We start from the raw sequence: 72089 nt of genomic DNA, 5'->3' as shown, positions 1-72089 counted from the left end.
TTTACGGTCGACGGGAAGGTTTTGCTCCCTATTCAAGTAAGATATGATGCATGCATGTAGACGGGTTAATCCCTTTAATATCTACAATTGTCCAACCAATAGCCGTCTTATGCTCCTTAAGGACATGCACAAGCTTTTCTTCTTGCGGTGCACTAAGTTTACTGGAGATGATCACTGATAACGTTCTTGCATCTCCAAGGAACATGTACTTGAGGTGACTGGGGAGAGGCTTCAATCTGGAGTGGGATCCTACAAAACAGAGGGAAAAGGCCTCTCGTTAGAAACTGGTAATGTAATATAAAGAACGTTACCTGACTGATGTAATTGCGGAATATTATTCAACGTTGTAACAGTTTCTTGTAAATCAGAAACTCAAGGCTTAACTCCTTGTTCTCTTTCTCAAGATACTTACTAATGGCAACTTCCAATTCATCTTTTCCATCAAGTTCAAAAACTTTTTGTATGAAAGAATCAATCACATCAATAGAATAAACAAGATTATCATCACCAAGATATTTCATGACATCATAAATGTTAAACTTAACAATTTCACCATCAAATTCCATGGTAAGTGTGCCACTATGAACATCTATCTTAGTCTTGGATATCTTTAAGAACGGTCTTCCTAACAAAAGAGGAGCAGTTTGGTCACCATTTTCTATATCAACCACATAGAAATCAGTAGGGAAAATCAAATCATTAACTTGCACAAGAACATCCTCAACTACACCCTTAGGATATGCATTAGATCTATCAACCAATTGAATCACAACACCAGTTTTATTCAAAGGTCCAAGTTTCAAAGAAGCATATATAGAATATGGTATGACATTAATCGAAGCTCCTCAATCTATCATGGCCTTCTCAAATTTGGTGTAACCTAATGAACAAGGGATAATAAACATACCTGGATCTTTGTACTTCGTAGGGAATTTTCTTTGAATAATTGCAGAAACATTCTCCCCTACTCTTACCTTCTCACATCCTTTAATTTTATGGTCCTTTTAATTGTGCACAGTTCTTTCAAGAATTTAGCATAACGAGGCACTTGTTTAATAGCATCTAAATGTGGAATATTTACCTCACATCTACAGAAAGTCTCATATAAATCTTTATTTTACTCATCTTTTCTAGAATCTGCTAAAGCCTAAGGAAAAGGAAGAATTGGTTTATAATCAGAAAGAGGTGGAAACTCACACTTAGGTACGTCATCATCATTGGGAGCGTTTCTGTCTGCAACGACGTTTTTCTCCTTTTCTTGCTTTGACGATGTAGGGGCTGCCTTTACCGGAATCTCAACCTCTTTACCACTTCTCAAAACGATTGCACTTGCATTTTCTCTTGAATTTACTACCATTTGAGAGGGTAATTTCTCCGAACTTTGCACCTCTAGCCGACTAATTGCAGTTGCCATCTAGCCCATTTGATTGACCAAACTTTGAATACTAGCCCTTGCCTCTTGCTGAAATTGTTTCGTCTCTTGTTGAAATTTCAATGTATTAGTGGCAAGAGACTTAACAATATCTTCTAAAGACATACTAGAATTGGAAGTTTGGCCCGGTTGTTGTCTAGGGGGATATGGCTACTTATATTGCTGGTAACTTTGGTGATTTTTAGTTGTGGGCTGATTAACTTGGGGATTCACATAACTAATGTTGGGATGATCCCTCCAACCCATGTTATACGTTTTCAAATAGGGATCATACTTTTTTTTGTGGTTGTCCAGAAAAACCACATGCCGCATTCACTTGCTTAGTGGGCTCCTCTTGAAGAGTTGGGCAAATATTGGTTGGATGTCCTACTACTGAACAAATCCCACAAGCCTTCGTTGTTTGCCTATTACCTATAGCCATTTGATGAACAAGAGAAGTTAGACTCGCAATTTTTGTTCAAGGGAGGAAATATTTACCTCTTTAACATTCTTAGATGGAAGGTCAAGCCTAATGCCAAATTGTTGAGAATTGGCCGCCATATTTGCAATCATGTTTCTCGCGGCCTCGAGAGTTTTATCCACCAAAGCTCCTCCACTAGCAGGAGCAATCATGCTCCTATCAGTGGGTAGAAGACCCTCATAGAAATATTGGATAAGAAGTTGCTCACTCATCTGATGATGGGGGCATCTTGCACATAATTTCCTGAAACGTTTCCAGTATTCATGTAGGGACTCTCCGTTATGCTGCCTTACACCACAAAATTCTTTCTGAATGTTGGATGCCCTTGAAGCTGGCAAATATTTCTCCAAAAATAATCTCTTCATCTCATCCCATGTTGTAATACTCCCAAAGGGTAGATAATAGCACCAATTCTTAACTGAATCCTTCAAAGAAAATGGAAAGGCTCGTATTTTAATTTGATCTTCAATCACCCTGTGGGTTTCATACTCGTGTATACCACATGAAACTCCTTTAGATGCTTGTGAGGATCTTTACCTGCAAGACCATGAAAAGTGGGCAAGAGATGTAATAGTCCAGATTTTAATTCAAATATAGTAGTAGCATCTAAATTAGGGAACGTTATGCATAAAGGTTGTTGATTCAAATCAGGGCTGCAAGCTCGATTTCAAAGTTTGATTTCAAGCCATGACTTCTTCCTCCTCTAAATCAGATTCACTATCAAATGGGAAATCAAGAGTTAGATTGTTCTCTTCATAATTCCTCCGAGTTTATCTCCTTAACTTGCGCAAAGTTCTCTCTTTTTTTGGATCACACTGTAAATCACCTTGATTAGAAGATCGAGTTACAGTCATAAACAATCAAGGGAACTCTAATAAAACATGAAAAACAAATCAGGAAAAATCTAGAATAACAAAAAAAAATAAAAATTCTATACTAAAACACAAAAAATAAAATAAAATGACTAAACACCCTACAAAACAGTGGAATTTGGCTTCGGGAGGGGGTTCGTGGATCCAAAGGATCAACTACTATTGCTCAGAACGTCGTTTACCTTCAAAATACCAAGCCCTAGTCCTATTGGAGTCAGAATTGTGCCAAAACTATAATTAGGAAAAACAAACGATTTTTTCCTTTTTTATTTTTCAAAAATTTCAAGAACGAAATAAGGATTAGGAGAAGCACAAAAATCAACTAGAATCACTCCCCGGAAATGGCGCCAAAATTTGGTGTGTTGTCACAGGCAACTAAAAATAAAACCTATACTCCTAAAAATATATGTAGCAATGCGAGTAAGGATCATTCCCACGAAGAGTGATTAATCTAATTTTATGCTCCGTGAAGAAGGTGGGGGAGTCTGAGTATAACAAAAAAAAATTTAAGAAAAACAAATAAGAAATAATTCAAAATAAAGGATCATAATCAATCAAAAGAACAAACCTTGGTGTAAGTCAACATCCACCATCAAAATTTCACAACTGATCATCGATGCAAGTATATATCAATTCACACTTAAGTATTCACTATTGGAATTATCTTCCTATCTCTCCTTAGTCGTAGTTAATTAGAAAATAATGGAAGATGGGCTCCAGTCCACACGACCAAGGAAGACCCACATATCGAAGAGTATTATATGATGAGCCCAAGCACATAAGAAGTAGGACCCACCATGATTACCACGAGCTGGCATCCTTATCACATAAGTTGGAAGATCAAGAAGGACTCACAAAGATAACCACGATCTTCTTTATCTTATGGTCACGTCATATAAGAGTTCTAGTTTGAGATATGTTTATCTTCTATTTATATTGTGTTATTTAATTATGCTAAGGCTTATCCTTGAGTGTTAAATTTTGGGAGTAATTGGGACAAAGGTAGTTTTATTGTAATTGGACTTTACTACCTTCCTTTATTATAAATAGAGGTTCATGTACTCTGATTATAATAAGTTAATGAAGTCAATGAAGCATTTCTCTTTTCCATAAAATCAACATAGTATCATAACAGGTTTTGCGAGTTGACTTGGTCAACTCACAGAGATAATGAGATCCTTTTCTCTAAACCCTAAACCCTAAGTCTAGGTTCGTAGTTTTTTTTTTAGTCCCTACACCGTAGGTTGCTTTGCATGTTTCATCTCTATAATGAGGTTTTAATATTGAAAAGTATATATTTTCAGAAAGATATTTGAGTCTAATTTCCAAGGAAAATGACATTTTCCAATTGGAGTTATCTACAAAGAGAAATTTATATTTTAATGAGCGAAGGTCAGATTACAAAAGAGGTTAAAGCAGCAGCAGAAAGCTTCAACTTTCGAGGTATTTTATGTTATACAAACGAGAGTTTATATGGATATATATATATATATATATATATATATATATATATATATATATATATATATATATCAAACGAAATATGTATAAGTCTATTCTCTTACATATTCAACTAATTTTCAATCGGATTTATCTACAAAGATAAATTGATATTTGAAACATCGAAGGTCAGATTGAAAAAAAAGTCTAAGTCTATTTTCCTACCTATTCAACCAATTCTAGATCTGAGTTTTTTATAATAAGTTATTAATCTTGGAAGAGTCAATGATCATGTTGGAAAAAAAGGAGAAATAATACTTAGTTCGGCCAGATGTCAAAAACTGAAATCTATCAGATTATTTATCTTCTGATAATTATATTTTATGAAGAGAAGTTATACTTGGATGAAATGTATTTAATTCTAGTTTCAGAAGGAAAAAATTTCATGTCAATTTGTTCTATATTTAAATATATATTCTCATTGGAAGAATCAAAGGTGGTATTCTGTTGTATTGAAAAATCCGAATTTATGCCCATTATTTTGCATCACTTTTTTAGTTGATATATGAGGAAAATATCTCACTTCTTCCTTATTTGAGGTCTTATTTATTATTTGGGCTTATTTCTACATCTATGATATTTGGTTCAAGCTGGGATCACTGCCTTTACATTCCAGCTTAAGGGGGAGAAGTTGAAGAAGTACAAGAAATATGTATTCTATTCCATATGTTGTGGATAAGTTTATGTGACCAAAATATTCAAGAAAGGGGGAGCACTAAAGATGAACCTTCTGCATCTAAGAAAAAATATTTATATTGGATTATGATTATTTCATGGATCCTTCTACAAGGTTTTGTTGGAAGATAGGGCCCAAGCTCACTCGACCAAGGAAGACCCACATATCTAAGAGTATTATAAGATGAGTCACACGACCAAAGAAGGCCCAAAAATGGGCCCAAGCCTATAAGAAGTAGGACCCACCATGATTACCACAAACTAACATCCTTATCACATAGGTTGGAAGATCAATCACATAAGTTGGAAGATCAAGAAGGGCTCACAAAGGCATATTTATCCTATGGTCACATCCTAGAAGAGTTTTAGTTTGAGTTATGTTTGTCTTTTATCTATATTGATTTATTTAAGTATGCTAGGACTAATCTTTGTGTTAGAGTTTGGGTGTAATTGGGACAAAGGTAGTTTTATTGTAATTGGACTCTACTACCTTCCTCTATTAATAATAGAGACTCATATACTCTGATTATAATAAGTTTATGAGGTCAATGAAGTATTTCTCTTTTTCATAAATTCAACATGGTATCAAATCAGATTCTGTGAGTTGACGTGGTCAACCCATAGAGGTAATGTGATCCTTTTCTCTAAACCCTAAACCCAATGTCTAGGTTCGTAGTTTTTTTTTTCAGTCCCTGCACCCGTAGTTTTCTTTACGTTTTTTACCTCTATAAGAGTTTTTTCTGTTATAGCCCACATGGATTCGTAGGGAGGAAGAAGAGGAAGACGAAGATCAAGCCAAAGGGAAGCTTGAAAACCCTAGGTTCGTTAAGGAGAATGCACACCCTGAGCTCGTTGAGGAGAGCTCTAAGTCTGTTTAACCTAAAATCAATGCTTAACTTTCTCATTACTCTTACCCCTTAAATAGGGTTCACCCTTACAAAGTTTACGATAAAATATTAAAAAAATACCCCTATAAATGAAATATTCTAATATGGCCTATTAATTCTTTAACTGAAATAAAATAAAGTAAATTAAAAAAATAATTAAAATAATAATGTTATTGTGTGCCATAACATTACCCCCCCCCCCCCCCCCCCCCTCTCCTTGGAAAAAAGAGTTTGTCTTCAATCTCGAAGGTAGGGTCTTTATGCTGACGTCTCCACCTGGTAGCATCCGTGGTAGTTGTGTCCGCCCTCTGGACTCCCAAAACTGGAGCATTCCACCCTAGTATCAAATGTTTTTTTTTTTTTTTTTTTGCCTGTTGCCTCCTCTCTATCTCTCTTCAACCCCACTTGGACCATTGTCTCTACTGCTGCTTGCACTCTAGAGGCCTCTCTTGGCCTTCCCCATGGGGTATTCCCCTCTTCACCTTTCGTCCAGCAAATACCTTCTTCGGCCTGTTTTTGGCAGCAGTGTCCTCTTCATAATCATCATCGTCAGCAACATCTTCATCATCTTCATCCCCTTCCCTTTCTATATCATCAAACTTGTCACCTTGAACAACCTCTCCCGTAAACCATGAGACAGCATGTGGGATAATTTTGTCTCTGACGGTGGATCCAATATCATAATCTTGTTCCATTTGATTCTGAAGTTGTTCAGCGGTCTCTTCATCACTATCATCATCACCCGGGAATTGTGAAGGACTGAAGAAATTAAAGAAATTTTTACACTTTTCAGTTTTTGTGATGGGTTTGGTGTTCTTTGATCCCTCTAGGCTTCTTCAAAACCTTCTGTGTCAAGCTCTTCCCTGGAAGCCATTGAATCTATGTCCCTATCGCTTTCTCTAAAATGGGTTTATCCTCATCTCTCATGTGATAAGTTTTGACCAAGACAGTATTTATAAAATATGGATTGGGATAACAAAAAAAACTCCAGTTTGCAGCCCTTGGCATTATCAATCCTAGACCACTGATATCTTTCAAATATTTAAGAGCCCCTTCATCACGCTCTTGTATCTCCTCTGCAAGCATTTCAATAGTTTTCACCGCCGTAAGCCAGAAATTGGAAACACCTTTCTCTTCAACTGCATTTTCTTCTCCCGAAACCTCCTCAATGGGTTCTGTAGATTCTTTAATTTCAATTACTCCAGGTACTATCTCATATCTCTCGGTATATATTGAGTCATAAAGTTTCTGGTACTTGGCTGCAAGAGCTGCTCTCTCCTCAAAAATTTTTGCCTCAAACTCATCATGTTGTTTTTGAATGTTGTTAGGAACAAAACCTTTCAACATTATTCTTTGAAGCATTTCCGAAATTTCATCATATATGTGTTTGGACAGAGAATAGTTATTATCTTCATCAAGGAATTCATAAATCACCCCATCCACCTCAATCATACGACAGCCTGGAGACTTCTTAATTCCTCTTTCCTTTATCTTTTTTCTCACCTTTGACGTTTCAATTCCAGACCATGAACAGAAAAAATACACTCTTCCAATCACAGATTGATCAACTGCAGCACCTGCTAACATAAGAGTTCCTGCAGTGGTTCAAGTGCCACCCCCGAAGCATAAGCACTAGACTCAGCACCAATGGAATCATACTTCCCTTTTCCAGCACTCTGGGTTAGTGCCTTGATTGCATGCAAATAGCCATCTACATCCTCAAGAAGCACCTCGGCTGGGCTGGCTAGCGGCAGTGTATGCTGGACTGCCACATGAGCCTTGTTTGCTTGGCTGGCTGGCAGCAGTGTATGCTGGACAGCCACAACAGCCTGGTTTGCTTGGCTGGCTAGCAGCAATGTATGCTGGACTGCCATAGCAGCCTTGTTTGCTTGGGTGGCTGGCAGCAGTGTATGCTGGACTGCCACAACACTCAACTGGGTTAAGAGAGCCTTTTCTGGGTTTAAAGAACTCAATGTAATGGAACTTCCTCGCTGCCCATAAACACCTCCTCAACTGGGTTAGGAGAGCCTTTTATAGGTTTAAAGAACTCAATGTAATGGAACTTCCTCGCTACCCATAAACACCGCCATACTGCTAGCCTAAATATGGACCTATCAGTAGTCTTATTTCCAACTTGTGTTCACAGAGCTAGACAACAGTAATCACTGCAGCATGTCCCTGATACTCATCAGCTATAGATGCACCCTGTGATTCATTTCCATTTTCTTCTACATTTTACTGGTGTTGCTCATCTGCATCACTTCTAACCGGTTTTATTTTTTTTCTGTTGAACCCATTGTTGCATTGCCACCACAGTAGCAATTTGAAAATTTGGAAGTAGCTCTCCTACCCACCCCAAGATGCAACAGCAGCAGAAATATGAAACTGTTAAACCCATTGCTGCATTGCCACTACAGCAGCAATTTGAAAAAATGGAAGTGGCTGTCCTGCCCACCCCAAGAATGCAACATCAGCAAAAATTTGAAATTTTTGAAACCATTGCTGCATTGCCACCACAGCAGCAATCCCATTCGTTTATAGAAATAGGATTACCACCAGATGTTACACTGAGCAACCCAAGTTTGATTATCTCCCTGGCAAGTACTGAAACTGTTGCAGTCCCATCACCAGCAGAGTCATTGGTTTTATTTGCAACCTCCCTAATCAAACTCGCAACAACATTCTCCATAGCATCTGGAAGCTCAATAGCTCGAGCAACATCTTCTGCCTTCTCAAATTGAACAAATCCAAAACATTTGGATTTCTCATCTCCTGCTCTCATTATTAAAGACATGGAACCTCAAAAATGAAGCCCCACATTTTCAATTTGCCAACGAACCCACATACAGTGACTGTGCTCATCAAAAGAAAAATATAGCCCCCAAAAAAATAAAAAAATTCAGCAGTCCTCATAAAATTAATTTTATGAATCCCGGCATCCCCAAAAAAATTCATCTCAAAATTCATACACCCAAGCCGGAATTCCAGCAATTAGGGAGTGGTTCTCTGCTTCAGGGAACAGAGAAGTTGCTTCCCAATTTTTGAGCAGTGTGGCTGTTGCTCAGGCCCTTGGAGCCCCATCAACGCCATGGAATACTCTTGTTTACCTAAAAATCGATGGCGTTTCTGAAACTTACCCCAAAATACGTTGACGTTGGTTCCCCATGGACTACCGAGAGAGAGATTGAGAGTGAGCGTGAGAATCCGAAAGCCAAAGCCCCCCGGATTTGTTTCCACCAGTGCCTCTTTTTTTCCCGGTGGCGCATAGCAGCAAATCGTGGTCGAAATTTAGAACCTTTCTGCTCAACAATGAACAGGTCTTTTGGTTCCGCTACCGCAAAGTCGGTCTTCAGATTTGAGTCATCAAATCATCCAGTTCCATTTTTTTCGTCACCTGTGGAAGATGTGTGGCCTCCAATGAGAAAGGGGTTGTGGAATACCCCTCCGATTTCCAAAAATCGGGTCCCCGCCGTCTGATTTCAGAAGTTTGGGGAGCTTTTCTGAGATAGAGAGCACTCAAATTTCATGCGTCTTCTGTTCGGGAAGACGTATGACGTCCAATGGAAAAGGATTTGATGTTGAACCTCATTCCAGATTTTTCAATGAAGGGTGTATTGAATACCCTTCCGATTTCGAAAATTCTGAGTCCTCAATTTCGGATGTCACCGCCACTGGAGAGACCGAGGGCTCTCTGATTTCTGGTGTCCCCTGTCCGTTTGAGCCAGCGTCTTGAGTGACTGCGGCAGCTAGTTGCTTCCTATCATAACATTCAATGGAATCTGCACACCATTCATGTATTATTTCCAATTCGTTGTCGTGCTCAAAGATTTGAGGTCATATGACCTTTTCTGCTGCAGCGAGTTGCTTCCTTGCATAAAAATTTCTAATGGAAGTTGCACACCATTCATGTATTCTTTCCAATTCGTCGCGTTGTTCACGTATATCTTCTGATTCTTTGCGCAGGGCCATCCATTTTTTGTGGGATATAGAATAGTTCATTGTGTTACTGCTCTGATACAAGTTGTTATAGCTCCGGATCTGACACATGGATTCGTAGGGAGGAAAAAGAGGAAAACGAAGATCAAGCCAAAGGGAAGCTTGAAAACCCTAGGTTCATTAAAGAGAACGCACACCTTGAGCTCGTTGAGGAGAGCTCTAAGCCTGTTTCACCTAAAATCAATTCTTAACTTTCTCATTACTCTTACCCCTTAAATAGGGTTCACCCTTACAAGGTTTAAGATAAAAAATTATAAAAATACCCCTATAAATGAAATATTCCAAAAATACCCTTATGGCCTATTAATTCTTTAACTGAAATAAAATAAATTAAATTAAAGAAAAATAATTTAAATTATAATTTTATTGTGTACATAACATTTTTATATTGCAAATTATATATTGATAGAAATATATTTGAGTCTAATTTCCAACGAACAATGATTTGTTCCAATTAGAGTTATCTACATAGAGATATCGATATTTGAATGAGCGAAGGTCAGATTGCAAAAACGTTCAAGCAGCAGCAGCAGTCTCTAGATTCTGAGATATTTTTTGCTATCAAGAACTAGAATTTATATGAAGAAATATATATCAAAAGAAATATTTGTAAGTTTATTCTTTTACCTATTCAACAAATTTTTTATCTGACTTATCTATTTGAAGCAACAAAGGTCAAATTGAAAAAGAGGTTCGAGCGACAGCAGAAAACCTCAATTTTTTAGGTATTTTATGCTATCAAGAAAGAGACTTTATATGGAGAATTATATATCAAAAGAAAGATACGTAAGTCTATTTTCTTACATATTTAACCAACTCTAGGAATGATTTTTTAATAAGGAGATATTGATCTTGGAAGATTCAATGGTCATGCTGGAAAAAAAAGAGAAACAATGCTTAGTTTGGCAAGATGACAAAGACCGAAATATGTCAGATTATTTATCTTTTGATAATTATATTTTATGAATTTAAGTTATACTTGGATAAAATTTATATAAGTCTACTTTCATAATGAGAAAATTTTATGTCAATCTGATCTATATTTAAATATATATTCGCATTGGAAGAATCAAAGGTCATGCTGGTATCCTGTTACATTGAAAAATCTGAATTTAAGCCGATTGTTTTGTGTCACTCTTTGACTTGCTATATCAGGAAAATATCTCACTTTTCCCTGGTTTGAGGGCTTATTACTAGATCTCTGTTATTCGGATTTATTGATACATCTATTATAGTTGGTTCAAGCTGGGATCACTGTCATTACTTCCCAACTTGAGGGGGAGAAGTACAAGAAGTACAAGAAAGAAGTATTTTATTCTATATGTTGTGGATAAATTTATGTGACCAAAATATTCAAGAAAGGGGGTGCACAAAAGATGAAGTTTCTGCATCTAAGAAAAAATATTTATATCGGATTATGATTATTTCATGGGTCCTTCTACAAGGTTTATTATTTTGGTTCATGTTATATGAGTTGGAAGATGGTCATGTTATATTCAGTTGCAGTTATTATGTCTCTTTGGGGACATTAATATTGAAGAAGGACCCACCATGATTACCCAAGCTCATAAGAAGTAGGACCCACCATGGTTACCACAAGCTGGTATCCTTATCACATAAGTTGGAAGATCAAGAAGGACTCACAAAGGCATATTTATCCTATGGTCACGTCCTAGAAGAGTTTTAGTTTGCGTTATGTTTGTCATTTATCTATATTGAATTATTTTAAGTATACTTGGACTTATCTTTAAGTGTTAGAGTTTGGGTGTAATTGGGACGAAGGTAGTTTTATTGTAATTGGACTCTACTACCTTCCTCTATTATAAATAGAAGTTTATGTACTCTGATTATAATAAGTTTATGAGGTCAATGAAGTATTTCTCTTTTTCATAAATTCAATAAGTTTATTATTTTGGTTCGTGTTATATGTGTTGGAAGATGGTCGTGTTATATTCAGTTGCAACTATTATGTCTCTTTTGGGACATTATTATTGAAGAAGAGGTGGCTTTGGTATCCTTTCTCATATCATCATTTATTTGACCCCGTAAAAAAATATCATGGTTAGGAAACCATGATGGGCCCTGTCAAAAAAATATCACGGTTAGGAAACCATGATGGGCCCTGTCAAAAAAATATCACGATTGGGAAACCATGATGGGCCCTGTCAAAAAAAATATCACGGTTAGGAAACCATGATGAAGAATACCCTGTCTAAAAATATCATGGTTGGCAATGATGCGGTCTTTACCAGCAACTTTTGGCGTCAACTATTTCATCTATGCAACACCAAGTTGAAATTCACATCCTCCTATCATCCTCAAACAGACGGCCAAACAGAAGTAGTTAACCACATTGTGGAAATGTATCTTCGTTGTCTAGTGGGCGATCATTCTAAAAACTAGGTTCAATGGCTACCATGGGCGGAATATTGTTACAACACTTCCTTCCACACCGCATTAAAATCTACTCCCTTCAATGTACTATACGGCAGAGATCCTTCTCGGCTTCTCTCGTATACTTCGATCTCCACCCGAGTGGACTCTATTGATCAAACACTCATTGAACAGAACCATGTGCTACAGAATATTTTGGATCGCCTCCTCAAAGCACAAGTTCTTATGAAAGACTTCTACGACAAGGGACACAGAGTTATCGCATACAAGGAAGGTGACTATATCTGGTTACGAATCCATCCTTACCGCCAACACTCAATAGCGGGCCAACACCGTCTTAAACTTTCTCCAAAGTACATGAGGCTTTTCTCTATTATTCGACGCATCATGTCAGTCGCCTATCAATTGCAACTTCCCGCAACGGCTAAACTTCATGATGTGTTCCATGTCTCCTTACTTAAACCCTTTCGAGGTCCACCTCCTTCGTCAATCTCGTCCCTGCCTCCGGTGGACAATGGACGGGTTATTCATACTCTAGCTACGGTATTGTGTGCCCATTGTATTAATGACCAGTGGAAGATTCTAGTACAATGGAAGGACACTGAACAAGAGGCTACTACATGGGAACAGGTCTACCCAACTTACGATCATGAGGACAAGCTTGTTCTCCATAAGGGGGGGGAGGGCGCAGATGTAGAGGACTCAATAGCTCACCGAGTCACCCAAAGGAGGCGGCAATAACTCATTGAGTTAATTACTTTTAAATTTCATATTTTATATTATTTTAAGTATATTTTTTCATTAAATATGTAAGGATCCAGGTCACAGGGGCAGAATTGTCAATTTAAGCCCTAAAACTCTAATGATATAAAACCCTATTTAGAGGGTAGAGAAATAGAAGAAAGACAAGCATTGAATTAGGTTAAACAGGGTTTGGAGTTCTCCTTGATGAGCTCTAGGGTTTTGGAGGTCTCCTTGATGAGCTCCAGATATAGTTTCTCTCTTGATTTGGGTTTATTCTCTTTCCTTTTGAATTCTATTTGACATTGATAGTACCGAATCCAAGAGGAAGGGATTATCCTTGTTTTCGAGTTCATTCAAAGGTTGTAGCCTCCCTTACGTCCACAGCAACTAAAGGGGCTTCTTCCCTTCATTCCGAGCAAGGTTAGGGGTTTCCCAAATCCCCAACCCAAGAGCATCCTCTATGGAGGTGCTTCAGCCTTTAATCCAGCAAGGGCAGGATTAGGGACACCTAATCCCTCATACGTGAATATCAAAACTTAGCCAAGAGAGTCCTTACCCTCTCAGCAGTGAACCATCAAGGGTTCAACCCCCTTACTAGCCGAGAGTAGCAAGGGTTCTCAACCCTTACAGAGAACAGCCAAGAAAGGAGACTCCTTATCAGTCTTACCGAGAACAGCCAAAGAAAAGAGCCTCCATTCCATCCATACCAAGAGCAGCAGCTCTATTACAATGTTGGATTCTAAAATCCCACGCCAAGTTACTCGATCCATGGCTAGGGACTATAACAATAGACAAGGACATGGAAAAAATTTAAAGGATGAGAATAAATAAAATCAAAGGACACATGGAGATTAGATGCAAAATACAAGATTTTTACCTTTGCAAAGACTTATGGCTAAATGTGATGGAACTAGACTTGCAGATAAAGAGGAAGATAGTTGATCTAGAGAAGAGACCTCAGGAGTTGGAGCTTCTAGAGGTACAGTACGTGGTAACTCACTACGAGGGCACCTGCTATAGACTTCAAGAGGTGGAGAAAGACTCGTGACTAGTGCATCCAAAACTACTACAAGAACTGGGTACCTGCTATAGACTTCAAGAGGTGGAGAAAGACCTGTGACTAGTGCATCCAAAACTGCTACAAGAACTAGACTATCGATAGAGAAATCAGATGATACATAAAACTCAACAGACGATGCAAAATATGGAGTATGCTAAAGAAAGGTTACATCAGTTGGCACCTATATCTTTTGTTGGATAGGATCATAACTCTTTTGCTAACAAGAATATCCTAGAAACACATACTTGACAGATCAAGGACACAACTTTCCGAGGAATTACCCGATACATGTACAAAATAGGTGCATCCAAATATACTATGAACAACATCAAACAACTTACAACGAGATTTTAAAACTTTTAAATGAACTTGACCATAAAAAACAAATGAGGGTATGTAATTAATTAAGAAAAAATAGGTCAAAACAGCATCTCCCCAAAGGATATAGGAACATTCATATCTAATAATAAAGTTCGAGTAACCACAAAGAGATGTCTTTTTTTATATTCTGCTACCCCATTTTGTTGAGGAAAATATGTGCAAGTTGTCTGATGAGTAATACCATTGGAAAAACAAAATGATGCAATTTTTTTATTGAGATACTCTAATCCTCTATTAGTACGAAAAACATGAATACAAACACCATACCGATACTTTGTTTCATTAAAAAAATTCAGGAATACATCAAATACTTTGGATTTCTTCTGTAGGAGATACACCCAAGTTACCTGACTAAAATCATCTATGAAAAAAACAAAATACTTGAAACCAAATGGATTGAAAACCCGACGTGGATGCCATACATTAGAATAAACTTCAAACAATTTTGATGGAACAACTAGAACTAACTAGGAAACTTGCTCGACGATGTTTTCCCAGTTGACAGGACTCACAATCAAAAGAAATATTTGTTAGCAAGGGAAAGAAATAACACAACTTATTTGGTGATATATAGCCCCAAAAGGTGCCATAAGTATGAGGAGTCTAAAGTGGTAAGTTCCATGGCTTTGGGAATAGAAACATTATCTAGCAGGTAGAGCCCTCCCTTCTCATGCTTGAAACTAATTGTTCTCTTCATTTGCAAGTCCTACAAAAAATACAAGAAGTAAGAGAATAAGTTATTGAGCAATTTAAAGACTTACGTTACTCATAGACAAGAGATTGATTGAAAATTTTGGAACATAGAGAACTGAATTCAAAAATATTTGAGGAGTGTTATGTATAGTACTTCCCCTTGAATTGGAGAGGTGGATTCATCAGTTAAAGTAACTCGGCAATATGGAGAAGGATGAATAGACTAAAATAAGGAGGGGGACATACCTAATAGATGGGTAAATGTCCCTAAAGGAGGGGGAGAAGGGGGTGGAGGGCGGCTTCCTTTTATGATGAGAGGTTGGAGGGAGGCCCCATTTTTGGCCAACTTATTAGCATAAGAGTTTGTTGATCGGGGAACATGGATGCAAGAACATGAGATTATAGAGATCATAAAAAATAGAATACAAATTTGACCAATGTCTTTAAGGGGGCGATGCTGAGATAGAGCACCAGCTAATGACCATTTTAGAGTCACCTTCAATGAGCAAGGGGCCAGAAAAGGTGCTCTATGAAAAATATGAGACCTTGGAGATCGAGTTTGCTATTCCCATATGGCCCCGAGTAGGTGATGAGAGTAGAGTCAATTGAGTCCCAAAAGGCGCCACCAAAACCAGCCACGTTGGGGCAACCGAGATTGCTCCTGTCAAAATTAAGCTTGATGACCCCCAGAGGAGAGGGCGACCAATCGACCATGGTCGATGGTCTAGGGGGGAAGACATCAGAACAAGAATGCATCAATTGATCTGAAGGGGAACATCAGTGAGGGTAGAGAAGTATTTTCTGGTGTAGAGCCAAGAAGAGACAAGGTCATTGATGTTATTAATAGTGTCATCCACGCTACAGAATTTTTAATTGAAATCATGGTTGTTCCTTTCAAGCCAGAGGTACCAAGGAACATGAATGAGGCATGTGGAGAGGAGGAGCTTACCAATTTTTGGGAGAGAGGTCCCCAAAGCGAGTCGAAGGGTCCCAATAAGATCATGGTGGAGACCAATCTGAATGCCTCTACGCTGGAAGATAGTCATCCAAACCCTTTAGGAGTAATAGTAGTGGAGGAGGAGGTGTCTAACAAATTTCATATTCTATATTGTAAAGGGGGAAAAGGCTACATGGGCTGAGATTACCGTCTATGAAAGTTCTTATTCAGAATCGTTATCCAAATGAAAATTCTGATTTTTTTGGGAGCAGATAATTTCCAAGCAATAGCAGCATCATGTTCAGTATTGTTAGATGACCATCCTCCAATGAATGAGAAAGCTGAGGAAACCTAGAAACTACCATTTTCAGTAGGAAGCTAGATTAATTTATCAGGTAAGTGAAGTCTAATTCTGATAGAGTGAAATTTAGACATAAGTCAAGACAAATTTGTAGTTTCAACATCGTTGAGACCATGCTATTAATGAAGGTTCCAAGTATTTGAGCCCCATGCTTTAGCAACTAGAGCCTCCTCACAAAGAGTGATAAGGTAGAGAGTGTTGAAAGCTTCCATGATTGGCTTTTCTCCACACCACTAGTCCTTCCAAAAAAGAATTTTGCAGCCATTACCAATGAAAAAGTGCACAATTAACCCAGAGGGAGAAGGGGAATGAAGGACTTCCATATTGTTGACAGTCTATGGCGGTTTTGTCCCCTACTCCACCATTCACCTTGCCAATAAAGCTTATGTCAGAGTGGTTCCGTCCACTCTTGTTAGAGTTTGTGGTCTGAGTTAGGTACTTGACTTTCCACACCTTAAACGGCTAGTCTTTTCGGGTTGTATTGGCTAGGTATCTGACTCAGAACTCCGAAGTTAAGCGAGCTTGGGCAAGAGTAATTCTAGGATGAGTGACCTCTGGAAAGTACTATTTCTTAGGACTTTGACATGGTATCAGAGCTAGGCACGCCATGGCCCGCGTTCGTATTCCATGAGAAGCGGCTCCAGAATGGACGGGGCGGGTGTCAGATTGGTTCTGTCCACACTTGTTAGAGTTTGTGGTCTGAGTTAAGTACTTGGTTTTCCACACCTTAAATGTCTAGTCTTGCCTAGGACTTTGACAGTTTAGAGGTGACCATGGGTGTCCAAAGATTGTTTAGATAGGTATTAACCTTCTAGAGGCACTTGATCGGCCCCCCAGGAGAGGGCGGCATGCAAATATCATTTCAGCTAACTAGATGGTATATGAATGTGTCATCAGAGCCTCCCCAAAGGAACCTTTTTTTGATGATCTCAATGTGGTTGGAGATTGAGGTTGGGCAAGGCATGAGAGATAGGTAGTAGTTTGGGAGACCCATAACACATGAGTTGAGCAAAGTGAGTCTTCTAGCAGTTTATAGAAGTTTTCCTCGCCACGTAGCTAGCCGCTATTCAATTCTTTCCATCAGGGGGGGCGCCCAAAGATTTTTCTATGAGGGGTTAGACTCAATGGCAGAAGTAGTAGATGGTGTAGTCAATTGGCCAAGTCATTGTAGTAGCTACTGAATCTCATCATCGGAACCAATGTGAGAGGGGGCATCTCTGTCGGTGACTATGGAATTGGCCCTAGTAGGTTTATCATATTTTTTCCAACACTTATGAGAAATATGGTCAGACCAACCACAATGAATGCATTTTTTATCCCCTCTATCATTTCGACAATGACCTCAGAAAAGGAGTGACCTCTACCTTTACTACTGCTACCATGAAACAAACCCTCGGCTTACCAGCAGATGACTAAAGGTTAAGAGCGGTAACATATGATAGTACTGCATCTTTTTCAGGTTTATTCATAAAAAGCTGAAAAGTAGAACCCCAAGATACATACCTCCAGCCATGACAATCAAATTCAGGAAATTTTTAAAAAGCGTCTAGTCTATCCAAAGCTCAATTGATAGAGTCATCAAAAGAGGGAAGTCAGAACTTACAAGTTACAAATGTCTCACTATTCCTATATCTAAGGGAAAATTACCTAATAATGAGTCAACTTAAAAAAGACATTTCTAACAGACATGAGTCCTTTGGTTTAACATTGAGCATTGATCGACAAAACCTGACGCAAAAAGAAGATGCTAATTCATTTTCACGACCATGAATTCTACAGTAGGGCTTTTCACGAGGGGCCAGAATCGTGCTAATTTCTACTGGGCGGGACAATCTGTAACACCTCATGCGTGCATTACAGTATTATTATAATTTTTAGATTCAAGACATTTTCGTTTTCACATCTTCTTCTTGTCCCCCATTCATGGTGATCACTGAGAATCGGAAAAAGAAAATGCCATGTGACAGGACTAGACAATATGGACCCCCTGCACTGGCAATTATGCCCAAGCCAAACAACGGAGGACATCACCTGCTCCTCATATATCCTTCATTTGAGAATCCGTAAATGCTGAGACAAACAGAGAAGGGCTCATCTCATGTTGACCACTGCCGGTAGAACTGCATTTGAGCTTCCAGTACAAAATGACGGCCACTCACGATGCAAATCAAGAGAAGCTAGCAGTACATGATGACCCATTTATGTACTAAAACACAACTTACTCCATTAACTGCAAGAGGTGATACAAAAAAAGACGGAGAGAACAAAAGAAGAGAAAAAAGAGAAAAGAAACAAAAATGCAGGTAAAAAGGGTTACAAGTACTCGCTATATATATTGATCATCATGCCTAGAGTTTAGTTGAGTTTATTCAATTCATAGAGCTGAGTCTGAAGATTGAGAAGTGTCTAAACAAATATGGCTCCTGCGTCTCTGAGTATCTGGAAGAGACGGCCTTGTAAATGAAGGGCCATGACTCGTTCATTAGAGCCGATGAAGTTCCCTCCTATGAAGACGGCCGGCACCGGGGGCTTCCTTCCCACAAGCTTGACAAGAGCCTTCTCCAGTTCTTTCCCGTTCGGGAGCGCGTCGAGCTCGTAGACAGCGGGATATGCCCCGAGTCCGATGAAGAGCTGCTGGATGCTGTGGCACATGCAGCAGGAGCTGTAACTGAAGATCACCAATGCTTTCTGTGTCGCCAAGCTCGTTACCTTCTCCATGGCCCCAATCCCAGATGGCTTTCCTTGCTACTAGCGTGTGTACCAGAAGCTTATGCGACTGGCTGGAAATTTGAGGAAGACGATGGGTGGGGGAAAAGAAGAAAGCCCTGCTCCCTCTGACCCGAGTACTCTCGAGAGGTTTTCTTGTTTGCGATGAACTGAGCTGTGACTAGGAGGCCTTATTTATACCCGTTGAAGACTGAAAATAAATAAGCAAAAACAGGGAGCCATGTGTTCAGATATGTCAGAACGGGCTCTTCTTCATGATTCTTCAGATGAGATGGGGACCTAAAGTAAAGTCAGGTAAATCAAAATCATCAGTTTGAAGGTACGATAGAAATCGGCCGTACTCTGCTCGTCTTTTCAATCCATCAAATGGACTATACATTGGCTTGTATAGATTAGGAAGGAAGAAAGGAGGGTCCCAGATCGGAATCAGATAGAAGTACAGGGTTCTTATTGTTTCCCACGGTGTGAATCACATGCCTTGATCTTAATCATTCTGTTATCGATCCTCTTTTAGGCATCTGTTATTTGTTGTTGCACCGAAAGGAAGATTATGATTTTGATTCCAATTCACAACCATATAACACAAATCGGAATTGCTTTCCGTGAAACTGTTAGAATCTTACCGCATAGATTAGAAAATTCTCGTGCTCGTTACTCAGGTAACTAAACTCTCCAGGTAATGAACCAATTTTAACAATCCTCAGAAAAGAGAAGAAACAAGTGAAGCAGGGAAGCTTTGTTCGAGTGCATGGGTTTCATGCAGGACCACGTCAATGCGGTATCTCTCTTTTATGTTTCGACCGCATTCATTTATGTTTCTTTCTTTTTATCCATCTGAGGAGCATCTGCCGAGATGGAGAAAGACGATTGAGTTTGTCCACTCCTGACAACTTTGGCGAAATAAGATTCGCAGGGGAGATGGTTTAGCTACACGGCCGAGAAAAGTCCGAAAGAGCTGAGAGGACGAAGTTAGACGGAAGCAAGCAGCCGCAGCAGCAGCAGCAGCAGCCACTACTTTAATTTGATGAGAAACGATGGGTATCTGATGTTCAGCTTATCATCTGTATTCTTATCCGAGTACGGATTATCCGTACCTGACCCATCGATATTCTGAGAGCAATCCAGTTGATCCGCCTCGATTGTTCCCTTCTCAAGAAGGTCAAGTTAAAGTCACCTTTGGACTGCCGTAGGGTCGGATAATGCTACTGTGGCCCCTCAGTTGCTTACAGACGAGAGGAATTTTTCTGGCTGTAGTCCAAAACCCTAAATTGTTACTTTTTCAACCCCAAGATTCTCTCTTTCTTTCCTGCAGTACTCAGATACATCCTACAACATGTTGAAGGACCATACGATCATGTACAGAGAAAAATAAACAAAGGTTCGTTTACCAGAAATTAGGTTATGTGTCATCGGGAAGAAGATGATTCGTTCTTCTCTTTTGAAGCAGGAACAAATTTGGAGAATAATACGAATACGAATACGAAACGATCGGAAACGTGGTGCTGATCAAAACAATGATCACGCAGACAGAAACAGGCCTCAATGGAGAATATCTCATCCCTCTGCTTGTTACCTCTAGAAGATTTTTATTCATTCATGAGATCTCCAGATCATTCACGATCTGGAGTGTGCATACTCCCTCTGCTTTTCCAAGCAAGAGGACATCTCTTTCGACAGCTGTTTATCTCTACAAAATCTCAAAGGCTGCAGTCTTTTCGACCCTCTTCCGCACTGGATCGAATCTTGAACATGGATGCATTTCTTCCTCATTTTCTCCCCTTCTCGATCGATGACGATAACGTAGGAACGATCGTTCAAGTGCAATGTAGGAGCCAAAAGAACATGGGCTTTCCACTGTGAAGGTAACCTCTCAGGAGTAAAAGAGTCGTTTTTAAGACGCCATGAACGTGTATGCATGCTTAGTGCATCCATGCAATGGAAACAGATGTCGTGGATGCATTTTTTTTTATGTACTCTTAGATTTGGTTTTTCGAATTAAATGAAGCAAACCAAATTATAATGAATTGGAATTTTTTAAAACAAAAAAAATCCCATTGTTCTTATCCAATATAAAGTTGAAGTAGATTGAAAAATAAGTTTTCGATTGCTCCAATAAGAAACAAAAGGAAAAAAAAAATGGACAAGAACACAAACCGAAAAGAAAAACAAATAGGAATGGTACAAAGAATAAATCACTTAAATGAAAATTTTTAAGTGGAATATAAAAAATTTCACCCCATTGTTCTTATCCAATATAGAGTTAAAATAGATCGGAAAAAAATGACTTTTCGATTGCTCCAATAAGAAACATAAGGGGAAAAAATCGAAAAGAACACAAAATAAATAAGAATGATGGATATTGTTGGACATGCATATAAATGGTACAGGCATGAGCAAACATAGACATGGAAAAAGTGATCAAAGAGGTTGCAAAAGGAGAGTGGTGGAGGAATGTCCAACTTTTTTAGATTTGGATAAAGAGGAATGCAGGGTCGAATGGTGGCATCACAGATTGGGGTGGTGAGGTACACATCTGTACAAATTGGCCTTACATATTCCTCCCCTCCCTCAAAGAAAAGCTGACTCCCTTTAAAAGATACCAAGGAATACATCAAAGAGAGGGCCACACAAGCCCAGGGAAAAATTCCCATCTTTTTTGCTCTTGGAGAAATGTTTCACAAGTTTAGGTGAATACCACATGAATTGACGGCAGGTTCCAAGGTTCCTTGCCCATTTTAAGTGTATCATCGTATCCTTGGGGATAATCGGATTAGATTACAAGGCTCTCTCCCACCACACCTGACTAAATTTGATTCCTAGAGTGGCTATGTGTCTGTATCACCATGGATTTTGCCCCGTACAGTCGGTGCCATGTGTCGGCACCCACGTTATTTTCTCGTGTGGGACCCTGGCTACTTGGGTTGGCTAATCGATTTCTCACTTTGGTAAGACGATGCTTGCTTCATGTCTCTTGGACTTGAATTAGTGAATGAGGGCTTATTATTATCCCCCCCTTGAGGGTGTTGTAATTAAACTTCAACAATGATCAATCAGTCGGAACTAAAGGTCTGTTTGGAACCCCTAGAAAAGAAAAGAAAAAAATTGAGAATTTTGACTATTATTATTCCTAAAAATAATTGGTGAAAATGAGATAACGATCAAATTTTCCTTTCCAGTAACTATTTTTTTGAATAATAATGATCAAATTCTCATTTTTTTTTTCTTTTCCATGGGATTCCAAACAGACCTTAACTGATTAGTTGAAATTTTATTGAAAGTTTTTTTTTTTTTTTTGGGAGAGGGGTGCTTTGTTTTCTGGGTTTGCTAGAAAGATGAAAAGAGGGTTTATTTAAGGATCAAAAGATGCAATATCTTTGGTCAATCTGTGCTGCTCTATAAAAACGTTTTTTTCTTTGGAAAGGTCACCTTTGTATTACTAAAATACCAAGGAAAACGCTGCTCAATATTCCATCGTAAGATTAACAGTAAAGGAGCAGACGAAGGTCCTTGTTAATCTTAAATACATTTCATCGAACAGATTAGTGCCTAACACTTTAAAAAATAAAAACCCATCTTAGGCCATGGCAGACAATCATAAAAGTTAATCAGCCAAGCGCACCGTCAGTTCCCATTTTTCTGATTCTTGATTTGCCTTAAATAGAAGGCTCGAAGAACCAGCAAATCTTTATCCGTTGAGAACCTGCGGAAGATTAGCATTTCGTATAAAAAAAAAAACACTCTGATAATCACGGACTCTTTCAGCAAAGTCGGCAGAGCACATTTCTCAACCAATGTAACTGGTGCTCATTCTCTCTTTAGATTTAACTACTCAAGAACTTTATATTAGGGTAGGCTGTACAATGAAAAACGTTTTGTTTTGGTATCTGAAAAATGACTCAGCCATGGTAGACTATGACGAAAACGAAGAGTGGAAAGTACATTAAATATCGTGTCTGGGAAGAGGATCAGGGGACTACCCGTAATGATTCAACGTCCTCGTTTGTTGACAGAGATACAGATGATACAAGGAGATTGAAACAGAGTCGAACTCAAACTGTGTGAGTGATTGAGACAGACTCAAATTATAAACTGACTAATGAATCCTCCTTCCAATCGCTGAAGAAATAGAGCTCTTTGTCCGTAAAAATGACTAAGCCAACTTAGAAAGCTTCTTTCCCGACTAATAAACTCAAGATCTTTATACTCATTAATCTAACTTCTTACTTGTTTAAAAATAAATAAATAATAAAAAACCCCGATACTTTTGAAATGGGATTCACTAGCCCATGGAGAAGTGTGGAACTAATTACAAGGGAGGGGTGCCCTTTCTCCCGGTGGGAATCAATCTCTTTCTTCTAAAGACTTTATGTTAAGTTAATTAAGAGTATTAGATTTACTTCCCTTTAAGAGTTGTGAGCCGCATCTGACCATTAAACTGAATTAGGGTCATCCATATTAATATAGATAACCTTGATTCCGAAAATTTGACTCAGAAAACCCCAAGAACTGTCGTTTACTAGCGAGTGTCACTTTCAAGAAATGATGAGGGATATTTTGGGCAATGGGCACCAAATCTAGACATCTATGGAACATTCTTTTTCTCAATTTTATAATGGAAAAAATAGTATCGACCATCCCCATTGGACTGTATAAATAAGTCGACTGAGGTTCTCTTCTTCACCACATCAAGCTTTCCAAGCTACTCACGACAAAGCATTCGTTTCCTGCTAACTCAGCTCATTCCTTCCTTCCTAACTCTCCATTTTCAATCGCGAGAGTACACTTCTGCAGCAGTTTGGCTTTTCTCTCCGATTGCTGCTTCTGCCCACATTTTGATTCTCCTGATTCAGAGCAAGTTTTTAGACTTTCTTCTGTGTTTCATTCCTTCACCTCATTCAATAACTGCCTTTCCTCTTCCTAACTGATCACTGTTCTTACATTTCTTACTCGAATTTCGATTTATTAGTACATCCCTCCCTGATTTTGTATCCAACCCAGTTTAAATACTCTCCTAGGAGCAGTGAATTTCTAGATGGAAGCTATTAAGAGATTGGCTTCTCAGAATGCCGTGGTGATCTTCAGTCTCAGTTCCTGCTGCATGTGCCACACCATCAAGAGGCTGTTTTATGAACTCGGGGTGAATCCGGCCGTTTATGAGCTCGATGAAGAATCCAAAGGAAAAGAGATGGAGAAGGCACTTGTCAATCTGCTTGGTCGCCGGCCGGCCGTGCCTACCGTTTTCATCGGCGGCCGTCTGGTAGGCTCTACTGACGAGGTTATGTCCCTCCACCTCAGTGGATCTCTGGTGCCACTCCTCAAGCGAGAAGGAGGTCTGTGGCTCTAGTTTATATACTAAAATCTTCTCTTCCGTTTGTTCATGCACGGGATAGAGGACGTTTTTGCTTCTAATAAATAAGTAGAGAGTTAGTAGCTTTCTGCATTCTCCCCTTTGTACCGTGATCATCCTCCATTTTTTTTCCAATGGAGGAATCACATTTCATAGAGAGTTCCCAGGAGGTATATAGTAAGCGTTTTGCTGATAATAATATGTAGTATTTTCCTGTTGTAAACTTAGCTATCAGTTTAGCAATGAAATCTCTGCATTTTCTTTTATAGTAATCCTGATTCCTGTGCTTTCTCTCCTCTTCACTTAATTTTCTGCCAGGAGGCAAAGTGGGAGCATCTCCCTCCTAACTTCCTCTTCATCTTTCTCACTGCGAAGGCTGGTGAAAGCATTTGTCTGCGTTGAACTTTTCGGATTCTTTTTAAGGGCAACGAATTGGGGACAAGAAGAACGAACTTAAACAAATTAAAAGAAAAAAAATTGAATGAATCGAGTTCCTCATAAAGTTGGACTGTAGGGTATCCTATCGTGTGTTTTTAAAGAGAAAATGATTCGGCAAACGCATATCAAATATTCCTTGAGGCCCACAGTTGCTCATGGATGAACACACCCTTCATTCCCTCTATGTTAATTTCTTAAGAGTTAAGATGGTTGCCTTGGCATGTAGCCAGTCTCCTTCTCAGAAATTTCAGCAATGGAACCACTTGTGTTTTGAAAACCTTTTTAGAACGATATGTAAAGCATTCGTGCATGAGATGGAATCGAAGTGGTTTATTCATATGAAACCTATATGACTGGGCGTCCATGATTCTTTCTCAGGCTGAGACTTGGTTTAGGAAACTCCAGCTCATTCTTCTTTACCTCAAAGCAACCAATGCGAATTTGCTCTTATCTCCTTTTGGCTCTGATAGATTTGAAAAGAAAAGGTTATGAAAAAAAAAGTTAGATCTAAAAATCTACTCATAGGAAAGGCAAAAGGTTAAGCCTTTGAGAAATGGACGTGATGTTCTTAGTGGGGTCAGAAAATGTTGAATCTCAAATATTAATTTTAAACTCCCACTTGAATTCAAATGCAGAATTTGCACTTTAGAGAATGTAAAGTTGCCTTCTCTAACCAAACTTCCTATAGACTAGTTCGTTATCCATCATTATAATTAACTGCTAAGAGTAAACCCTAAACCCTAAGAGTTTCAGCTAAAACTCTGATAGGATACTCAATTTTCCTCAAAAGAACCTAAGAGAAGAAGCAAGGAAAAAGCATGCAAGGCCGTCACTTGCAAGAGAATAAGGAAGAAAGAACGGCATCAATTAGGAAATTAGCAAATGATGCACATGTATGAGAGATATAAAGCTTGAGGGGTAAAAAGGGATTTTGCATGAGAAGAAAGTTCAAGGGTAGATCTGGAATCTCAAAAGGCTAATCAAAGAAGTCTTACTTCTTCTTTTTTTCTTAAAATATCTCTATGAGTTCTATTTTCCCCTTTTTGAAAGATCTCTAGATATAAGATTTTATTTGATTTAGTAGTTTCCTAGAATCTCTCTTTAAATTATGTAATCTTCCCTTGATTAATGTAATTGGAGAATCCTACGAGTTTTCCAAATAATGCAATGAGAAAAGTATAAATAGGGGTGTTGGCTAAATGAAAAATTAGTCAAGCTGTTTCCCTTTCCCTTCTCCAATTAGTTCCCTATCACCTCTCATCTCTTTTCTTCTTTCTTCTTCTCTCTTTTACATTTAGCTCCCACGCTATCTCCCTCTCTCCTCTACTTTATTTCTCTCTCTCTTCTTCTCTTCTCTCTTATTTCAACTCTCTTAAATTTTCTCTTTTAATTCCTCCTTGCAATTTTAAGAAAAAGATAGGACCTTCCACAAGGGGTTTTAATCAATTGGTATTAGAGTCATCCTTCTATGGGACCTTCTTTGTCTCAACCATTTATAGAATAAAAAATTAGTTTATTCAGATTGTACATCCAATGATTTATCAGATTATCGCTTTCAAGTCAATCTGATCTTTGTGTAAGAATATCCCCATCGGAGTCGACTAGGGTCCTATTGTAAAATAATGCAAATAAATCAACCAAAAATGATTCAAGATGAGAGTTTTACATATCAAATTATATACCAAATTAAAGATCTTCAAGTCTACTTTCTGGAGTATTAGAAGATATGATGTAATTAGGGTGGCACTGGTGTAATTAGTTTAAGTTTATTGTATCTTCTTCACACTTATTAGGATGAAGGGTATACTTGTAATATTAGTATTTTTGGAGTCTATAAATAAAGCTTATGGGGGGAGGGTTTGAAAGGAACTACCGTAATTATTCCTCCTTTTTTTCTCAACCTGCTCTTTCTCCCTCTCCTTGGTCGTCTCTTTTCTTTTTTCTTTTACTTCTCCTTCTTTCTTCTATCTTTTGTAACAATGTGATCTATGGAATCCTCAAAATCAACATAGTATCAGAGCAGTGATTTTCATGATTCTAATTATTTTTTCCTCCTTGGATTATGTGTCATGAAGGCGTTATTATTTTGATGAAATCTGATGGAGTCTTATTCTGAGAATCATCTTCTTCTCTATTTTGTTTATTGTTGCTCAGTTGATGATCAATATGATGATCAATCTATCTATTTTTTCCCTATCTTTGCTGCCCTGGCGGTTTGGTTTATTGATCTTGGTTTCCAGTAATTTTATCGTCGTGGATAAAAAAATTATTTTCTATCGCAACATGGTAGTCTTTCTACTATGTGTTTTTTTATCTGGTTTGTGGTTGCACTTGATTCAAATTATATTGTATTTATCTTCTTGTTATCTCTGAATATCTATGGTTGATCAACGTTCCTGTTTTCAAGAAGTTACGAGAATTAGATAGAATCCTTATCAAGTCTTTCTCGGTTCAGCACAGTAATTGTTCTGATCATAATCTTATCAAATCAGAAATTTGGACCCGTCGTCTATTGTCTTCTATTGTCTTACATTTTCTGCTACTATTTTTTTCTTGGGTGTAGTCATTAATGTTGCTTCTGTTAACGTTGTTATGCTTATCATCGATCATATCTTGGAGTAGGCTTTGGATTTGGAAATCACTTTGCTCCTCTTTATCTGCCTGGATAAAATAGCAAAGTAAAGGAGATGACTTTGCAATAGCCATGGGAGTTACTTTGCAGCAGCCATCTGTTTGGTTTATGTATCAGACAGTGTTATAGCTCTACCAGCCTTAGAAATTATTACACTTGAGCCTTTGAGATTATCTTCTTTCTGTTGTCGTTGCTTCTATCTGTTGCTTACAGCAGTGATTATCTTCTTGTTGCTAGCATTGCTACAATCTGTTGCTTACAGTAGTGATCATCTTCTTACCGCTGGCACCAATTATCTTCTCTTGTTGGAGAGGTATTTGCAAATGTTGATTACCAGTAGCAGACTTTATACAGACAATGAGATTTCTAGTTGGAGACGATGAGACGATGACGATGAAGTTTGAAATCAAGGTAGCTGAAGAATAGATTTAGATTGCTCTATGTGGTTCTACCTTTCCTAATTGGCAACAACTCTTGCTGCTATGTCCACTCGAATCTTGATGGTCATTGCTACCACTCATTGAAGCTCCTATCAAAAGGATTTTAATCCATCTTCAAGGCATGGTTATCAACATGTTGCTGCCATACTTCAGCACATTGCTGATTATTCAGCAAAGCATAACACATAGCCACGTGCTTTGATAAAAGAAGCAGTTGATGCCCTCTCTTCTCTCTTGAATTCTAACACTTGGTGATTTATTGGTGATATTACTCCTTGATGATGATGCTTTCATACAACAGCTTTCATTGGTGATTGTTGTTTTAATTGAAATACACTTACCTTTGAGATAATTGGGTGACATTGCTGCTCTTGATCTCTTTATCTAATTGGTGAATCATCATGGTTTTAAATTCCAGCATGATGAAGATCCATCTACGTGCCTCTGCTATTTTGTTGCCTACTTTTTTGTTCTTTTTGAATTTCAGCAAGATGGTTGTTTTATCTAGTTGGTGAGTCATCTTCTGTAATCAGCAATGGGTTTAATAATCCTGCTTTGATTTATTGCTGAAACATATCACCATTGCTATTTTTATCAAGCTGGTAAATTAGTTGTTGCAATCAACAATGGGATTTAATCAGCACCGGCCCATCTTTTGTTTGAATCTAGCTGGTCAATATTTATTCTCCATGATGTATCATGGATTCACACGTGAGTTCAGCATAGTCCTCTTAAGGATTCGATTTTCTCACTCTTATGATGATTATCATATGTTGTTTTCTAGTATATGTATCTACATTTTTTTATGTATTGATTATCAACAGACACAATTTTGGTTGTTATTGAAGTCTCTTGTTGTCCAAGAGGCTGCTGGTGTTTATTGGTGGTAATAAATTTGTATTTTGTTACATTGATGATATATTGTTGATATAGGGACACTTGCTACTGGTGGGGGATATCAAGCCTATCAAATTTGGACTATCTATATCAACGGTTAACAAGTGTTTTGTAAATATTTTTTGGATAAGATAAATTGAAGATTACTTAATTGGATTCCCACTGAAGAATCCAGGTTTCATGTTGTTGCTTATTTGCAGCATATCACTAGTTCATCAATTATCATCTGTCGTCGCCTGCTCGGTTTCAAAAATCGTTTAGTTCTGAAGTTATACCTCAGCTTATTATTCGGTTCAACTTATTATTGGCAATATATTACTCAGATTGAACATATTTCTTGGGGCACAACTTCCTGATGGACAAGTTGTGGATAATTTCAAGTGTCCTTATTACTCTTAAGGACTTCCATTATTTACCAGTTATCCGTTGATATACAATTGCACATTTGGTACACGTTATTTTGGCATTGGTCCATTTCCACTGCTTCTATTGTGTCTCTTTGATTGAGACATATTTATGAGGAACAACTCATTGGTTGTTTGCCTTGGGTTCATTATCTGTTGACCAACAGTCGGCATTGGTTCATCTGATGCAAATTTTGAATTTATTAGGAAAATAAAGAACATGGTGGCCTCGGCATGTTGTCTTTCTCATTACCCATTACCCATTGGTTATTTGACAGCCTTTCTCTTACCATCTTTTATTTGACTTTGACTTACTTATTGGTAACCCTATTAGAGCATTGTTTTGGTTGATCCTTTTTATTTATATGGGTGTTTTTAAGTCCTTTAAGACTTTTTACTAGTACATTCGGGTCTTTTATTATCGTCTTGTGAATGACAGGCATTACCCATTTTAGTGATTATTATCACTATATTTGTTCGAAATCATTTGAGGTTTAGTTTTGAGTTATATTTTATCACCCATTTATACCCTTTAGAGTTTGTGCCCAATGTCGTACTTATCCTTGGCACACCATGATAGAGAAACTTATAAATACATCTATGTTATTTGTTTCAAGTTGGGATCACTGTCATTACCTCCGAGCTTGAGGGAGAGTGTTGGAAGATATGATGTAATTAGGGTGGCACTGATGTAATTAGTTTAAGTTTATTGTTTCTTCTTCACTCTTATTAGGGTGAATGGTATACTTATAATATTGATATTTCTGGAATCCATAAATAAAGTTGATGGGGGAGGGTGTGAAAGAAACTACCCTAATTATTCCTCCTTTTTTTCTCAATGTTCTCTCTCTCCCTCTCCTTGGTTGTCTCTTTTCTTTTTCCTTTTACTTCTCCTTGTTTCTTCTATCCGTTGTATAACAATGTGATATATGGAATCCTGAAAATCAACACATAATGTAATCGCTAGATCTAGTACCAAAGCATAATAGAGAGTTATAGCCCACACAGTCAGTGAGTTTCCATGGATCATATCCATTCTTACTGAATTAGGATTCTATAAAGAAGCCTCCATGGAATTATATTGTGACAACTAGACAGTCATTCATATTACTTCAAATCCAGTCTTTCATGAGAGAACAAAATATATTGAGGTAGACTGCCATTTTATACGTGAGAATTTTCAAGCTTGTATGTTATCTCTCAAATATGTTTCATCTCAAGGACAAGTCACAGGCATACTCATGAAACCAGTCACATCCAAGATTTAGACCACTATATGCAGCAAGCTGGGTATCTACAATGTTTTCTCTCCCCCAGCTTGAGGGGGAGTTTTGGAAGTTAAGATCGGAGTATAGTGGCATGATTTAATTTACCTTTGATTTTTTTTCCTTTCTCTCCCTTCTTAGGGTAAAGGGTAATAATGTAATTATCAATTTTCTCATTAATGTAAATACATTGAGGGGAGGATTAGGACGTCACTTAACCTAATCCTCCTTCCATCCTTCTCTCTCAAACTCTCACTCAACTTTGGTTATACTCTTGTTCTCTCTGACACTCTTCTTCTCTTTTTCTTCTTTTTCTCTCCACTTTATCTCTGGGTTCCTCTCTCTCTCTCTCTCTCTCTCTCTCTCTCTCTTGCGCTAATTATCTACTATATTATCATGGGATCTTAAATCAAACAGTATGCCACCTACAGAAGTCTCTATATGGTCTGAGACAATTTTTGTGTGCTTGGTTTGACAAGTTCAGTCAAAAATGCTTCAATTTAGGTTCACGAGTTGCTCCGTGGATCATTCAATGTTTGTCAAACATACGAACAAATGTGTGGTACTACTTGTTGTGTATGTCGATGATATTATTTTAACTAGAAGTGACACAAATAGCATAAGCCAAGTCAAGCAAACAATATGTAATGAATTCTAGACAAAGGACTTGGAACTCCTCAAATGCTATCTCAGTATTGAAGTCCTTTAGTCAAGCATGGCATTATCTTGTCACAGATAAAATATATACTTGACTTAAAGATTCAGGAATGATGGGTTGTCACCCTTATGGATACAAATGCAAAGTTATGTGTTGGTTCTAGAGAAGATGTTGATGTGGGCAAGTACTAGAGATTGGTAAGGAAGTTGATCTATCTTACCGTGATTAGACCAGATATCTCCTTAGTTATTAGTGTCACTATTAAATACATGCATAAACATCAAATTTCTCATTTTTGGGCATTGGAAATGATCCTCAGATACTTAAGAAAGGTTCCATGTCATGGTCTCTTATATAAATGCCATGGTCATCTTAATATTGAAAGTTTTGCCGATGCAAACTAGGTTGGATCTTGAAATGATAAAAAATTCACTCAGGTTATTGTACATTAGTTGGAGGCAACTTCATCATGTGGAAGAGTAAAAAACATAATGTAGTTACATGATCCAGTGTCGAGGAGAAATATAGGGCTATGTCAAATGAAGTAATCGAGCTTCTATGGATTAAATCCCTCCTGGAACAGTTGGGATTCAAGAAAGGTAGTCCTATAGAACTCTATTGTGATAAGCAAGCCACAATTCACATTGCCTCCAATCCAGTCTTTCATGAAGAATAAAGCACAACAAAGTTGACCGTTGTTTTGTTAGAGAGAAACTATAAACATGTACTATATGCTTTAAACATGTCTCATCACGAAGGCAAGTTGCTGATATACTCACAAAACTGGTTAGCTCATAGATTCTCTCCATTGTATGCACCAAGTTAGAAATCTACGATGTCTTATCACCATCAGCTTGAGGGGGGAGTGTTAGAAGATATGTATAACCTTAGGTGGCATTTGTGAAGTTGGGTCCAAGGCCCATCCCAAAATGACTAGCTAACTTAGGAAACCTCTTTTCCAACTAATAAACTCAACATCCACGATAGACAATTCCTTGACAACATTGATGTAATAAGTCTATGATCTTGTGTCCTTTATTTCCACCAATTAGGGTAAAGGGTATTGATATAATTACTATAACTTGACATCTATAAATAAAGTTTAAGGGGGAGGATTAGGCATTCAAGGTTACGACCCTAATCCTCCTCTTTCTTCTCAATGTTTTCTCTTCCTCCCTTTTCCTAACCCAGCCATCCACTTCTCCTTTGTCCTTCTCTTCTCTTCTCCTTCTTCCTTCCTTGCATTACCTTAAGCTGAAGTCTTTAACACTATGGAATCTTGAAAATAACAATCTCAAGAAAGATATCTAGATAGTGAACCGAAAGGCTTTGTTGTTGTTGGATGGAAGAGCATTGATTCCCCAAATTACAAAGGAACTAATTTATCAAAGAAAATGGCACCATCATGTGATGAAAAAGGACTATAGATGCAATATGTTCCATATGCCTTCTTAGTCAATAGTTTTAAGTATGTCATGCTATGTACACACTCTGTTTTAGGCTTTGTTGTAAGCCTAGTAAGTAGGTATCAAAGTGATCAAATTGTTCTGCATTGGCAAACTATTAAAAGAATACTTAGATATGTATTGGGCACCAAAGATATGAAACTCAAATATCAAGTTGATGAGTTGGTTCCTATTGGCTATAGAGATTCAAATTATGGAAGTGATCTTGATGATAGGAAATCGACCTCAGGTTTGTGTTTATGCTTGGTGGTGGTGCAATCTCATGAGTTTGTAAAAAACAAAAACGTGTTGTTAGATCCACTAAGGAGAGTTTGTAGCTTGTAGCCTGGCAGCTACTAAAGCTGTATGGATTAAAGGTTTTTTAAATGAATTGAACTTTAGTATCTATATTAATGACCCAATTCAATTGTTTTGTGATAATCAAGCAAAAATGACAACCTTAAAGAACGGTGAAATAAGTCCTAAAGGTAAACACATTGAGAGTCACTACCATTATGTAGTAGGGATGTGAGTTGTGAGCCATGAGATGTTGGTAGATCCATTTATAAAGGCATTGACTACATATTCTTTTATGAGGCATGTCAACTATATGGGACTAAAGAGAGACTAGTGTTGTCTCTAAAAGCCTTTGGTACATTGCCTAAGTAGGGGATGTGTGGGTCAAGTGGGCTTGTACCCATTGCTCAGGTTTAAAGTTCATCAATGGAGCACAAACATCAAGTAGTTTGTGGGCCATCACTAATTTCACAAAAAGGAGATCTCTAAAAGATGGTGGGATTTTGATGAAGTGCCAGGATTAATCTTAGGTAGTTTCCTGAGATTAGTAAATTGTCTCCTCCTTTTGTGGAAGAGATATGTTGATCTTTGGGATGTCAATTCCTAACTGATAGGGAGTTATTTAACTACTCAAGAGATCTATAAATTCTCTTGGAAGTAAGAATACAGACAGAGATAGAAAAACTAGGAACCAAAATAACTTACATACTCCAAGTTCATAAAGAAAAAAAGAAAAGGAAAAACACTAGGAAAGACTCTAGCTTCCTTGTTTCCTGGCCTCATTAAAGAGGATTGTGGGAGGAATTTCAGTGAGACCTCATACCATTTCTTCTTCTATTTTCTCCTCTTTATCTTTCTTTTATTTCAGGAATTTGGAGTGTGGTAAGATGAGGAACAAAATAGAGGTTAATTATAAGCTTGATTTGTGTGAATTTTATATTAACTCTATCTTTTCATGTATTCTTTTATTTTTAATACATGAAAGCATGTATAGATTAGATCCATGAAAATAAACACATTACAACTATTCATGCTAGGAAAACAAACATTCTGGCGAGGCTAGTGGTTGTGCTGCTTCACAGATCGAAGAAAAGAAGGCCAGCATGCAAATCTGGTCCTATCATGAGGTCCCATTGGACCAAGTATGTGGGAACTCTAGATTTCTTGTTTTATTGCCATTGTATGGCCTCAACGATTAACTGAGACAATGCATGAGAACTCATCATTTCCCTATAATACATGAATAATGAGCGGAAGAACAAAGCAGTTCAGCTCGCTCTGTTTGGCAACAAGAAAACACTTGGCCTTTGAGAAAATGATTCAAGACAGAGGACAGAGACAATAAGACTTCTTCCAGTGAAAATCATGTAAAGCTCCTTCGTGTCTACTCTTCAACACCAACCATCCGAATGTTTGGCTACTACAAACTTTTTGTTCATGTATGTTTGACCCTCCCTTTAGATGAACAATGCCGAAGGGTTTAGCTTTTCTCAAATCTCAAAACTCATTGTTTCACACTATTGGCTCTACCATTAGGTTCACCATTCGGTTAGACTATCTATGGGGGACTTCTAAGTTTTACATTGACCATTCTGATGGCTAGTTCCAGCACTTAATTTTTTGTTTTGTCCCTTATCTAAATTTATCTACTAGTCCCTTCAAATGGCCTTTGGGCATCCGAATGCCTATGCCAGTAGAATTCCTAAAGCATTGGGAGAGCTTTTCTACTCATTTCTTTTCACTCCTAGGTTCTCATTTACATTTCAAAATGAGGTTTTTAACTCTTATAGATCCCTCCAAGGGCTATCAACATAATATTTTGTTAGATCTTAAATTTTATACTCAAGATAGCAATTTTTTTAAAATTTAACATGAAATCCAACTTCTAATGGGGGATAAAAGCATCTGCCAGTCATTGAACTCTTGAGTTTTACATGAATGTGTTCCACTCAAGGATAGAGCTTAATTGAGACATCCAATAGTTTCACTACTCTATGAACATAATTCACTCAAATTCACACATTCAAACATTAATAATCATAGCACATGAAGGCATTACACACATATGGAAGATTTTAGACTCCAAGGTTCAATTCTTGAAGAAATTCAGGGATTGTTGATGTGCTAACAACCACTTGATTTTTTTCCCTAATTTTCTTGTAGGATGAGGAGATTGGCCTTAATTGCCTAATAAGCCAATGCCTGATGCTCATTCTAATTAAAATTTCAGCTCAAGGCATCTTGAGTTCATTCTAGTATATTCTGACATTCAAAACTCAATGAATGAGCTAGATTGAACTACTCAGCCATCACAGATAGTTAAGCACAATTTGATTTGATAATTTAGCTCATATTTACGTTCTCATCTAAAGATTTCTCAATCTTGACCTAGAACCAGTTTGCTTGGTTAAGATTTGTCATAGATTTAACTATACTCAATCGAGATCTTCTTCAACTTTAGAAAAATGCATAATTCAGTTTCATATAGGTAGGCAAATTTGAATTAACTTAGACTTGGATTACTTGTGCCTATATCACAACTCAAAAGTAAGAATCAAGGTTACATGGAAATTATCAAATCATGGATTTTACAATATGAGCATAATTGATTTGTCTTGCCATAGATAGGATTGTTAAAGCCTTGAATTCAAACCATATCACCAGTGCAATATGTTCCAAAGCATATCAAAGTCGGAGTGTCCTCTTGTCCTACAAATACGGCAGTGAGTGGAAGGTGGAGCCCCTCCCTCCTCCCATAACTCTTCCACAAACATGGGATAGACAGTTCATGGAAGGGGAAGTGGACCCTCCCTTTGTTTGTTAAGAAAGCGGAGGAGAAGGTCATCTTCCCTCCAAACAATGAATGAAAGGGGAAAGGCCTCAACCCCCTTCCCACTCCTCTGTTTTACATGAATGGAAGAGACTACAGAGGGGCCGGGAGACCCTCCACTTATTTATCAGAGAAGATGGGAGCCTCCCTCCTCCCCTGACTCTTCCACCTACATGGGATTGACAGTACATGAATGGAGAAGTGGACGTTCCACCCTTTGTTCCTTCAGAAAGTGGAGAGGATGGGCGTCTTCCCTCCACACAATGAAGGGCAGGGTGGAACCAACCATTGTATCAGTTACAATTTAAGAAAGACAAAAGACATCATAAAACAGGAAAAAAAGGAGACATCATAAAGGAGGAAAATTGGATCCCCCAGAACTTTCACGTGTCATAAAATAATATTTCCACTTCAAATCTTTGGCATATTTACAGGATTAGTGATGTGCCGGAACCGAATTTTATGTAGCTTATGAGTAAAAAGACTTCTTCGAAGCTGAAGAACATTGTCTGACTGTACAAAGAGAAGTGCCTAGTCGATTCCATGTCCAAAGCTTCTTCTCTACTTTATCATTTTTTCAACATTCTCAGAAACTAGGGCAGTTAAATTTCGATCCTCACATCCAAGGTCCGCCCCAATTCTGATAAGGCAAAGACAATGAATCAGAACTTCAATGAAGAAAAATATCAACCTTAGCATCTTAGTTTTGAAAGCTGAAGTGAATAGTGAGGAGGGGAGTGTTGAAAATCTGGAAAGAGACCAAAAGCTATCTCACCCCAGCATAAAGTAAATTCTAATGTCTTTTCTCTCACCTGCGATCAAGTGCTAGTTTTTGAATTTCTCTTATGGCTGAACTCGCTGCATATAGAGACATTTTGCCCACCTGCGTGGAAATTCATGAGTTCGTACAGCTCTTTACAGAACTAAATTAAAGATTAAAATTGATAACAATAAACTAGAAAAGAACGACCTCCAACATTTGAAGCTTAGCTTCATGATCATTTGGGAGGCTGCGAATATCTTGAGCCAAGCATACAGATTCTCCCAAGCTCTCAGGCGACAGGAAATCAAGACCGAGTTGAACATTAGACTGAAAACACAAACAATGGAAATTGACTTCAATGCAGGGGGAGCAAATTAGGGACGAGTAATTCAATAGGAGAATAACAATACATGAAATGGCCACAATCACTAAAACCTCACCCTAAGATTCCTCATCTGAAAAGCACATCCTGAAGGGATAAAAACAGCCTCACATATATCTTGATGAAATGTCCATGGTTCGATTTCTGGAGAGATATTATACCGTTATTTCTAGTTAGACATAGACAACTATAAAAAATACAAATAAAAATATTCCAGGAAGAAAAGAAGATATTGGACAGTTCAAACTTTTTCCCCAGTACCAAAGAATAATAAAAAAGCATCACTAGCCATGATCAATAACCTGTACATTTTTGTCTCAGCAAACAAGTTTTGCAATACAATCATGATAAGTTTGAGTGCAAGACAATTTTATTTTTTTTAAATGACATGACGTTGTTGCACAGGATAGTAGCTAAAAATGTTAACATAAAATTTTAAAATAAAAAGGAAAATACTTACTACACATGTACAAACTGTATAGAGTTTTAGTTGAATTACAGTAAATTCATCTTTGTAAAGGAGATATCTTGTTCGATTTTGTTTTATTTTTTAGATGTAATTAGGGAGTAATGTAAAAGGGCATTTATGTACTTTTGACTTACTTTTACTTAAAAGTGAGTATTTAACAAAAGGGAGGTCGATTTCTGACCTCTCACCGAATCCTGGAAATCGCCGCACACTTATCCCTCTCTCGTGCTCTCTTTTGTTTCTTTCTCTCTTCTCTCTTTTTCTCCTTAATTTCTCTTTTACATGATATCAAAGCAATAAGTTCTCGTTGTAGAGAGATTCCAGCAAGCTTTTCTCCTCTTTCGAAGTCCACAACTTCTCCAGGAAAGGTATTTTCTGATTTCTTTACTAATTGAAGTTCAATGTTAGATCTTTCCATTTTCTTTTGTGCCATAACCCTATGATTGATGGCTTGTAATGCTAGTTTAGCAGTTTTATGAGTTTTTTGTACCCTACGAAGGTTGTCTGTTGGGTTTTTTCCAATTCTAATATGTGCAAGTCTCCAAAACTATGTTTTTTTTTTTTTTTGGCCTCCGACTTCTCTCTATATGTTGACACGTTATTGTTGCTTAATTTGATTAAACTAATTGTTGAAGAGCAGGAATGGAAGAGTCTTACATGACTCTCACAATAAGAAATTTTCACAGAGCCAAAATTAATATAGTAATCTTACAAGAGTCTCAGCTAAAGGTGTTTTAGTTATATTAGTCTTCTATTTATGTTTAGCAATTGTTCTAGGACATATCTTTCATTGTTTAACTTTAGTTGTAACTGGGACAAGAATAGTTTAATACTAATTGGATCCACTAGTTTCCTCTATTATACATAGAGGTCCATTGTACTCAAATTACAACAAGTTAGTGAAGTATTTCTCTTTTCCAGAAATTCAACATGGTATCAGAGCGGGTTCTGTGAGTTGACTCGGTCAACCCATGGAGATAATGTGATCCTTTTCTGATCTATAATTTCTAGAAGTTTAAGTTCGTATTCTTTCTTTTTTCTTCCAATACCCGTTATTTCCATGTCTTTCGCACCTTCATACTGATGTATTTATATTGCAAATTATACATCGACAGAAATATCTTGAGTCTACCTTCCAACTCAAAAAAAAAAAAAATTACAATCAGAGTTTTCTGCACAGAGAAATCTATATTTAAACAAGCAAAGGTTAAGTAGCAAGAGAGGTTCGAGCAGTAGCAGAAAGCTTCAATTTCTAGCCGTTTTATGGTATCAAGAACGATACTTTATATGGAGAGTTATATGTCAAAAGAAAGATCTGTAAGTCTATTTTCTAACTGTAAAAATCAAGATTTGGGTGAAGGAAAAGAAAATTGGGAGAAAAAGAAGAAAGGAGAAAAATAAATTTCTAAAGAGCCTGAAAGGCTTCGTTGGGAACTGTGTACAAATTCCCAAACTTCTTAAATAGGTTGTTGAGTTGCAAATTACAAAAATGCCCCTATACACTTAATAAACCTTAATCTCCTAATATCTCCCTAACTACACATCCTATGTACATGAAATTTTAACCACTAACATAATTTAACATGCAGAACAAGATTACATACAGAAAATTAACCACTGAAATGGTAAAATAACCAAAATACCCCTAAAGGGTAAAATAACCAAAATACCCTTGGATGGATTTTCTATCACTCCCCCCTCAAATTGGAGCGTATACATCCAGGAATCCCAGCTTGTTGCAGAATGATATAAATTCTCGCTTACCAAGGGCTTTATGAAGACATCTCCCAACAGATCATACTCTTGAAGCATATATGTGACATACTTACGTTGTGTCCTCACCACGCCTTCTTTAATTTTCGCCACTTCAATGCCCAGAAAATATTTCAACAATTTGAAGTCTTTAGTTTGAAAATGTGCAAACAAGTGAGACTTGGTATCTTCTATACCAGAAATATCACTCCCAGATAATATAATGTCATCTACATAAACCAAAAGCACCATAATTCCAGAAGACCTCTTCATCACAAACAAGAAGCGATCACAATGACTCCTCGAGAACCCCGTAGATACCACAACCTGGTTGAATTTTTCAAACCAAGCATGTGGACTCTGCTTCAGCCCATAAAACGCCTTCTTAAGTCTGCATGTTTTACGTCTCACCCTGTGCAACATATCTTGGAGGTTGCTCCATATATACCTCTTCTTCCAGATCACCATATAAGAAGACGTTTTTAATATCAGATTGATATAGGGACCAACCTTGATTCATTGCAACTAAGAGCAAAATATGGACAGACGACAAACGAGCAACAGGGGAAAATGATTCAAACACATCAATACCAAAGGTTTGAGTATACCCCTTCGCAACCAACCGAGCTTTATACCGCTCAATAGAACCATCTACATTATACTTGATAGTATAAACCAAGCGGCACCCAACAACTTTGGCTCCAGATAGTAGATCACACAATTGCCAAATATCTCGATCTATCATAACATCCATTTCAACATCCATAGCTTGCTTCCAATGAGGAGACGAGAAAGCCTCCTACACTGAAGAAGGGATAGTGCAAGTAGAAATGGACAAAGCAAAATTTTTATAGTAGTAGGATAAGGAAAAAAAAATACAAACTAAGAAAACGGATACCACGTACCTTTACCTTTCTTGACACCCTTCCTAAGTGCAATAGGAAGATGCAGATCATAACCTCCAAGATCATGAGAAGAAGTAGAGTCATGGTCCATTGAGAGAGTCGGTGGTGATACTTCTTTCTGACGGTTATATACCTGTAATTGTTTCTAGACATTGACAACTTGTGATGGTCCAACGGACTTATCAACTAGGACAAGGATAACTGGTGCCAGTTCAGGTGAGACAACAGGATCAGCAGGTAAAGACACAAAGGAAAAGAACGGTACATCCAAACACGCGGGGAGAAATAGCAAATAATGGCGCAGACGGCAAAAGAACCTAGGAATTTCTCCTTCTAACACAAACGAAGTCATTCTATTAACCAAGAAACAGGCTATAAGAACAGCACCACCCCAATAAGGCTTGAGCACATGCATATGTATCATCATTGTCCTATTTACCTCCGGTAAATGGAAATTATTACGTTCGGCTATCCCATTTTGCTGAGGGGTAAAGACACGATGTCTGATGAATAATTCTTTGTTCTTGATAAAAGACTCGGAATTTATGACTATGAACTCAAAGGCATTATCAGTACGCAAGATATGAAGCAAAGTAGCAAACTGATTTTTTATTTCATTGAAGAAAAGTTTTAATACATCAAAGGCCTCAGATTTTTCCTTAAGAAGGTAAATCTAAGTACACCTACTAAAATCATCGATAAAAAAAATAAAATACATATGACCAAACTGACGAGTCATAGGACAAGGATCCCAGATGTCTGAGTGTACAATCTCAAATAGATGGCCGGTTTTATGAGACGAGGCTCGAAACGAATTTTTGTGACGCTTGACACGACTCGCACTGAAAAGAAGAACTCGACGAAAAGTCTGGAGAGACTTGAGAGTGATTTGCTGCAGACGGATGACCTAGCCGCAAGTGCCACTATAGAGTAGAATCTACGGTATGAACGCCTGAATATTATTCTACCGATGGTTCTCCAGGTAATATAGCCCATCCCTCTCACAAGCAGAACCAATCGTCTTCCTCGTCCTGAGATCCTGAAAAACACAATGAGGAGGAAAAAATGTGAGAGAACAACTCATTGACTTGGCTAGCTGACTAACCGATAACAAATTTGGAGGAAACTTAGGAACAAAAAGCGTTGACTAAGGAGACAAAAAGGAAACAAGAGTAACATTGCTTACTCCTTGAACAGGAGAGGTAGAACCATCTGCAAGATTAACATGTTTGACACATAGAGACTCTTTTAAATCGGAAAACAATAACAACCTAACATGTGTCTGGAAGCTCCTAAGTCCAGAACCCAAGATGGTGACGGGCGAACATGATAAGCTGCCATATTTGAGTCAACATTGGTAGAACTAGGAATTGGGATAGAAGAATGAGCTACAGATGCTAAGGTCGAGGCAACAGATATCCGGGTCTTGCGCTGAACAATTTGTTGTTGTTGTTGTATCAATTGTTGCATCTCATCTGGAGCACCCAATATAATCGACATAGGAGAATCTAAACTCCCACTTCCACTATGAGGAGTTGCAGAATTAGCCCATGCAGGCTTCCCAAACTTAACCTAGCATCTGTCAGAAGAATGATTATTTCTGTGACAATGAACACTTTCTTTCCGAATTACCATCACCACGTCCTCTACCTCTGCCTAGGCCCTCTCTACCTCTACCTCTACCTCTACCTCTACCTCTAGAAAAATCTATAGGGACTGATGTAGTGTTGGAAGCACTAAGAGCAATTGCTTCAGTTATCTTACCTCTTTTACCTATTCTAGGTACAATAGTCTTCTCAGCCCTCATAATCCGATTAAAAATGGTAGAGAGAGTAGGGATTTCATCTAAAGCTAACACCTGGGGTTTAATAGCATCAAATTCAGCACCTAAATCGTCCAAAAAAATTGCAACAAGCATCTGCTTTTGTTATTTCCTCAACTTTTTCATCCATAGTAAACGGATGATAGACATTGATCTCCAGTCATATGCCAAAGAACGCACTATAATATTGTGTTACAGTTCGATTTCCTCTTTTCAACCCAAAAAGAAGTTTGTATACGGCTCATAAATTCGAGAGAGATTACTCTCTTGTGCATATAAAGATTCTAGAGACAGCCACATAGCCTTTGTTGTCTCATAGTTCATCACCTGATTTCTAAAAGTAGAATCAATATTATTGACAATCCAGGTCATAACATGACTGTCTTCTACCTCCCAATCATCATCTGGAGGCACCAGAGGATCATCTCGGATAAACTTCAACTTCTTTCTACCATTAATATACATTTTGACAAACTTAGCCCAATTAAGATAATTACGCCTTGTCAATTTTTTCGAAGTAATCATGATCGTATCCTTTCTATCAAACCCATAATTTTTTCTAGTCGGGGTATAAACTTCTCCTGTCTCAGCCATAATACTGATATATGATCACAAAATAACCAATTTAAGCTTCCAGACAATTTCCAGATTTATCACCAAGGTGGGCCCCACTCACAAAATTAGAATTAGGGCACAGAAACAGGATATGCATACTTCAACACTCCAATAACCAGAAATTCACAGCTATTTCAACCAATATAATGCAAAAGTCGTAGTAATTAGGGCTGATGTCATCAGTTGGGTGATAATGCAGGCATCCAACATTGGGTTGTGTGATGCGGATCTCAAAAAACCCGATTAGGGCAATCAAAGTGTAGAGAATCCTTCAATGATTCATAAAGATCAATCACCATAAAGTTATGGCAAAGAAAAGAAAAAAAAGTTTAACTTTGATGAACCAACATCAAAACCCTGTACGTTTTCTCATTTCAACAGGTCGTCCCCTTCAAAAATAGCAAGAATCTGTAGTATAATGCTCCCAGCGGCGATCTACTGCTCTGATACCACGTAAAAATCAAGATTTAGGTGAAGGAAGTGGAGAATATTGAGAGAAAAAAAAAGGAGAAGAATCGTTGGCAACTGTGCATGAATTCCCAAACCTCTTAAATACGTGTTTTGAGTTACAAATTATTATAATGCCCCTATACACTTAATAAACCTTATCTCCTTATATCTCCCTAACTACACATCCTATGTATACGAAAATTTAACCACTAACATAATTTAACATGGAGAAAAAATCACATAAAGAAAATTAATCACTTCAGTGGTAAAATGACCAAAATACAATTGGATGTATTTTCTAACACTAGCCTAACAAACCAATACTCAATCTGAGTTTTCTAGAGGGAGATATCAATATCGAAAGGGTCAACGGTCATTCTAGCAAGAGAAAAATGAGTACTCAATTCGACCAAATTGCAGAGTCCGAAATCTATCAAATTATTTCTCTCAAAATAAGTATATTCATGAAGAAATATTATACTTGAATGAAGGATATCGAAGTCTAGTTTCAAAAGGTTCAACTTTCATGTCAATCTGATCTATATGGAAGGATGCATTCTCATTGAAGTCGGCAAGGGTAATGCTAAAGAACGAAGCAAATCAAGTGGTCATAACAGATTCAAGAACGAAGCTTTTTATGTCAAATTAGGTATCAAATTAAAGCTTTTAAAGTCTAGTTGCTTAAGCAACAAACCTTTTCTGATTCTGAGTTATATTTTGAGAGATATAGACATCAGAAGTACCAAAAGTCAGTTTTGCCGAAAATCTCTCCTTTTCCTTTTTTTCTCTTTTATTATCTCTCCATGAATTGACGTGAATTGAGTTTCCTTTTCTCCTAGAATCCCAGTTTTTTAGGCAAATTTTTCTTCTAATCAGAGATTTTTTGTCAAACTTAATCACTCTATGATGTGCTTGTTCAAGGTATGCAATATCATGTCAATGTTGTTTTTAAGTTTTGTGTTTTTTTTTTTTTTACTTAGTTGTGTTATTCCGCATCGTCAACTCCAAAAAATTGTGGTCACCCCAAAAAAGTTATACTTGGTCAAATTTATTCAGTTCTACCATTATAGTCTTCCCTATTTAAAAAAAAAATTACATTTTAAATTTGTTTGGAATTATAAGTGTTGCATAGTCGCCTCCTTCCAGTTAAAGTTGTTTCCCTCTAGTATTTCTTCAGTTCATCGTCTTGTGATTTTATCACTTCAGAGCAATGCCTAGAACCACTACCTAAAAAGTATAGGAATGTGCCCAACATCCATCCTGAGTCAAGTTTTTATTCTTCACCCAAGAGGTGTTTTATGTTTGACCTACCCTAAAAAGTGAGTAGTCTCTTTGTTGTTCCCTAGAGCTGGGTAATTTTTCCACCTTTAAAATTGAGCAAAATGTGTTTCAAACTATAAATGTTTTGACTGGTGTATGAAACTTTGTCATACAACTAGGAGTGATTTTCTTCTCCCATATTGTGTTTTGTCCAAGTTGGGTCTCTATCTTTTTTATCTCCAGCTAAAGGGGGAGAAGTAGAAGAATTACAAGAAAGAAGTATTTTGTTCCACATGTTTTGGTAACGTTTATGTGACCAAAATATTTAAGAAATGGGGAGAACAAAAGATGGAAGATTTTATATCTTTTTTTTTATGAAGCAAGATAAAGATGATGATTTTATATCTATGAAAAAATTTTAGCTAATGGAGATTGAAGACCAAGAATCCTTTTAATTACAAGCTGAAGTTATAAACTCCAGCTTGAGGGTGAGTGTTGAAGAGCAGGTATGAAAGAATCTTACATGACTCTCACAATAAGAAATCTCACAAAGCCAGAATTAATAGTGGAGTCTCATAGGAGTCTCACAGGAGGTTTCATGGAAGAGTTTTAGTTAAAGGTATTTTAATCATAGTAGTCTTCTATTAATGTATAGTTATTCAATTATTCTAGAACTTATCTTTTAGTGTTTAACTTTGGGTGTAACTAGGACAAAGGTAGTTTAATTGTAATTGGATTCTACTAGAGGCTCATTGTACTCAAATTACAACAAGTTAGTGAAGTATTTCTCTTTTTTCATAAATTCAACAATAATGTTTAAGAAGTTGAATTAATAGTGGGTTTGGATTGAAGTTCTGGTGCCCTGATTTTCTCCTATGTGGGCTCCAACCTCATCTATGCAGGCAAAATTATTGTGTTTGTATGCTGGTTGGTGTGTGGATTGATCATTTTTGTGGTAATTCATGGCTGATTTGGATGAAGTTATTGCTCCTACCATACAAAAAGTTAAATGGACTTCAGGACCTTTAGACATGGAAAACAATTGGTTCAAGACACGAACAAGAGGGGCTCCACCACTTGGAAGGTCTACCAGTGCAATCCTCTTTGGCTATTCAAGCAGTTGTCTCACATTTCTAATAGCACTTGCGGTCAAGACATCCCTCCCAGCCAAGTTACTGCAGATGTTTTTGGCTTTGCCTTCTATTTTCTCTTTTCAATGTGAATCATGTCAACCTAGGAAGCACCATCGAGCATCACTTCTAATCAAAGTCATATAGTAATAGTTTGTTTGAAGTAATCCATTCAGATGTCCAGGTACCTAGTGTCTTTTCTTATTAATATTTTGTTTCTTTCATTAATGATTTTAGTAGATAAACATGGGTGTATCTCCTAAGAGAGAAATTTGAAGCACTTTATGTCCTGATTTTTTATAATGAAATAAAAATTCAATTTGGTGCTTCACTTCGTGAATTTCAGTCTAATGATGGCTTCAATTTATGAACTACAAGTTTGACTCCTTTGCTAAAAGCAATTGCACTATTCATCAATGGTCTTGTGCGTATAAACCGCAACAAAATGGAAAAACCACTGCTTGCTAGAAGTTACACGAACCAAGTTTTTTTCAAATGCAGGTCCCAAAATCTTATTGGGGCAGTGTTGTCCTTACTACATGTTTTCTCATCAACAAGATGCTCTAATCTATGCTTGGAGGAAGAATCTCACTACAAGTTCTTAAGCCCAACACAGATTTGTTTTCCTTTGGTCCTCGCATTTTGGGACTGTCTACTATGTGTATGTGTTTAGTCCGTCTCATGATAAGTGGTCCCTAAGATCAGTCAAGAGTGTTTGCCTTGGATAATCTCACACAAAAAGGATACAAATGTTATTACCCTTCCACAAGGAAAATTTATATGTCTACTAATGTCACATTCCTTGAGGACATTCTCTATTTTTCCAAGTCCAATGAGAGTATTATTTCCTCATCACTTGATGGAGATGGTGTTGCTCCTATTCCGAAAGGAGGATGTTCCTCACGCTACGCCAACTGTTGTCTAGCCAATGCCACTGCAAGTTTACCAATGCAAGAAATCTCCCAAGACACCTTCAAAAGCTCCCTCTCCTCTATCCTTGCTAGTTCCCTCCTTACTAGTGACTTCTGAGTTAAGTCATTTGGACCCTGTCATTGCTCTTTGCAAGGGAATTCATGCTAGCACTCAACATCCTATCTCTAAGTTTATGTCCTATGATTCCTTGTCTGGTCTATTTAAGACTTTTGCCCTATCTTTGCCTTCTCCTTCTTGTACTATTTCTTCTTCAATGCAAGATGCTTCATTGCCTCCTCAATGGAAACAAGTCATGGATGTAGAGATGGATATGTTACTTGATAGGAGTACCGAGACATTATGTGATCCACCCCCAAATGTTGATGTTGTGGGTCGTCGATGAATCTATAATGTGAAATACAAGGTTGATGGATCGATCCATAGAGAGTATAAGCCAGATTTGCGGCAATGGATTATACTCAAACCTATGGTATGAATGCCTACGAGACATTTTCTCCTATAATAAGGTTGACATTTGCTCAGATTTTGATTTTAGCAGTTGCTAACAAGAGCAGACCCTTGTTTCAATTGGACATCAAAACTGCCTTCTTATATGGGGACTTGGAGGAAAATGTATACATGGAGCAAGGTCCTAAGTAAAGTCAAGAGGAGACTAAGCAAATGTATAGACTAAACAAAACCATTTATGGCCTCAAGTAAAGCCCTAGGTTGTGGTTTGATAAGTTTGGCAAAGTGGTCGTCCTCGAATTTTACTAAAAGTCACGATGACCACTCAATGTTTGTTCTGAATAGGCCTTCTAAAGTTGTTGTGTTAATTGTGCATGTAGATGACATAGTGCAGGAAGTGATAGATAAGGGTGGCTTCAAACCGAGCCGGCTCGCGAGCGGCTCGAGCTCGGCTCGGTGCCAGCTCGGTTCGATTCGGTATCTCTCGAGCTCGAGATCCGGAATTAGCTCGTTTAAATTAACGAGCCGAGCTCCACCGAATCCAGATTCGGCTCGACGACTCGCGAGCCGGCTCGTCAACGAGCTGAGTCGGGAGCGGGAACCGGAGCGGGAAAGGGAGCGAGAGCAAGAGTGAGAGGGGGGAATTCTTCCTCCCCTCGTCACCGCCGAGCCCCTCCCGTCCGCTGTTGTCGTCGTCGACAGCTGCTCCCCCGCCGTTCGATTTCTTCCTCCCCTCGCCTTTGTTTCCATCGTCGCAGCCGTCATCCCCAACAACACCGGCGCCGTAACCCCCTTCCTCCGCGTCGTCTCAACGGAATACCTAAGTTCAGGGGAGAAATAATTTCCTTCACCCCCCCCCCCCCCCCCCCCCCCCCCCCGCACGAAGATGATTTCGCACGTGAGAAATCATAAAGTTAAAAAGAAAAAAAAAACATTTTCCTTAAACTCTCCTTCCTCATGGCTCTTGAAGAAATTAAAAATACATTTTAGTAGAAATAAGTTTCTAGGGACTATTAGTGTCTCATGTTTTTTGTAAACATTTTTATAATTGAAAATTCTTATTAAAAAAATCGTATAATTTTCTAAGTAAGATTTTCCTGCCAAGATGGGCTAGAAAATCGTAAAGAAAATTTTTGAATAAGTATTTGACAGTTGATGCTGTAATACATTTAGTATGAGGCAATTTTTTATTGCAATTTTGTGTTTGACATTTTATTTGATTAAAAATTTATCGATAAGTATAGTAATATATTAGATTGATTATTAATTTTTATTTATTTCCCTAGAAGAGGCAATAGAGGTCCAATTAACTTTCTGAAGAAAATTTTAAAATATTTCTTGTAATTTTCTAATAAGTCACTAATAGTAATAGGATTTTATTTAAAGTTTTTTTTGGAAATATGTATCATAGGAAAAACATTTCTAGTTTTTCCTAGAATATAAGTTTCAACCAGGAGCACTAAGGAGGCCATAGTAAATTTATGGCCAGATTCAAAAATTACAAAACAAGCTAGACAACATTTGGAGTACAAAAGATTAATATTGGTGCGTTTTAATCCATTATTGAAATTCAATCTTGAACCTCCCCAATCATTCTTTTTTTAAAATGTATGCATAATTTTATATATAATTTATTTGACATATATTTTATATAGAGTATTTATAGTAGGTTAAGCTCAAACTCGGGTAGAACTCGAGCTCGAACTCAGTTCAAATTATCAGGCTCAAGTTCGATTACAATTTTAGGTTCAAGGTTAGGGTCGGCTCGAGCTCGAGTTCAAAATATTTAAATCAAGCTCGGCTTGAACAAGGTTCGGACTCAATTGGATTCGATGCCACCCTTATGCCCAATTTTAAGTAGAGGTCATTCCAAATTTTATGTAAAATGTATGCATAGTTTTATATACAATTTATTGACATGTATTTTTTGAAAAGTTTTAAATGTATGTTGAAGCTCGAGCTCGGCTTGAACTCAGTTAAAATTATTAGGCTCGAGCTCGATAACAATTTTAGGCTCAAGTTCAATGCCACACTTAGTGATAGACATAGTGCAGAAAGTAATAGAAAGCGTATTGAAGAGGCAAAGAAACATCTTGCAAATATTTTCAAACCAAGGACCTGCAATCCCTCAAATATTTTCTTGAGATTGAGTTAGCAAAAAGTAATGCAAGAATTGTTTTGACACAAGGAAAGTATGCTACATGAGTATGGTTTTTTGAGAGCAAACCCTATAAAGATACCCATGGAAGTGAATCATAATCTTTATGAAGATGATAGTGTAGAACTCAAGGATAAGACCATGTATAGAAGGCTAGTAGGAAAACTTATTTGTGCCACAATTACTAGGCCTGACATCTCGTTTGTTGAGAGTATGGTCAGCCGATTCATGGAGCAGCCTAGAAAGATCGATTTAGAGGCTACATAAGAATAATGAGATATGAGGAAACAACAAGTAAAGGCTTATCATACGAGCCTCATGGTCGTTTGCAGATTGGAGAATATTCAGATGCTATTTATGCAAGGTCCAAGTTTGGATAGGAAATCCACCATTGGTTATTGTGTATTTGTTGGAGGAAAATTGATTAGATGGAAAAACAAGACAGTGTGGTGGCGAGCTCTAGTGCAAAAGCAGAATAATACACAATAATTCATACAATTAGTGAACTTCTATTGGTGAAATCCATTTTACAAGAGTTAAGCTTCTTCACCAAAGGTAATATAGTGATGCATTGTGACAACCTAGTCATCTTCATTGTTAACAACCATGATCTTCATGAAAGAACCAAGCATGCTGAGGCTGACTGTCATTTCATTCATAAGGTTATTGTGAGTAGTGCAGTGGTCACCCATATGTTAAATCTATTGATCAATTTGGTGATTATTAAAGCCTTGAGAAAGCAAGAGTTTGGAAGTTTTTGTAATGAGCAAGGACTCCTTAATATACACCCTTCTACCTTGAGGGGGGAGCTTTGAATTATATTTTGGTCGTTTTACCTTTAACAAATTTTCCCTTTAGAGAGTAGTAAGTTCATCTTTGTATATGAGTTATATGACTCGTATTTTGTTTTATTCTGAGATGTAATTAGTAAGTGTTTTTAGTGCAGAAGGGCATTATGAACTTTTGACTTATTTTTTCTTCAGCGAGCATTAATAGAAAAGAGGTCAATATTTTACCTCTCAATGAATGCGGGAAACTGCTGCACTCTTATCCCTCTCTCGTTCTTGTCTCTCTTGCTTATCTCTTTCTTTTCTTAATTTCTCACTTTTACAGTTTTCTACACTCAAGCCACATCATTGTAAACCTTCGTTTAATCCTCACATCTCTACCCCCCCTCCTCCCTTCCTCCCAATCCTTAACACTCCATTTTTTTCTCTTCCTTTACTCACTTTCCTTTATTCTGTTTACCTTCTTCTTTCTTCTTCATTTACTCTTACTGAGATGCAGCAGCATTCCAGGATCTCAAGTGGCAGAGTGGCAGATCTCTAGCACACTCCACCACATTGGATCCTGGAGGCAGGAATCAATGGAAAAGGGGAAGGAAAAAAGCAAAAATAAACAAGGAGACGACAAAAACAGAAAAGGGAGGCAATTGCAGGAGAAGGGGGCAGAGGAGAAAGGAGAAAGGATAAGGCTTTTTCATGACCAGGGATATTCGGTGAGGTGGAATGCCACAACATTGCCATTTCATGCCACATCATGTGACACATCAGTTGTGAAAAATTATACACTTTTCACAACAGCAAAATTTGCATACTGAAACGAAGAAAAAGAAAACACCCTATTATTCATGTACAATTCAAAACGAAAGAACGTGTGCTTATCAATCAAAGAAGACATTAAAAAAGTAAAAGACAACAGCAACGACTCCGTACCATATTCCTCCTTCAGTTTCTGTATATGATCTCTATTCAGGAAAACAGCTTGATCATGAACAGGATGCACACCCTGAGATCCAAATGATAATTTAGCATGCAGTTGGTGTACCACCTAAGAAAGCAGATATACAAAATAATAACAGAAAACTCACAGAAGCATCCAAAGAGAGTCCTGGAACTTCAAAATCTCCCCAGTGGATTCTCAAGTACTCATTTAGCTTAGGAACATCCTGACGACGGAAAATATCCCAAAGAGCTCCTGCATGATTTTTCTCTGAATCAATATCTTCATTATCTTTCTCTTCATGGGAAATATCAACTTCTTGCATTTCGTTTGAAGTGATTGCAGTTATGTTACACATTTTGTCTTCCATGATATCATTTTTTTCACCATTCAACTCCAGCTCATATTCAGCTTCTTTACAGTATTCATTTGATGTCACATCTAGTGATTTACTACTCTCTTCCACAGTTCGTTCAGATTCCCCCATATGCCCACTTTCAAGTAATTCTTGTTCATTGGTTGATTCTTGTTCATTGACTCCCCTAATAGTCTCCTGGCTATTCCTCTCCCTTGCCTGACTCCAACCTTGTGACTTTACTCCAGACGTGTGCATCAATATGCAAACCTAGACAGGCATGCAAAGCTTTATATAGTACATGGTAAGTTTGGAAAAAATAAGGAACAAATGAAAAAAAATCATAAATTTAATAAAAGAAAACTCCACAATAAACGAAGCCAAAGAAAAAAGTAAAAACAAGAATATGTAGTACAAATCTAGCAAAAGAAAAGAAACCTCACTCTCTCCCTCACCATCCCCTTCTCCACAACTTAAATTTATCCTAGATAGATTATGAGAACACTTAGTTTTCATAAACATCCTACTCTAGTGCAGCCACAACAAATTACTTCAAAGTTATCTAAAGCACCTAGAACTTTTTTATTTTTTTTATGAAAGGTGATTTTATTAAGAGAAAGAACCAAAGGAAACAAAAAAGGGGGAGGTAACCCCTAACAACAAGAGATTGCAAGGAAGCTCCCTGTTTGGCCAAACCATCTGCCACAGAATTTGCTGATCTCGGGATGTGAGACCAAAAACAATTAAAAAGGCTGACAATTTCCATAATCACAAAAAAAAGTGTCCCAATGATGCCACGGTGGCATTGAGGATTGCTCACACCAACCGATCACCACCTTATAATCTCCCTCGATGAGAATGGGGCCAGCTCAGTGATCATTGAAAACACGGAGCCCATTCAGGTGGTCATGTAGTTCTGCCGTTGAGTCCGCGATACCAAGAGGGTCGGCGAAGGAGACGATTTGGATCCCGAGAGAGTCACGAACAACTCCGCAAAATCCCGCTAACCCAGGGTTGCCGAGAGAGGAGCCATCAAAATTTAACTTTAAGGACACCGTCAGCGGCGGGGTCCACTCAAGAACAGTTGGGGGGCTTTGAAGGCGTATGGAGCTGAGCAAGACAACTCCAATTGTCTCTGATGGAAGATCTCGAGAAGGGGGAAAAGATTTTCCTAGAGTGGAGCCATGTAGAAATATTTCCTAAAATAATTTCAGCGATTCTTTCTTGAGATTCAAACTTGGTACTGAATCTCCTTTGATTTTCCTCTAACCAGAGACCCCAAGGAATGAAAGTCGAGCATGCCGAGATCATCATTCTCCCAAAGCTAGGGAAGGCAGTCCTTACAAGCATCCGACAAGCTGCAAGAAGATCCGTAGAAAAGCAGACCTGGAACCCAGTTCGGCTGAGAATCGACAACCAAATCCCCCAAGAGAAAGGACATAAGAGGAGCAAGTGGCTGATTGATTCCTCGACGACCTGGCAAAAAGGACAAATGGTGTCCACCCCAAGTTGGCCACGCTTTCTAAGATTGTCAGTTGTGAAAATTTTGTTGAGGCACTGGCTTCATCCGTGGGGGATTGGAATGAGCGCAACCGAAGGAGATTTGAGGCTAAATGTGATTCCGCAGAGAGAGTTGCTGAATATGTCTTGGGTCAAATCTCAGTATGGCTTCTTACCAAGAGGCCTTTCTCCTCTTATGTGGGTACCTCTATCTATGACAAATGGAGCACAATGGCAAAAATGAGGTTTGCTCCCAAGTCCCCAGTTATGCAAGAATGGATCCCCCCAAAGCACGGCTTCCTAAAGTTGAATTTTAACAGTTCTTCACTGGGCAATCCCAGGATCGTAGGTTTTGGGGGAGTTATCTTTGACCCCTCTAGAAACCAGCTTTTCTTGCATGGCAGCCCGTTAGGCATTGCCGGTTCCACGTCGGCTGAGCTCCAAGGCCTTCTTAATGGGCTTTGCGTCTTTAGAGATAATTGTAGTGGCCCTCTGCATATTGAAGGAGACTTAAAGGTGGTAATTGGTTGGTGCAAGAATTTTTCCTCTCCCCCATGGCACCATTGGGACTCTTTTAGGGAGATTCTTGAAATTGCATCTCCATTTTATTGTATTTGGTCTCACATTCCGAGATTTGCAAATTCGGCAGCAGAAGTGCTTGCTACGACTGGAGCAAACTTCCAATCTCTTGTTGTTAAGGATTTGCTCCTATAGCCTCTGTATTTTTCTCTATTGAAATATATACACACCTTGTTCAAAAAAAGCAAAATTTAATGGCGAGGGTGAAAGTTCCAGCCCCCATTACTGGCAGCTTCAGCAACTGAAATCCTCCTGAGCTAAGGATATTCTGAAAAGATTCGAAAAAGAGTTCTGACGGGGCATATCGCCTGACCATCAATCTTCCCAAAATCTAATAGACTGGCCGTTACCCACATAATACCAGATTGCCAAGGAGAAAATCGGGAGAAGGAGATAGAGAGATCTCCAGATAGAAGATAAACGCCTTCTGTTTCCCCCCTCGGTCCACCAATTCAAGGAGATGCCAAGTTTTGCTTGCACAATATCTTTCCAAAGGTTTGGAATGGTCGAGTTGAATCTCCAAATCCATTTTAGGAACAGGGCACGGTTCATGTCTCTGGTAAGGCGAATCATGAGGCCTCCAAGGGACTTTGGGAGGCAGACATCCTCCCAACTAACCAAATGATACTTGAAATCTGAACCGGTTCCTCTCCACAGAAAACGCTTGTTCATCTTATCCATCTGTCGGCAAACAGAGGCAAGGCAAGGCAGAAAAGACAAATAATAATTTGGAATGCCAGCAACACTTGATTTTAGAAGGGTGAGCCATCCTGCCTTGCTAAGTAACCGCCCCTTCCAAGTGGTGAGGCGCATCTCAATCTTTTTAATTACCAGGGTCCAGAGTTCTTTGCGAATGCGCCTCGAGAACAGGGGAAGGCCGAGGTAAGAACAAGGAGTGGATCAAACTAAGCAACCAAGGACCTCAACCATTTCCAAGAGGGAGCTCGGGTTAATATTGAACCCAATCAAGGTGGTCTTCCCCTAGTTTACCTTTTGTCTCGAGCATAACTCAAAAAGCCCAAGAACTGCCTTAATTCTTCTAATATTGTCCATAGTTCCGACTCCACGTCCACATATTGGAGGATAGAAATATCAAAAGCCGAAGAGGTACTGGTTGGGGCTAGCCACAAACATTCTTTAGCTGAATAAAACATAGCTGAAAGAAATTCTGCCACTATATTGAATAAGAGCGAGGAGAGAGGGTTGCCCTGTCCCAACCCCCTCGAGCCTTTAAAGCACCCGCAAGTTATTCCATTTAGGATGAGAAAGTACGAAGCGGAGGACAAACAGCACTTGATCCAGTATCTCCGTCGATCTCCAAAACCCATGTGGCACATGAGATCGTCCAAAAGTGTTCAGTTTACCCGGTCGAAGGCTTTTTCTAAATCTCACTTTAGCACGAATATTGACTTCTTCGAGCAGGTAAAATGTTCGGCAAGCTCATGAGCCACCATAGTGGAGTCCAATATGTTTTTGCCTTTCAGGAATGCACTCTAACCATGGTTTATTACTAGAAGGAGAACCGTCTTAAGCCGATTAGTGAAGAGTTTGGCAATGATCTTGTATCTGCTCGAGACCAGGCTGATTGGCCAAAAATCACCAGGGATCTCAACACTTCTCTTCTTGGGAACCAAAGAGATGAAAGAGGCACCCATGCTCCGAAAGGAGATGCCCCTCTCATCGAATAAATATCCTCCTTGATGGTTGGCCAAGCTCGACAGTAGAAATCTCCATTAAATCCATCAAGACCCGGGGCACGATCGCAAGCCATACGCAAAACTGTTTTTTCGATTTCCTTCTGGGATAAGGGAATTTCGAGAAGAGATGAAGCAGTGCGAGGCAAACGGCCAAAATAAAGCTGCTAGATTTTGGGCCAATTAAGGCAGTCTTTTCTATATAGATCTGAGAAAAACTTGAGCAGTAGATGCACAAAAATATGCAGAAACTAACCAGAAACACGAATACTCAAACTCTAATGGCTTGTGCAAGCACAACCTACAGCCTAGTAATGATGGTGCAGGCACAGATCTGATCCAGACCTTACTTACACAAGAAATTTAACCCTCTAGGGGCACAAAACATACTAAACTATGGTTCGGACAGTAGCACAAGCCATTAACCCTTACGCTATGGCACAAAAGGAAGAAAAAACTGACCTTTAAGAGTAATCAACAGAAGATAGGTGGGGGATTCACTTTCTAGAATGTGTAGACTGAGAAGAACAGGAAGAACAGACTTTGAATTCCTCTCTTATGGACCATAGTGCTCTGGTACCATGTAAAATTGAGTGGAAAAGAAGAAGTTAAGAAGAGAGATGTGGTGGAGAAAGAGGGAAGAAGAAAGAGAGAATTGTGTGAAAGAGGTATCAGTTTGTTAACTCTACTTGATCCCCAATCTGGTTTTTATCAATCTCTTAAATGAAATTACACCCAAAAAAAAAAAAAAAAAACTCAGCTCACTTTCATGTAATACAGCCAGAAAACAGCCAAAAAAAAAAAAAAAAAAAGAATAAAAGTTACATCTTTGACCCTCCAACTTAACAGACTACAAATAGAGCACTACCAGCACTATTATACAATCTGAAATGACTAACCTTCCCTTGAACTCTAGCATAGTTCATAGAGAAACACGTTTGAACAATTGTTACAATCAGGTTTGACTCTTCAAGCATGATACGTCTAATTTGCCATTTTGTGTTTAAAAAAGTAAATATGCTGTTTTCATGAATTCATATAAAACATATGTACTGCAGTTCATCATTTTGTACAGCAAATCTTCATGTAATCTTAAAAGACAAGGAGGACTACTTCAGAGAACAAAACCTTCCAAAATTTCATTGTGCTCAACAGTTTCACAATATACCTTATCTAGGCAGTAAAACTGGTTAAAGAAAAACGACAGCAGTCAATGGAAATACCCAAAGTCAAAGGATAATGACTGTACAATAAGTCACATATTTTAGCCTTCAAATTTTATGAAGAAAAGAAAACAAAGATATAAATATCAAACATACACCTACCACATCACCCATATTCACATGGAGGTTGATCACTGAATCCCCTCTACCAAGTTCTTCGGATGTTCCATATGCAATAAAGAGTTTAGGTCCCACATCAGCTTGCAAAGAATCATGAGGCAGTTTTGCAGCAAGGTTTAGAAGACCCCATTTCGAATGGATGTACTCAAGCAATGGTAATTTACTTATAAACTCAGGTCTCTGGTAGTACAAGAACTCTTCCAAGGCACTCGGGTGTGGCCAGTCCTTCAATTTCAACATATGACGCGCACCATCTCGGCTTAAGCATCCTTCAGAATATCCTTTGAAGAATTGACCAACTTCAATCTCAACCTGTCAAGTAAAACCATCAATGGATCACAAGAAGACCCACAGAAGATGCAAAGCAAATTCTCTCATCACTTCTAAAGTGAGTCTCTTTCAATCTCAAGCTTTTTTCTGTAATCAGCATGCTTGAATTTCATGACAAGATAATCGCCACATAATATGTCAAGATACATGCCAGGGGCAGTTTTGCTAGTTAACTCATAATTCCTAATTTTTAGTCATATGTTGGGGGTATTTTTGTAATTTAATATTGTTTAGTAGATAATAGCTATGGAAAGGGGGGGGGGGGGGAGGTTGGCTTGCGGGAACCCTTTCCAATAGTTGCAGCAGACTTCTTCCCCCACTCTTTCTTTCTCTTTTACTGCAGACTATCAATTTTCTGTCTTCCCCTTCCTTTATTACCTGATTTTACAATATCTAGCAGCACGGAAAAAACAAAGTCATCTTCTATGATTTGCCAAAGCGTTTTCTGAGTCATACAACATAGAATATAGTGAGGGGTGAACACCAGAGTAGACCCCCGACCCAGATGGAAAATGCAAACCAGGAAGTTAACCAAAACGAACAGCCTGATTCACCTACTCACCTAGTTCAGCTAGTTCAACTGTGTAACAAACATTTACTGTGAGACTAATGCTCCAGGATGTAATTTCTTCTATCAAATGCTGTAGCCAATTTAGCAAAAACAGTTTATGATGCCATCATGGGAAAGTTACACCTAACTTAGCTAAAACTGATCTTTCTTAGACACTACTAACATGAGTATGTGCTTGCAAAATGCCCTTTATAATGTAATACACTAGAAAATAATATCATTATTGTAAGAAAATGAGGAAAGAGAAGAGATTGAAGAGGGAAGAAGAGTAGAGAGAAAGGGCTCGTGAGAGAGCCTGCACAATGGGGGGAAAATCGACCCCCATCTCCCTTTTATTTATCCACTTTAGTTGTGTTACAAAAAGACTAATTTGCCCCTTACATGGGAACAAGTATGTAAGTGGCAAAAAACAGTCTTTAAACAAACCGAAAAGTTGCATACTAACTACACCAACTCCACTACCAACCTGGAATTTTCTAGCTACATTATTAAAGATTTACCACAATTATGAAATGACTAAAATGCCCATTACTTCTAACACTCCCCCTCAAGCTGGAGAGTATATGTCAAAAAATTCAAATTGGTACAAAAGTTATTAAAATTTCGCTTCCCAAGAGGTTTTGTAAATATATCACCAATCTGTTCTGTAGTCCTAATATATGGGATAATTACTTTGCCATCAATTACTACATCTCTCACAAAAGATCAACTTCAATATGTTTTGTCCTCTTATGGAAAACAGGATTACTCGCAATGTAAGTAGTTTTATATTGTCATACTTAAGCACCATAGGCTCTTCAACTATAACTTTAATCTCCTTTAATACATAATGAATCTACATGAGCTCACTCATAGTTGTTAAGTTGTGGAGCCTAATTAACACCTTATAATGTGTCACGAACAGACCGGCCCATGATATATTGACTGTTGTTTCATTAAGGCTAGTTTGGGGATTTCACACTTGTAATTTGGTTGCTCTAATTTTCTCATTATATTTGGGGGCACCGTTGTTAGGGTTTCATCATCATATTGGAAAATCATTTGTTGCGACTGAGAGAGGTTAGAGAAGCATCTTTTCTTGTAAACTATTTCATCTTTATAGTTGATTTCTGTAGCGGCGGAAGACAGAACGTAGTCTCACCTTGAGGTGAACCTGTATAAATATTGTGTCTTTCTTCGTGCTTGTTTTTTTCTTCTTCTGCGATTATTCTTATTGCTCTCAATAGTTTTGAATTAGGCCATCTAATTCCTAACAACAGGGTGGGTCATTGATTTATACTCCACCTCAATGTTGGAACTTTTTTTTTTTGAAATAGGATGTATAAACTATTAAAAAGAAAAAAAAAAGTACAAACAAATCTAGCTAGGTGAGTCTTCCTCCACAACAAAGTGTTGGAGCGAAATACCCAACTTAGCCTGGATATCTGCCAAATGATTGGCAGAACGAGGAATGTGCTTCCAATTACAATGTTGCTTTCAATGTTGGAACTTGCTACCAAATTTTGTTTCTTACTCTTCCAAGTTTTCCTCCAAGAAATACACAGAAACCTATAGTGGACTTCCTGTCAAGTTTCAATCTAGCATAATCCGTATCAAAATATCCTTCAATCTTTAGATTATCACAACAAGCATAAAATAGCCCTTTGCCTGGAGCTCCCTTCAAATACAAGATTCTTTGAGTTGATTCAAGATGAACTTTGAATGGAGAAAGTCGCATATATCAATTGTCCAACTAGTCTTCTTCTATACATGGTCTTATCTTTCAGTAAGAGGTTGTTCTCATTCCACAAGTTATGACCAACCTTCATAGGAGTATTCACTGGTTTGGCTCCTAAAAGACCATACTCACATAGCATGTCAGTAATATACTTCCTTTGGGAAAGAACTATCTCTTGCTTGCCTTTGCTACTTCAATCCCCATAAAATATTGAGAAACCCAAGATCCTTGATTTCGAAATGTCTGCTTAGAGTTTCACTTCTTCTATCCCCTTGAATCACTACCAGATAGCACAATGTCATCGACATATATTACAAGAATTATACTCTCAGATGACCAATCTAAAATAAACAAGGAATGATCACAGTGGCTCCTAACAAACCCAAATGCTCATATAAAACTCAATTTTGATGGAAGTGCTCTCGGTTGCCCGAGTCCAGCAAGGTTCAGTGGTGTTATCCATGATGCAACTGGTGACCTCCTCTTCTCTTATGCATGCCCCCTTGGCAACTCTGACTCTACCACAGCAGAACTTTCGGGACTGTTGCACAGGCTGAAAATTTTCTCTAGCCACCTCTCTGGTCCTCTTTGTATTGAAGGCGATTCAAAAGTGATTATCAATTGGTGTGCAAACTCCGTCAGGCCCCCATGCGTCATTGGGATATGCTTAATGAAATATGTAATTTATTTTCCCATTTAAGCTGTAAATGAAATCACATTCCCCGCTCTGCGAATCACCTGGCAGACACCCAGGCCAAGGCGAGCATTTCTCTCCAACACTTTGTTGTGGAGTCAGGCCCCTGGACCTAGGTTTGAAATTTTTCTTCTCCTTTTTATCAATATAAGCACCATTCATCAAAAAACACAAACCCAAATGTTATGACAGCCTTACTGAACTTATAGAACCAAGCCCAAGGACTATGTTTCAATCCATAGAGAGATTTAATTGCAATCCATTCTTGGTTTGCTGGTTGTGTATTTTCTACACTGATATACCTGTAATAGTGGATGAGGCAAAACAATGGAAGGTACAACAGGACTATCCATAACTAGAATAAGAATAGGAGACTCAATAGTGAGATGGAGTTTAGGTGATGCACTAAAAAAATGTTACATTTGCTGAAATGTAAGTTTACCTATTAGCAGGATCACCACACTTGTAACTGTTTTGATTACGAAGATAAACCAAGAAAAATGCACTCTACAGCTTGAGGAAACAACTTATTAGTGGGAGAACGAACAAATGAACAAAACACAAGGAACCAAACACCATGGTTGTGACTTCAAATAAGGAAAAATCCAATTTCAAAACTTACAGTGGCATTCTAAGATTAGAATAGCATCTCCCCAAAATAACATCTTCCCAATACAACTTGGGGACATTCATCTGAAATAGTAGAACACGAGCTACTTCTAACAAATAACAATTTTTCCATTCTACAACCCCATTTTGTTGTGAGGTATACACACATGATGATTGATGAAGAATTCCATGAGATGCACAAAATGATGGAAAAAAATTATTAATAAATTCAAGACCATTCCCAGAACGGAATGCTCAAATTGAAGCACCAAATTGAGTTTTTATTTCATTGAAAATTTTGACAAATACATCAAAAACTTCAGATTTCTCTCTAAGGATATACACCAGGTAACTCTACTACAGCCATCTATAAAAGTTAAAAAATAATGAAAACCAAACAACGTGGACGTCCTATAAGGACCCAGAAATCATAATGGACTAACTCAAAAGGAATTGTACTATAGCTACTACTCAATGGAAAAGAACCCCTATGGTGCTTCCTAAGTTGACACGATCACAGTAAAATGAAATATCTTAAGGAAGAGTAGGAATAAACTGACGCAACTTTAAAGGAGATGAATGTCCCAACCCTAGGTGCTACATATAAGGTGTCATAGCAACGGCTCCCATTACAGTCTATGAATTGGCTTGAGTAGCATCTAAATGGTAGAAGCCTTCCCTTTCATGTATGGAGCAAATCATCTTCCTCGTCTGCAAATCCCAAAACACACAATGAGAAGGAAAAAAGGTGGTTGAACAATTTAGCAACTTCGTAATTTGACTCACAGACAGTAAGCTAACAGAATTTTGGGAATGATAAGGAAAGACAATGAGTTCGTTGAAGCACTCATTCACCTTTTTTTATGAAAATGAGAATTTTATTAAGAGGAGAAGGAATACAAGGAGCTAAAGAGGCACACTCTTGACAAGGAGAGCTTGGAAGAAGGCGCCCTGTTTAGCCAAAAAGTTTGCCAACAAGTTGGCGGAGCAAGATACATGAGTCCAAATACAAAGAAGGGGAGAAACAATGTCCATAATATAATGGTAGGTCAGCCAGTGTCTCCAAGTTGGTTCTGCAATGGAGGGGCACCAACTAATCACGATCTAGGAGTCACCTTCAATGACTAGGGGCTCGATGAGGTGGACGGTGAAGAGGTCAAGCTCCTGGAGGAGAGCAGAGAGCTCCGCTTCAATGGAGTCAGCTAACCCCAATGGACCAGCATAAGATAAAAGGATGGTCCCCTAAGAATCTGTGAAGACAATCCCAGCAATACCCGGGCATCCACAAGCACTACCATCAAAATTGAGTTTGATGTAACCTAGTGGAGGTGGATTCCAGGCCATGTTTGGCGGAGCACGGGGGAGGGGGCAGAGAGGTTAGCCAGAAGGTGCCAATTGTGACAGAGGGATGTGCTCATGAAGCAAGCAAATTCCTTCTTAATGTGCAGCCAGGTGGAGGTCTGACTAGTGAGGGAAATGCAAAGTTCTTCAGTAGTTCAGAATTTGTGAGCAAAGTGTCTCTGATTGCGTTCCTTCCAAATGGTCCAATGAATATGGGCAGGGCAGGTAGAGAGAAGAAATCTTCTAAGCTTAGGAAGCCGAATACCAAGAATGAATTGACCCACAGCAGTAAGGTTGTTTGGAAGGCAGAATTTGATGTTGACCTTGTTTAGAATGGTGGACCAGACAGTACAAGCATAGCAGCAATGCAGGAGAAGATGTGGGATGGTTTCGCCATCGGAATTACAAAAGGTGCATTGCTAGGTGGCGTGGGAATTTCCTCGTCTTCTTAGGATGTCAGCCATAAGGATGTTGTCTCCAATGGCACACCAGAAGAAGAATTTTATCTTCGACGGAGCGGAGAGGGACCAGGCCATGGTAGTTACATGGGGGCGGAACTTGCAAATCAGACGCCAAGAAAGTGATAAGCCAAGGAAACCGACAATGACCCTCTACTTTCCAGCTGCGACAAGATTCTATTTGAAGTGTGCGTCCGAATTCTGATATGTTGGAGTTGGAGAAAGCTGGCCATGAGATTGGATTCATCATCAGAGAGACACCTACGGAAATGCATATTCCAGCCCTCAAAATCAGTCCACATCCCAGCTATGGAGGCATTTTTCCTCACACTGATCCAAAGGAGGGGGGCAAAGTGGTTGTAGAGTGGACCCGCCCATACCCACCAGTCATACCAGAATTGAAGAGAACTACCATTGCCCGCTTTAGAGCAAGGTACCCTTCGCCCAATGCTGGAGAAGCAGGAAGTAGGATCGCCAAAGTGGGGAGAGTCGGATTCTTCTACCACCAGAATTCCACCAAGAGCAGCCCAAATTTAGCTTGCAAGCTACCATCGACCTCCAGATAACGCCCAAATTGGAGTTGAAGAGCCAGAACCATTTCAGAAGGCAGGCCATATTCATGTCTCTGGTTGAGCGACTGCCCAGGCCACCATAATGCCTTGGCTGGCAGATGGCCTTCCTGGAAACTAAATGATACTTAAAATCTTCATTACTTCCCCGCCAGAGGAAACGCAGCTTAATGGCATCAATTTGATTGCAAAGCAAGACCGGACAGCGCAGAAAAGATAAGTAATAGTTGGGGATGCTGGCAATGCATGAATTTAAAAGAGTGATCCTTCCAGCTTTAGATAAAAGTTGACTTCTCCAGGTGGCAATTCTGACTTTTCAGACACTCAATAACCGGAGACCATAACAGCTTATTTGGTCAGCAGTCGAATAGAGGTAGGCCCAGGTGTATATTGGGGAGAGACCCATCCCGCAACAGAGAAAGGAGGCCATTTGTCTGAGCTGGTCATCTTCAATGTGGAAGCCAATAATGGACGCTTTCCCCCACTTGACCTTTTGCCCAAAAGTGACTTCAAAGAGGCTAAGGAGGGCGTTGATTTTTTTAACTTCATCCATCATGCCAACCCCAAAAAAAGGTGTCATCAGCGAATTGCAGTAGGGGAACATCAAACTCCTGGTGAGGTGACGTGGGGAGTAACCATCCTTTTTCTTTTGCTACACGGGTTAGAACCACTAAGTATTCAGCCATAATGTTGAAAAGGAGGGGGGAGAGAGGATCCCCTTGCTGGATTCCCCTAGAGCCATGGAAGTATCCAATGATTGCTCCGTTAAGAAGGAGAGAGTAGTGAGCAGAAGAAATGCAGTTGTGAATCCAGAATCTCCATTTGCCTCCAAATCCCATGTTGTCAGGACTGTAGTCAAGGAGGTTCTAATTGACTCGATCAAAAGCTTCTTCCTTGGTCTTCTAGTGCCCTTCAAATGGTGAAGAAGTTCATGTGTCGCCATGGTGGAGCCAAGGATGGATTTGTTTTTTTATTAAGGCACTCTTACCAGGATTGATGACAAGAGGAAGGACAACATTAAGTCCTCTAGCAAGGAGTCGGGCCAGAATTTTATAGGGGCTGGAAATCAAACCAATAGGCCGGTATTCCTCAAATTTCTCAGGGGTTCTGTTCTTAGGGACCAAAGAGATGAAGGAAGCGCCAATGCTTTTAAATGTGATGCCATTGTAGCAGAAATCTTGGACCAATGCTTGGATATCCGAATTGAGATGAGGCTAGCAGCAGTGATAGAATTCTCCATTAAAGCCGTCAAGGCCAGGGACACGATCAGTGGCAATCCTGAGAGTGGCTTTCTCAGTTTCCAAAGATGAGAAAGGAAGTTCTATCAGACAGGCCAAAGCCCGGGGGGGGGGGGGGGGGGGGGGGGGAGGGAGGATTTGGGAGAATTGAAGATTACTGAATTTTGGGCGTTGGGAGTACTCCTCCTTGTAGAGGCCTGCAAAAAAACTAATAAAGGCATTGGAAATGGCGGACTGGACAAATCGGATCACCACTCCACCTATAACAAAAGAGGAAGATCCTTCCACTAATGTCTATGACATTACAAGAGGGAGTAGGGACAAATGGGTAAACAAGGATGATGTACATCACACATGGATTGACGCCCCATAACCAATAACCCATGATGCCTGAGAAGAAACATGTAGTGCAGACGTACCTGTCCCAGCTAGAGTGGCATGAGAGAAAGATGATGTAATAGCCACAATAGTCTCACAAGTATAATAGTCAGTTGTCCCAAGTAACTGTCGAATTTCATCTAGTCGAATAACGACAGATTCATGTGCACTTCCAGTGTCTTTAGATATAAAGAAGTTTGCCCATGTTAATTTTTCAAATTTCTTCCGGCGCTAATTTGAATTGTGGTTGGTCCATCTACTATGTAAACATTTCCTATCTCCACCTCGGTCTCTACCTCCTTCATCATGACCATGTCCTCTACCACCCCCTCTCCCTCTAGCTGTCTCAAATCGAGGAGTAGAGGGTAGGTTAAGAGCTGCAGCATCTGAAATTTTAGATTCCCAGCTGGTTTTAGACACCACTGCACTCTCTGCTCTTATTTACCCTATTATAAGCCTTCTCAAGAGTGGGAACATCATCATCCGCTAAAATTTGTGCTCTTAGAGCCTCATATTCTGGCCCCAATCCATCCATAAATCTGGTAAATTGTATTTGTGCAACCTTTTATCTTAGTTTCACAAAATCAATAGTAAAGGGATGAAGTACCGCTATCTCTTGCAACACCCCACGTATCTCAGATTCCATCACAATTTTGTTTCCCCTGCTCATGTTGGAAAACTTAACATATAGTTCATACACATGAGACAAGTTGTTTTCTTGATAAAAAAAATAAAAAATAGATTCTAGTATCTTCCACAAATCTATAGCAGTTTCACAACTGATACCTAATTTTTATCATGAGATTGCATAGAGTTCAGCATCCATATATGTACTTGATGGTCCTCAGCCTCCAAATCTTCAGTTATTTGAACAGGTGGATTCTCTCTAATATATTTGGCTTTCCATTTTGCAATCAAAATCTTCCTAACCGCTAGAGAGCCGTTCAAATAATTCCTCCCATCTAGTTTTACAAAAGTAATCTGATTGAATTCTTCGTTTTCTGTAGTTTCTAAGGATCTAATCACCTCTCCAGAATCTGACATGTCCATATCATATAATCAGCCACCAACACAATAGCAATAGCACAACAACTTTATACACACCTTTTAATCGAACACCTAGCATATTCAAAAGTAATATGTGCAGGTATGTGGGTTCCACAATCCACAAAAATTCATTTAAAATTGAGAAAAATCACCTTTAATATGCATAAACCCTCTTGAAGTAACAATCAGACCAATTGAGAGGTTGAAATCTCGAAAATACAACTCCAATTCAATCTGCGCAAGTGGACCTATGTCCTTGGCTTGGTGGCGTAAGCAGTAACTTCTCCAAACAGTAGTTCGATCCTTCTAAGATCACAAATCTCACAATTAACTGTTTGAGACCAACAGTAGTATACACTAACCCTTAGGTTAATGCACAAAAGAAAAGAAAAAACAATCCTCTATGCACAATCAGCAGAGTTAGTTGAGAAATGCAATCCTGGAGAGCATGTAGGCCTTAGGGAAGAAGAAGTCTGCTTTAAATCTTCATTTCCGGACCGATCTGCTCCGATACCATGTAAAAAAAAAAGGGGATTGAAGAGGGAATAAGAGAAGAGGAAGAAGAGTAGAGAGAAAGGGCTCATGACAGAGCCTGCACGATGGGGAACCCCCCATCTACCTTTTATTAATCCACTTAAATGTGTTACAAAAGACTAATTTGCCACTTACATGGGGATGAGTACATAAGTGCAAAAAAACAATTCTAAACAAACTGAAAAGTTGCACAATAACTACCCCAACTCCACTACCAACCTGGGGTCTTCTAGCTACATTATTACAGATTTACTACAATTATTGAATGACTAAAATACCTCTGCCTTCTACCAATTATCAATACCTATGGTATGATTTTCTTTAAGTGATTCAAACCATAATACCCTTTTTTAAGTCTCGAATTAGATGACCCAAGCTTCAAATCTAAGAAAAAAAGTAAATATCTTTAATCTAATGGATCCACAAAATTTATACTAAACAATCAAAATTGATGAGCATATAATGTTCTCTAAGTCATGAAAGCCACTACCTCAATTTAATTTCAGCATTAGATGGTAACTTATCCAGATTGAATAAATAGATAGAATATATAGTGTTTACTGCTTTTCCAACATGATAGATATTTTTTGCTTTTGAAATGAACATAATCGATGTATTTGTTTTGCTTAGAATTGTAATTTTACCAGTATAGATAATAAAAGTAGAACAAAAATTACATTCTTAGGTTAGATTTACTTTTTTTAATGTTCTTATAATTTTTTCAATTTTTTTGTGTATGTTGAAGGGACCTGGACTTGTCCAAGTTAGCCTCTCCAAATTATCCAAAACAATGTGAAGCACAGAGCACAATTTCAGATCCCAGATAAGGGTCCTATTAGGTGAATGTTGCTCTACACAGCCAGTACAACTTCCTTCACTCTTGAAGACATAAAAGGTTATCACAATGAGTTGGTGTATGATGACTATCAGAATCTCAAAAGCCTACCTCTGACCTGTCTAGGCAGTCAACGGCTTTCACAATACCATTATCTTCTTTAATATAATCCGTTGAAGTTTCCTGGATTCCTCTCCATAGAACAGTTGGTTCCCAGCTAGAAGTCAACAAAAGATCGGCCATATGCTTAACAAGAATCGGTTCACCTCTAAGCCAGTGTGTTTGAAAATGACTGATGCCATCAAGTTTGATATCTTGGGGTGCTGGGCAATACACATAATTGTCATTGCTATCCTTTCTATGAGCAGCTTTGATAAATTTAGCATCAGATAATTCCGACAACCCAGAAGCCATTGCCCCACTGCACGCAAAGCATGATTGGGGCCCAGTCATACCATAGACATTACAACCATTAACCATTTCCTCTGAATTTTTAACCAACTTGGCAACCCAGTTCATTTTGAAAATTCGCCGCAATAATAATGACTGGCATCCACAGCCACCAGACTCCTTTGGAGGACAAGGGATACTACCATCACTATTGGGCTTCCAGTCAGGAACAGCATGTGAGAACTCGAATGCATCTGCAGATCTCACAGTTTCAGGCAGTGCTGCCACCGTAGTTCCACCTTCATCTTTTTCTATTTTCTGACTTTCTGATAGTTCTGCAGTCTCACTTGCAAGAGAAGCTTGTCGGAGATCACGGCAACAAGTAAGACACAAATCATACAAGCAACTTGGACAGTGACGATGATAATCAATAATTGGCACTTTACAACAGTCACTGCAAACAAAGTGAACAAGGGCCTGTTAGCAAATAATGCAAAAACCTCATGCTCTGACTGTCAAATAAATAGATAACAAGGCACAACAATATTTGGGAAGAATACCAGCACATCAGCTCATCAGGATGTATGTTTGCCCTGGGAATATCTGTCTTGACACCTGAGAGAATGCAAGAAGTGAAAACATCATACGAAGACTTCTTCTATACTAGAAGTTCCAACCCCTCCAGAGTCTTCACCCACCAACATGCAGTATCCCAAAAAAACACTAACAGCCAACAGGACCATCAGAAACCCTTACCAAGAACTCTAGTTTCAAGCTCCAATTCAAAGGACTGCTCTAAGTGAATTTGCTTTATGACAGGAAGAACTAAGAACAATAGGCGATGCAGGTACTGAAGTTTATCTCTGGGAGCAATCTCCCGTATCCTGACCTGTCAAAGATCCACTTATTAAACAACAGATTAACAGGTTCCTGATAAGCCTTAGCAATAAGTTTGGACTAGTAATTTTGTCCATAGAGAAACCTTAATCAAACTATCTGGATGGAAGCAGGCTTTGCAAGTACAAGCCCCACGGCATGCTGGGCAGACCCTTTGGATCTCCTCGATGGGGACGTCGGGGTACCTGAAAACACAGCAACATCATGTGTGTCCTACCAACTCACAGACTTATGCAAGTTTATCTATGTTACTAACTAACACAACCTACACATCTAAAACAATACCGTTTAGAAATGCAGACATCACAGTAACCTCTCTTATCGCATCTCAGACACCAGATAACTGTTGCTCTATCAGTCCTCCGACACTGATGACAAGTTTGTGCGCCGGCTTCAGCAGACGAATCACTACTTTTACTAGATTGATCCTGTGATACAGATCAGTTTTGGATAATTTATTTTAAGACAATCTGGAATAGGGGGGGAAAACACAAATATCTAAGGCAGAGGAAGCAACTCCCCTAGATACAGACAAGGACAACAAAGCTGTAAAACACATTGAGATCACACCACTAACCCCTAGATTGGCGCCGCTAGAGTTCTTCTGGTTTTTGCTTCTTAATGAACCTGTAGTCGAATTAGGTTCCCTATGAGCAGAATTTGGATGGTTTTCATCATGAACATCCCTAGATGAGTCATCAGTAAGCTTTAGAAAATTTTGATTCGACAAGCTTTTCATAGCAACTCTTTCAGGAGAATATAATGGCCTCCTTTTAGAAGACTTCTCCTTGTGCTTCTTAATTGACACAGAATTCTGATATTCTTCACTGTCGCTATTCACGAGGGATACATCACAGTCATCAGTCTTATTCTCCAAATAGATATCACCTTCATTTATTGATTTTCTCTTGGCCTTCTTGAGGCTGGCTCTCAGTGCAGAATTTACAGCCCTCTTCTTTGCCTGAATGTAATGCTTCTCACACACCGTCTTATCAGGCATAGATAAAGCACTGCATCTCCATTGCTTCCCATCAGACCTCTTACAACGCAAATCTTCAGGAATTCCCACATTATCATCGACATTATTTGATCTTGAAAACTCCATTATATAACAAACTAATTCCAAAAAAAAGTAAATCAATACATCTAATCAGTTCACCAGGAGAAACATAAAAATAAGCAAGCACAATTTAGCCTCCTCTGAGCTCAGCAGCCCACATTATGAGTTCAAGTTCGACCCAACTGTCTACAGATTGCAATAAATTTATTACAGATAATCCTGCAGATCAACAAGGAGATGTTAATTTTGTCAACACACATGAGAATCAAATTCAATAAAACATCGAATATAATAAAAAACTCAGTTCAAAGAAAGAACAAATGAAACAAGAAACCTTCAAGCAAAATAAAAATATGGCAAGTGCTGAGAATCAAGCAAGTCAATAGAAACATCTGCAAGTACCAATAAAAGGATTTTGATACCAACTTTTGTTCAGAAAGTAGAATCAGATACCACTATGTTCTATGCTCATCCTCACTACACTAGAATGTGTTCCTTCCTTTTGAACTTATAGACTAGAATGTTAAAATAAAAATAAAAACATATATTTACATAAAATAATCACTTGCAATAAATGTACTTTCAAAAGACAGAAGAATTAAATCACAAACAACAAGAAATGCCTTTAAAATGCAAGTACCTGCTCACAAGCTTAAAACATCACCCATTACATAAGAATAGCCAATGCTCTTCTAGATTATGAAAAGAAAATGCAAGTATCTGCTCTTCTAGATAGTGCTTACAAAAGAGGTTGACACAGAGCATATCAAGGTTTTGTTAATCAAAAGGAATCAGTAAAGGTTTGCAAACTGAAAAGGGCTTTTTTTTTGTTTTTGAAGAGTTGGCAAAGGCTAATTATGAGATAAAATAGTCTCCTCAAACATGATTTGAGAAAGTGTAACATCCTTTCTAGATAGATTTAACGTTCATATTGATTGTGGGATCTTTCGCTACATAAAAACACTGGATCAATCATTTTTCATTTCTAAATATTGGTTAACACAAACCACATGCAAGATAGTACAAGTAGCCATCAGACTTGAACCCAAGACCTTTGTTATGAAACATGGTAGTATTAGGAGCAGGGATTGTTTTTGTGTTTAGTTTTTCGGCTCATAGACGAACCAATCTGGTCCACTTAATAAGACCTCTAAGCAAGTCCAAGAGTAGAGAAGTAAGACTAGTGTTAAGTTGGTCCAAGGCCCATCCCAAAATGACTAACCACCTTAGGAAGTCTCTTTCTCAACTAATAAACTCAAGATATTTGTACTTACTAATCCAAGTGGAACTATTCCTTAACACTCCCCCTCATGTGTAGACCCTTTTTTTGTGGCTCTACAAGTGGATAATTTAGGAGTAGGTAGTTTAGGTGTAGGCCCTCTTTTGTGGCTCTACAAGTGGATAGTTTAGGTGTAGGCCCTCTTTTTTGGCTCTACAAGTAAATAGTTTAGGTGCAGGCCCACATATGAGTACTTGCTCTGATACCAAGTTAAGTTGGGTCCAAGGCCCGTCCCAAAATAACTAACCACCTTAGGAAGCCTCTTTCTCAACTAATAAACTCAAGATATTTGTACTCACTAATCCGTGTGGGACTATTCTTTAACAACTAGTATTTTCAATATTTTAGTAAGGACAAATATGGGATTTAGAGAAGTCATTTAGACAGAATGTTTAAGCAGGGGCAGTCTTGGAATTTAGGAAATAAAGGAATTGGAGTAAGCCCATGTGGGCTCCTAATACACGCATTCTCTTGAGATTCAAGTTAAGAAATACTAACACAAACTTTGGTCATAGCCTTGAGGCAGTTGACCCCCAATCCATAAAGGTTAAGTTATCCAACATGTTCATACTCTCTCCCACCCTCGAGTTACTCTCTCCCTCGTGACCCTATTTCAACTTCCCTGTCCCTCCCTCTCGAGTTCTACCATTCCTACACCACCATATCTTTCCTTTTCTTTCTCTTCCAACCAGCCTGACTTCTCCATTGAATTTATTCTTCCTTCACGTTCTCTATCTATATCCCTTGCATTGCATACCAAGTTCACATGCCAAAGCAGCCACCTTTACCTCCAAGTCCAACCTCAGCGATGAAGAACGTGTCAGCATTAGATTAATAAGCCCATAATGAACCATTGATGACATGACTGGTTGAACCAAATCCAGCAGCCTGATTGGGTATGTGCTTCAAGCAAAATCCCTCCATTTTTCAATTTATATGTTGCTAAAAACAAATAACCACGGAATTTGTAATAATAGTACGGGAAACATGCATCTCAACACATGAAATCATTTGCTGAAAATAAGAAGGATCATAGAACATAAAATTAGGTATCAAAATACTTTAATGAACCATCTGAAAAAAAAAATTACTAAAACAATGGACAATTATAGTACACGAAGCATCAGAACAGCACAAGCTTCACTAAAATAAAAAATGATAATCAAGCTTTTCGCCCCATTGTTGTACCCCGTTGCAGTTAGGCATCCGTGCTTAACCTAAAAGGCAGCACAAACAAATCCATTGGTACCTACTGTTCATTGAGACACCTTCCCCGTAGACTGAAGCAACTAGAATACTCTGCCACTTATTGTTTATCTAGACACCCTCCAAACTGATTGAAAGCTATAGCAATGGAGACGGGGACACCTTCCAAAATGGTTGAAATGTCCGACTTATTTATGACATTCAAAAAAAAAAATGAAGCATTGAGGGAGGAGCCTCCCATCGTCCTTTTGGGAGGGAAGAACGTGATAGAGAGCAGAAACTCGTGATATAGATAAGAGGGTTACCTGAGCATTCAACGGCAACGACCGCAGATGGCAGTGGGAGGCGTAGAAGACAAATGTTAGGAGAGGTTCTCATGAGTCAAGATGCGTTGATGGCTCATTGCACTTCCCGATCTTTTTCCATCGATTGAACCGAAACCTATTTCTCTGGGTTCAACGCGAAGGCCGTAATCAGGGCGAAAATGTTTTCTTTGTTTTTAGCCGGAGCAAACGCGAGAACCGTTTCGATCTACGGGGGGTTATTGTACTTTGTACGTAAATAGAAAGTACACTGTAAAGTACATTGGCTATTTTTCTTAGCGAAAATGTGAGGGAAAGTAAAAATAATTTTCATAACGAAAGTGAAAACTAAAAGTTAAAGTGAATCACTTGTTTGTATTAAGGGGGTAAAGTCAACAAAGAATTGAATTGAACTTAAGGGGGGTTTAGTCAACTTGAAGGATGAGATGATCTTCAACCGCATAACGCCCTTCAACACTTGAAGTCGTTAGTAGAGCATAGATGAAGCTTCATCTCGATGGAGGGGATGAAGGGGTCCTTCATCTCCACGGTTTAATTTCGATCATCTGGAAGAAGGCCTAGT

The 72089-nt window shown here is 38.4% G+C and overlaps 4 protein-coding genes and 1 pseudogene across 5 annotated transcripts; 1 reads left to right on the top strand and 4 right to left on the bottom strand.

The window, feature by feature from the left end:
* Positions 1 to 338: 338 nt before the first annotated feature.
* On the bottom strand, positions 339 to 2257 carry LOC137959360 (uncharacterized). Its single transcript, XM_068806760.1, has 4 exons — positions 1910 to 2257; positions 1198 to 1414; positions 975 to 1062; positions 339 to 750 (listed from the first exon to the last, which is right to left on the bottom strand). Exons 1-4 carry the CDS (start codon positions 2255 to 2257, stop codon positions 339 to 341), a joined length of 1065 nt encoding a protein of 354 aa, XP_068662861.1.
* A 3988-nt stretch (positions 2258 to 6245) lies between these two features.
* LOC137959359 (nucleosome assembly protein 1;2-like) lies at positions 6246 to 7700 on the bottom strand (annotated as a pseudogene).
* An 11098-nt stretch (positions 7701 to 18798) lies between these two features.
* LOC137960631 (glutaredoxin-C1-like) lies at positions 18799 to 19110 on the bottom strand. The gene has a single exon (XM_068808295.1). The coding sequence runs from the start codon at positions 19108 to 19110 to the stop codon at positions 18799 to 18801; it is 312 nt and encodes a 103-aa protein (XP_068664396.1).
* A 5041-nt stretch (positions 19111 to 24151) lies between these two features.
* On the top strand, positions 24152 to 24463 carry LOC137960077 (glutaredoxin-C1-like). Its single transcript, XM_068807550.1, has one exon. It carries the CDS (start codon positions 24152 to 24154, stop codon positions 24461 to 24463), a length of 312 nt encoding a protein of 103 aa, XP_068663651.1.
* An 11658-nt stretch (positions 24464 to 36121) lies between these two features.
* LOC137959861 (E3 ubiquitin-protein ligase JMJ24-like) lies at positions 36122 to 71685 on the bottom strand. 2 transcript variants are annotated; one of them, XM_068807260.1, is made up of 14 exons: positions 71510 to 71685; positions 68237 to 68938; positions 67945 to 68087; positions 67745 to 67844; positions 67519 to 67651; positions 67323 to 67377; positions 66484 to 67216; positions 56034 to 56363; positions 50729 to 51205; positions 50574 to 50646; positions 36976 to 37061; positions 36743 to 36862; positions 36585 to 36655; positions 36122 to 36412 (listed from the first exon to the last, which is right to left on the bottom strand). In XM_068807260.1, the coding sequence occupies exons 2-14, from the start codon at positions 68762 to 68764 to the stop codon at positions 36334 to 36336; spliced, it is 2928 nt and encodes a 975-aa protein (XP_068663361.1). In that variant the 5' UTR covers positions 68765 to 68938; positions 71510 to 71685; the 3' UTR covers positions 36122 to 36333. The 2 variants fall into 2 exon arrangements, with proteins under 2 accessions (XP_068663361.1, XP_068663362.1); XM_068807261.1 differs by lacking the exons at positions 36122 to 36412; positions 36585 to 36655; positions 36743 to 36862; positions 36976 to 37061 and adding an exon at positions 41001 to 41082.
* Positions 71686 to 72089: the final 404 nt, after the last annotated feature.

This window comes from Aristolochia californica, unplaced genomic scaffold (assembly GCF_029961685.1).
Source record: "Aristolochia californica isolate CCGP_79_NKW_82.1479 unplaced genomic scaffold, dmAriCali1.0.hap1 SCAF_3, whole genome shotgun sequence".
Taxonomy (NCBI): Eukaryota; Viridiplantae; Streptophyta; class Magnoliopsida; order Piperales; family Aristolochiaceae; genus Aristolochia; species Aristolochia californica.
Note: the sequence above shows the minus strand (reverse complement) of the source record. Positions and strands in the feature narration are given on the sequence as shown.

Bases quoted from the DNA above. Each gene is read 5' to 3' on its own strand.
- LOC137959360 (XM_068806760.1), bottom strand. From the start codon at position 2,257: ATGAAGAGATTATTTTTGGAGAAATATTTGCCAGCTTCAAGGGCATCC. The intron at 1,063-1,197 runs GTGAGTTTCCAC...TTCCACATTTAG, and splicing joins TGATGATGACGTACCTAAGT to ATGCTATTAAACAAGTGCCT. The intron at 751-974 runs GTAAGAGTAGGG...ATTGGTTGATAG, and splicing joins AAATTAAAGGATGTGAGAAG to ATCTAATGCATATCCTAAGG.
- LOC137960631 (XM_068808295.1), bottom strand. From the start codon at position 19,110: ATGGAGAAGGTAACGAGCTTGGCGACACAGAAAGCATTGGTGATCTTC.
- LOC137960077 (XM_068807550.1), top strand. From the start codon at position 24,152: ATGGAAGCTATTAAGAGATTGGCTTCTCAGAATGCCGTGGTGATCTTC.
- LOC137959861 (XM_068807260.1), bottom strand. From the start codon at position 68,764: ATGGAGTTTTCAAGATCAAATAATGTCGATGATAATGTGGGAATTCCT. The intron at 51,206-56,033 runs GTAGGTGTATGT...ATGCCTGTCTAG, and splicing joins ATGTGAATATGGGTGATGTG to GTTTGCATATTGATGCACAC. The intron at 36,863-36,975 runs GTGAGGTTTTAG...TTGTGTTTTCAG, and splicing joins TTCAGATGAGGAATCTTAGG to TCTAATGTTCAACTCGGTCT.